General features: G+C 34.9%; 2 protein-coding genes across 4 annotated transcripts; one reads left to right on the top strand and one right to left on the bottom strand.

Moving 5' to 3' along the window:
• Positions 1–25,188: 25,188 nt before the first annotated feature.
• Positions 25,189–42,792, top strand: LOC131150650 (dihydropyrimidine dehydrogenase (NADP(+)), chloroplastic). Of its 3 annotated transcripts, XM_058101503.1 has the most exons (9): positions 25,198–25,292; positions 25,449–25,735; positions 31,365–31,628; positions 31,713–31,883; positions 34,835–34,947; positions 35,045–35,231; positions 41,826–41,935; positions 42,049–42,214; positions 42,500–42,792. In XM_058101503.1, the coding sequence occupies exons 2-8, from the start codon at positions 25,469–25,471 to the stop codon at positions 42,203–42,205; spliced, it is 1,269 nt and encodes a 422-aa protein (XP_057957486.1). In that variant the 5' UTR covers positions 25,198–25,292; positions 25,449–25,468; the 3' UTR covers positions 42,206–42,214; positions 42,500–42,792. The 3 variants fall into 3 exon arrangements, with proteins under 3 accessions (XP_057957485.1, XP_057957486.1, XP_057957483.1); XM_058101502.1 differs by having other exon boundaries at positions 25,189–25,292; positions 42,049–42,792; XM_058101500.1 differs by having other exon boundaries at positions 25,282–25,735.
• Positions 42,793–42,954: 162 nt separating this feature from the next.
• LOC131150651 (homeobox protein knotted-1-like 1) lies at positions 42,955–47,592 on the bottom strand. Its single transcript, XM_058101504.1, has 4 exons — positions 47,112–47,592; positions 46,905–47,027; positions 43,742–43,895; positions 42,955–43,261 (listed from the first exon to the last, which is right to left on the bottom strand). Exons 1-4 carry the CDS (start codon positions 47,328–47,330, stop codon positions 43,233–43,235), a joined length of 525 nt encoding a protein of 174 aa, XP_057957487.1. The 5' UTR covers positions 47,331–47,592; the 3' UTR covers positions 42,955–43,232.
• Between the last annotated feature and the right edge of the window lie 24,497 nt (positions 47,593–72,089).

Below are 72,089 nucleotides of genomic sequence, written 5' to 3'. Positions count from 1 at the left end.
TACATATATATATATATATATATATATCTTTATTCCAATTAGTTTTTTTTTTCTTTTTTTTTCATGCTATTCATTTTTATTTGTTTATTTAATACATTAATTTAATAATATTTAATTAATTAATTGATTAATAATAATAATAATTTTTTTTGGGGTTACTACAGTCAAAATCTGCAAATGTAGTTGAATGAGACTTAAGGAGCAGTGATGGTGATATGTTATGTGTTTCATTACGTTTGGAGTGCCTCACAAATGATTCTTGGATTCTAAATACCGAATGCTCTTATCACATGACAACAAATAGAAAATGGTTCAATAGCTATAGGTTAGTTAATACTGGTTGTGTTTTGATGGGAAATGATATTTCATGCAAAATAATTGGTATTGAAAATGTCAAAATCAAAATGTATGATGGTGTTATAAGAACCGTATGTGATGTCAGGTATGTACTGGGTCTAAGGTCTTGGTTTATCTCATGTGGCACAAGTCTGATGTATTTCTAGGTATAAATTGTAGTTGAGGTGGAGAACCAGACCGAAAAAGAGATGCTCTAGTCAAACATTGGGACCGAGTACACTAGTTTTGTTCAAGAAGCTTTGTGAGTAGGGAAGGTTGTTTGTAAGGCTTGTAGGATACTTCTTGGTGAAGTCAATGAGTATGATGCATTTCTTGTGACTGATCGCATGAAATGGTACCATTCATGGTGTTCAAGAAAGCAAAACACTGTTGCCTTGTCATCTGCAGAAGCAGAATATATTTCAGCAACAGAGGCTACCTGTGAAGGAGTTTTGCTGAGGAAATTACTTAGTGATTTAGGACTGAAGCAAGAGGGTCCTACAACCATTTATTTCAGACCCTATACCCACCCTGAACCCAATAGGGTCTGAGGAGTTTACTTTCTATAAATGATTTACAGCTGAAGTAAATAAATCTCAAATATTATTAAACTAGAGCACTAGTTACTGAATTGCAATCGTATTTCAAATATTAAAATTAACATTTATTTAAAAACTCTAAAATATACAAACATAACCAACTGGTACTAATTTTTAGTCCAATTTTCTTTTTCTATTCCAGCCCACATGCTTGCTATGCCAGGTTTCTAGTATGCCCTTCAAAGTTATCTGAAATGTAAAATATGATTGAGGTGAGACGATGCTCATAATGAAAGTAAATGATGTTATATTAGTGTGTGGCTAAGATGAGTTTGAATGCATCAAAATCTTGTACCAATAAACCTTCAATTTTTTTTTTTTTTATAACTTTAACATGCATTTGAAATAAATCATATTAACATTTATAAATATTTCTAATTGCAATTTTAACTGTAAATAATAACTGTAACTGAAATATAAATATGTAAATTTAATATTGTAGCTGTAATTATAAGTATAAACGGTAAGTATACTGTAAATATAGATATGTATAAATATATGCATATAAACATATATAATTATGTAATTAAAAACAATAACATGCAACTGTAAATACATATAAATATAAGTGTATATATATACTTTCCTTTATACCTTTCTTGTAAATCATCATTCAGGCCCTTTTAAAATACGACCCTATTTTCATAATTATACACATATATTTCTTTAATTGGTATAAATATCCCTTAAGTTTGTTAACCGTAAATTATGTTTACCCCCATGACAAGGTTGTCCGGTTTGAAAACTGGACTTAGCTGGTTGGCCGGTCAAATTAAATCAACGTACATCATCATTAAGTGAGATTTTCCCTATTAAGTCCTGGCCTGGAATCAAGTGTGTACTCAGGAGAAATCCATTGTCATATAAAACCACTCTATAAATAGTGTGGGTGCACTCTGATCCATTTAAACTTTAAGTTACGATATCGAACATTTGTAATTCTATATCCTCTAAGCCATAAGAGGTTTTGAAAACATCTTATTATAATTTATGCAATTAAAATAATGTCGTGAAAATCTCATCTTTACTCATATTTTCATGAAACATGTAACGTAAAAATAAACTCATGATGGTGTTAAAAACATTTTCTTGAATAGAAAATAATGTTGAAAATTACCCAAGTGGTTTACAACATTTTTCTTTTAAAACCCAAAAATAAACGCATTTATAATAAGAATAACTTTGATATAATTAAATATACATCAAAATATACTTAGGTAAAATTTTAATAGAAGTCTAATATAAACAAATTTACTTACTATGATTTACCCTTGTGAAGTAGTTACCACAAACTTTTAACTAATGAGTTTATAAAAAGTAGAAGAGTGAGAATTGTAAGTGTAAAAATTCTCTTTCTACCACTAATCATTTCACTTACTTTTCCTTCCCTTTCTTTGAAAATATTTTCCTAGTAGAAGCGGTGTGATTTAAATGGAAGAAATCCTCCTATTTATAGGCAGGAAATGCATAGGAAATTTTAAAATTTATTATTATTGTAACAACCTACTTATCTTATCATATAATAAAACATATTTAATAATAAAGTCAACCTGAACCCATGGGTAACGGGAACACATTTGACATTCACAGCGAAAACCTAAGCAACAGTAAATATAAATCACATTCTCCAAACCATAAAATACATAATACCAGAGTCAACCTCATTCCATAATATCGTATTTTTATTCAATCTCCAAAACAAAAAATATACATACATATCTAGGAACCCCTAACGTAAATCTCCTATCCCTAGATCAAAAGCTTACCCTCCTAGCCAGGTAATATCCCACTATCTCAACGGCGGCCTCGATCTGCCAGTCTTTTTAGGTTTCCTAAAAATTATTTAATGTTGGGGGTGAGACACTTCTCAGTAAAGGAAAATAAATTAAATACAGTTGTGTGGCCACATGAATATTTAGTGCCATAATACATATGCAATACATTTCATATGTTAGAAAACATTCATCATAACATACTGAATAATCATATACGTTCATAATTTCTAATAATTCATACTGATCATGAAATGTCTGATATAACTGATAATACTGAAATTTACCGAGAATGTATAGATAGCTAATGTCATATATTACCCCCTATGATGGGTTGTGCAGCCCGAAGGCGGGATCCGACAATGGCTGATCGACCACTGTCGAGTCAAAAATGTCTGTAAGTACGATGGGCCTACCACACCATGGTCTGGACTGTCAGGTGGACGTCTACAACTCTACATTGAAAGACACATCGACTATCCATCTCCCACCCCCTCTACTAGCAGGGGCGATTAGCACAAGTCTAAACATAATAATCTGATCTGTATAGCTATGGTACCGTGCTCATAAAACTGAACTGAACTAACATCCGGGTTCTGATAACATGTAATACATGATAATATACTTGTCTAACATAAATAGATTGATAACATTTTCTGTAATAACATACATACATACATACGACCTTGTGCCAATTCCTTTCATATTCGCGGCCTTGCGCCAAACATTTCATAAATATAGCCTTGCGCTAAAATCATACATAATACACGGCCTTGCGCCGACTATCAATCACGACCTTGCGCCAAACATTTCGTACATGTCATTCTGAATAAATAATTCATTTATCATGTATTTTGAAACGATAATGTATTGTATTATTTCATTATTTCTGAAAACATACTTTACTTGTAAAATTGCCATAACATAATACTTTTCACACAAAATAATATTCATACCACACAATGCTGAATAAAACTATACATTTCATTCTAAAATCATATTTCCTGTATAACAGCAGTATTTTCCCAAATATGCATTTTCTCAATAATATTCAAATATAATACATGCTTTCCTGAACATAATTCTATTTATCAATTAATAATAATTTTCATGGAAAAATAACTGTTTTAGTTTACTCCCTTACCTGATTACTGAAAAGAAACCCCTTGAAATCTACTGGTCCTGCACTCGCAGGGTTCCCCGTTCAACACCATGAAAACGGCAACTCCCAGAACCAAACTTCAGTATTTTCTCATGAATAACATTTCCTATAACTATGGGAAGACCAAATTCTAAATAAATAGTCTTACCTTGATTCAGGGATAAATTTCAAACTAAGCCCACCGACAATCCACTCCAAAAGATATGCAGCTAACTTCCCCAGGAGTGTCGTGGTGGCTTCAGATCGTCGAACAGGCGTAAATCTGACCCAGAAACTTAGAAAGAATGGAGACAAAATGAAGAGGAGAGAGAGACTGTGTGGGTTTTGGGTTGAATTTTTTGTTTAAAATCCGAGTTTAGAACTATTTATACATTGGCCTTCATTGACGAGCCACGTCACCTCGTCGACGTGGTCAAGAAGGCAACTCATCGACGAACTTCCCCCCTCGTCGACGAAGTTCAGAGTCACCCAAAACATCATCTCGGTATCTTTTCATCGACGAAGCACACCCTCGTCGACGAGCCCAAAGTGCAACGTCGTCGACAAACACGAAGGTTTATATATACAATTCCCATTTCCCTCTCTCTTTATTATTATTTAAATACCATTATTCTTCGGATTATTACAATTATTTTATTAATAAATTATATATTTTCTTAAAACCATGAGCAGCAAAACAAACGGCCGTTGAAGGTTTATATATATTTTATATTAAATGTCGCTATCTACTTTATATATATATATATATATATATATAAACTTTACTATTCATCTATATATAAACATCACTATCTAATATAATTGTATGAAAGAATGAGAACGAAGCATCCGCATTCTCCTTATTTATTAGGGAGGAAGAAGCAATTTACTTATACGGGCTTATTGCAGTCTTTATGAGCCTCATATGTCATCTAGACCTATGTGGGCCCCACACAATTCTAATAGGCCTCATACGGTCTTGTGGGCCCCACACATATTTGGGAATCATGTGGATCCCACACGGCCTTGTGGGCCCCACATGCAGTGGATGTGGGAATGATCAGGTGTAGTGTATGCAGGGATACCTATATTTTATCACATATTTTTATAATGTATGTTGGTCAAAAATATTATTATATATATATGTGCTTATATACGTGTACAAACAGTGTATATTCTGTTTATCTTATGAAATTCCATTTTGACCAAGCCGACCTCCAAGGAGCGATTGAACCGCAATGATCTTTGAGCACTCGCTAAGACAAAATCTTTCTTAAACGTCAAACATGGAATCAATGATCCTAACAGAGAAACACCAACGTACTGACCATCTTTATTATTTTATTATTATACTATGGTAGTGTGTGATAGTAAATAATCAATTATAATCTACATATATTATATTACCACGTTTTATATTTTTGGGGTCATCACAATGATAATTAGATAATTTTCTAAGTTCAGTGATTAATAATAAAGCACACACATTTTAACTAAAAAAAATTATTCATTAATTTGCAATAGTAAAAAAATCCTTGCTAAGAAGTAGGAAGCAACTTAAAGTTATGGATGAAATTTTAAATACTTTAAAATTAGGTTTGGAAGTATAAATTTTTAACTTTAATTTTGGACTTAAGTGAATTTGGACTAAATTTAATATAATTTTGTACTTCATTTTTTTTTTCAAATTTGCATAAATCCAAATCTAAATCCTCTTGCAAACAAAAGGTAAATGTAAATTTATATATTTTTGGATAGACTTAACTATTTATAACTTTTTTAAAAAAAATTTTAAACAATTGAATAATTGTTAGGTCTGAAATGATTTAATCACAATTTTCAAACTTCTGCGTACAGACATTGTCTAGCTTGTAATCGGTGGAATGCATACATATAAGTTAGCCAAAAAAAGTTGTTAGAGAACTCATCCTCAAAACCTAGGTGTTAAGGAGAGAGAGTTAAGAGGATCTTATACTGGATTTAGAACTGCTCACAGAGACGATGTGGGACTGGACAGACATTAAGTAAATGTGAAGAAGAAATATTTAAGGTCTTTGAAATGCATGAGGTAGAAGGGTGACCAAGATGTCGATGCCAAAGAGAAGTGTTAGGAACACGCTAAGAGTGGAAAACTGAGGTGGAGGGAGGTTTATAGTGGTAAAGCTCATCTCGTACTTCACACGTTCCATTCAGCCTCCTCGTTGATAGGTCCTGAAAAACATAAAAGGTAGGAAAAAAATATAGCAATACATTTGAGATCAGTGGTAAGTTTGCTGATGGACAATAAATTTAATTTAAATGAAGGCACATAAATAACATTAGAAAGAGAGAAATTAGGAGAAAACTGCATAGTGCCGGTATGAGTTACAGGAACAATGTCACCATTTGGAAGCTTAATGGGGCATGACTAGTTGATAAGTTTAATATTATCAAGAGAAGAAAAATTGGAAGTCATATGATCGGAGACACCTGAATCAACAATCCATTTAGTATTAGAAAAAGAAACAGAATGAAAAGAGACAAGGTTACCAGCAAAATTGGCAGAGTTGGTGTTCAAAGGCGATAGAAGATCCAATAGTTGACAGTAATGTTCGATGGTGAGACTAGGGATAGAATTCTTAGAACTAGAAGATCCAAGAGTTGACAGTAATGTTCGATGGTGAGACTAGGGATAGAATTCTTAGAACAGGTTGAAGAACCTGTGATAGAATTTGTAGCCATTGAAGAACCAGATGCTTCCATAACGTCAGATAGTTCAGATAAATAAAATCGCCGAATCGGGTCAAAGCCGATCTTTGCGACGACAAAAAAAAAAAACCTTCGATTTAATAATCTCATCGTAAGAACATGTAACTGAGGTGTAAAGATCTAGAAATTTTAATAATTAAATAATTAAGATGAAGGATAAATTTAAAAGAGATTAAGTAGGGTTCGTTGACGAATTTGTTCTCTTTGTTGACGAACCACCTTTACTTTTTCGAAGAAGCCACGTGTCTCATCGATGGGAAAATATCGAGAGAGGTTATAGCAGAGCCTAAAATTCGTCGATGAAGGTTAGGAGTTCGTCGACGAAATTCCTTCTTAGACTCGTCGACAAGGTGACGTGTCTCGTCGACGAAGCAGCCTGTATAAATATGCAAAATTTGGGTTTTCAGTGAGATTTTCATGCAAAATCCTTCTCTCTCTCACACTCTCTCTAGTCCCATTCCTCTCTCCTTCTCTCTAAATTTCTAACTTCAATTTTTGCCGATTCGACGATCAGAAGCCGTTATATTACTTCTGGGAAGATTCTCTTTAAGTCTGCCAGAGTAGATTGTTGGTTAAGCCAACTTGGGCACCATCCCAAAATCTGGGTAAGTTGGTTATTTTTGGTTTTATAGGGTATTTAGTATTTCTGGACTGAGGAAAATGCTTTAGGTAGAATAATACTAAAGTTTTGTTGGGGAAAATGCAATTTCAAGGCGTTGAGCTGATGAACACATGGGTGTAGGTTTAGAATATTTGTGGGCTTCTCAGTAAGTCAGGTAAGAGGATAAATTAAGTCAGTATTTTTCATGAAATTATTATGAATTAAAAAACATTTATTTTTAGGAAAAAATGTATGAAATATATAATTATGTTTGAGAATACTACTGTTGAACAGGGAAATGATTTTAACACATTTTATATGGAAATATGATTTTAGAATAAATTATGAGTTTATAAGGCTATGAACATTTGTGTGGCATGAGTATAATATTTCCATGAAATTTATGTTATATTGAAATATTACAATTTTCCCAAGATAAGCATGTTATAGCAGTTTTTAGGAAAACCGTAAAAACAGTACAAAAATTATGGTTTAAGAATATTATGATAACAAGTGTAAGATTTTCATGTACAAGTACGTCATGTTATGTCGACGCCGATTTTATGATTTTTACTGTATGATATAACGGCATAAAATGCCGTAATTATGCATGTTATGTCAATTTTCAAGAAAATATTATCATGTTATGTTTTACCCTGGTGTATGAAACTGATATGTTCAATATCATGCAATGTATTATATGTTGTCACAACCCGAATAGCTTAGTTAGCACGATACCGTAGCTGTATGTTCACGTTTACGTTTATGTTAGTGCTACCACACATCTTATGTAGAGTGTGGGAGATGGAAGTCGATGTGGCTTCATGGGAGTGTCATAGTTCCCCTGGTAGTCTGGCACAAGTGGAATAGGCCCATTGTACTTACACTATAACCGATATTGACTTAGCATGTTCAGCTAGACATTGTTAGGTTCAGCCTTCGGGCCGCACAACCCTGTCATGTGAAGGGTAAGACATGATGATAACTAACTATCTATCTATCCTGGGTAACAATTTAAGTATGATATGTTTATATAAGATGATTTTCTAGTACAGGAATTTAGTATGTTAAACTATGTTATGTTAAATCATGTTTTTTTCAATTATGATACAACTGTTTATCCCTGATATGAATTATGTACTATTTATATGTATATCACAAAAACTACTCATATTTCCACACACTGATATTTATTTATCTCCCTTATTGAGAGTTGTCTCACCCCAGCATTACACAAATTTTAGGAAATCCAGGTAGGAGGGCGGATAGAGCCCCGCATCAGTAGAAGTGGTTTGAACTACCCTGCCTGTAGGGTAAGTGGATGAGTTAGGGTAAGATGGATTTTTGGGTTGAGAGGCTAGGAATACTTTTGGTCTTTTTGTGGATGACTGAATGTATGTATATGTATATGATAGATTTAGTAGAACTCTGATATGGTTTTTGGTGTTTATGGCATATATATGATTTTATGTTTTCCGCTGCTTAGGTATCAGAGCTTTATGACAAGTATATCCCTTGTACCCATGAGTCCAGGTTGATCATGATTATGATAGTTTTGTTGGATGTTAGAATTATTAATATTATCTTTATATGGAAAAAAAAATGTATGGTAAATTATGCAGCTCGTTACAGTTTGGTATCAGAGCCTAGATTGCTAAGTTCTGTAGACTCTAGAGTGCTGCGAAAACAATACCAATGTATAGGAAAAGGATTTGAGGTTTTGTTTTGCAGTCTAGAGGTAAGACTTCTGTGGTGGTTTCTATGTCTTTCCCGAGGTGACGATTTCAGGAAAGTCATAGTAAACAATTGCGGGTTGTGTTTCTGGAATGTAGGACATAATCTTGAATTAAGATAAGGATGTCAAGATAGAGAGATAATATGATATTTTGATTAGATACGTAAATTATAGGGATAGGGTTTGTAACGACCCGACCCTTAATACGGACCCAAGTGTCACTCACTCATACAAAATACCTGTACTTGTTCAAGATACATAGACAACTTGCCCTAAACAGGGACATATGGGTGTAACTCATACATAACGGGAATGTAAATGTTGCGGAAAAACATAAACATTCATCGGGATTTCTAATAGACATATACCAGAGCTTACTAACACATCCACAAGTACACAAATCAAGACATAGAATGGATCCTGTTATTACAATCCTCCAAAAAGGACCTTCTTCTAAGTTTAATATACACATAAACCACTTACAAATGCTACAACCAAAAACAATTCTCTAAGTCCCTTAAGCAACTAGGACCAACGTCCTGATGGACCTGAAAACAAAGGTTCTATAATGGGGTGAGACACCTCTCAGTAAGGAAGAAAGTATTACAATCAGTGTGTGACCATATGTGAGTATTTCAATTTAAAACATGTATCCATATGTATAAAACAAAGGTTTCCAATACCGAATCACTGCATATATATATCGATATAAACAATATCATTTTTCCATATCAGCTTTTAAATCATGTATATGAATATAGAACAACCAATAGTTTTGTATCACTTATAATGCCTATTTTACCCCGCGGCAAGGGTTGTGCATTGATATCTCTAACAATGCCCTGTTCGTGCAGACATTTGTCAAGTATTTAATATATAGTTCGATTGCCCCCATCTGGTCTATTATTTCACTAGTGGTTTCATTAATCCTGCTAGCCGACTATCTATGTACCCACACTGATTTACATGTGTGGTTGCACTGTACCCTTCCAGTTGAGGAATTCCCTACCATTGGGAGTATCTTTCACCTCCATTAATGAAGCTTTTTCAACTTCTCATATCGGAGTATCTTTCTACCCCATTTATTGGAGTATCTTTCAACCCCTTTTGTAACAAGCTGTGGTTCCATTTATCATATATACAATTTATAACAAAACATGATAACTTGTGCAATTCCAGTATTTTCATAAATTCAGATAATCACATCGGGTTCAAACCGGCGCCTAATCCACTCGGTTCACCCTTTTTACATATATACAACTTGGTGTATAACCGGCCTCTATTTTCCATATTTTCAATATAACAAGTTGGAACTCCATTCTCATAATCCATATCAATAATATCAAATGTTTACAAGTTCAATTTCATCCATATGTCACACTAATTTAAACAAAAATCCGCTATATAACATATGATATAATTAAACACCATTTTATATAAAAATAAAGGATTCAGGCATCTCCTACTTACATAATAATCCAAATAAAGAAATTTTAAAACATTTGGAGTCCATACGCCAAAATCCATATTTTTACCAAAAATCATAAAATCGCAAAACCGACATTTCTACTCGAAATTTAGCAAATAAGCAGTTAAATCATACATATAAGCATAACCTAACTTTTTAGCAGTTTAGTTTTTCCAAAAATAACTGTTGTAATCAAATTCCCCTTACCTTAAATTCAAAACGAAACTACGCACAAAACCGATCCAAACCGACAACCTGGGATCCTCAAAACTTAAAAACCATAGAACATAACCTTACTATAACTTCGACTACTATCCAAATATCCAATCAAAATTGAAATTAGATCCTTACCCTCGATTTTTGGGAAAACCTGAAAATCTTCAAAACAACGATCCGATCCGCTAAAGTTGTAGAACTTCCTCCTTTGATCCCCACAGGAACTTCCGTTTTTAGAAACAGGCGTCGAACGGCGAAGAATCTTAGAGAGAGAGAATTTCCGCTGGTTTAGATATATATATATATATATATAGAGAGAGAGAGAGAGAGAGAGAGAGCTTTGGAAGAAACTTCGCTTCTAAGCAATCAAAAATGGATATTTATAGGGCCTTTGACCATGTCCAACTCGTCGACAAGGCGGCATTTTCGTCTACGAATCCACCACATAGCTCGTCGACAAAGCCATCCCTTTGTCACCGAGCCCAAGTTCCAGATATTTCTCTGACCAGCTCTGTATTTGCTCATCGACGAGGCTTTGAATTTCATTGATGAGGCTCTGAAGGACTTCATCGACGAACATGACTTCTTCATCGACGAACCCAGCTTATATGGGTTTGGGTCTCTACACGGTCCCTAAGCTATGTTTATATCTTTTTAGGATGGACCCGGGTAGTGGCAGTGCTCATGCGAGCGGTAGTGAGGGTGCAGGGACCTCAGGTGTAGGCGAAACTGATTCAGATGCAGTATTATGCCGTGGGGCTCAGTAGGTCATGGCTGAGATAGCACGAAGCACCAGGGAGCAGGGAAGCCCGTCTGCAGGCCATGGGTGCATGATAAAAAAATTCACCAAAATGAACCCTCCAACATTTTCAGGAGAAGCTGATCCTGCAATTGCTGAAAACTAGATGCAGAAGATAGAGAAAGTATTAGTGGTGCTGCAGGGCACGGAAGAGTGGAGGGTCTTATTCGACACCTATAAACTGACAGGAGAGACTGAAATATGGTGGACTGCGGTGAAACTATTGGAGGAATAGAGGGCAGTGCCTATAGTTATGATCTGGTGCCGTTTTAAAGATTTTTTCTTCAACAGATATTTTTGGACCACCATTAGGGAGGCCAAAGTGGAGGAGTTCTTAAATCTGAAGCAAAGACAGCAAACGGTCCAGCAGTACACATCGAGGTTCATAGAATTATCTCGCTTTGCCCCGTATATTATTCCTGATGAAGCAAAGAAGGCGAGCCAATTTGAGGTAGCAGTGTTGAAAGTGCAGAACTTTGTTGAGTTGGTGGACTGAGTAGCTATGGCTGAGGCTAGTGAGTGGATGGGTGTAGAGGAGTAGGGACAGAAGAAGAGGACCATGCCTTTAGGCTTTTAGCAGGGATCTAGTCGAGGCTAGTGGAGGAGAGGGAATCATGACAGAGGATAGAGGTAGAAGACTGGGGGCCATGAGGTTTAGGGAGTGCAAACTGACCTTATTTGTCAGACATATGGAAAGAGACACTTGGGAGAGTGTCGAGTGGGGAGGGGCGTCTGCTATCGCTGCGGTTTACCAGGACATTTGGTACAAGATTGCCCTACATTACCTAGTACCGCACCTGCTCCAAGACCACACCGAGGAGGTTGTCAAGTGCCTCATAGAGGCCAGCAAAGGAATGTTACCCTGGCGAGGGTTTATGCTTTGACGCCGGTAGACGAAAAGGTTGCAGACAACATTGTGATAGGTACCTTTTGTAATGATCTGAAGAATAATGGTATTTAAATAATAAAGAGGGAGGGAAATGGAATCAAAAACGGAAGGAGGTAGTAGAGGCATTTGTTGACGACGTTGTATTTTGGGATGTAATAACCCAGGAATTTAATCAAGAACTCGTCGACGAATATAGGGGATTCGTCGACGAGGATAATATAGGGTCTCGTCAACGAGGGCATGATTTGTCGACGAGGAAATACCAAGAGGTTTTTTTCTAAATTCTGAAATTCGTCGATAAGGAGATTGTGTTTGTCGATGAACCTCCTTCTAGGCCTCGTCGATGAGATGACGTGGCTCGTCGACGAAGCTCGCGGTATAAATAGTGTTAAAATTAGTTTTATCACAGGAAATCCACCAAATTCACTCTCTTTCTCTCCTCCCTACGATTTCTCTCTCCTCTCTCTTCGATTTCAGCTCCATTGTTTGCTGAATTGACGATTTGAGGCCACCACGATGCTCTTGGGGAAGTTTCCTTCAAGTTTACCGGATCGGATCGTCGGTAGGACGGAGTTGGATTTCATCCCAGATTCAGGGTAAGGTCTTTTAAGCAAAATTTGGCTTTCCAGCAGTTGTAGGAATGTAGTAGATGTAGAAATAGTGACATTTTGTTATGAGATATATGGTTTTCAAGGTGTTGAGTGGAGAACCCTACGGGTGTAAGACCCATCGTAGTGAGGGGTTTTTTTAACAGGAATCAGGTAAGGGAAATATGCTATGCTAGGCAATTCTAGTATGTTTTTAGTATAAATTATACATTTTTATCAGATTATTATTCACAGTAGAAATTTATATAGTTTATTAATTATGTTTAATATGTTTTAAATTGCTGTGTGGCTTGAGAATATAGATATTGTACAAAAATATGTTTTACATCAATTTCAAAATATCATGATTATACAGTATACAGTACTATGATATATACAGTACCATGACATACAAATTTACAGTTAATTTCAGAGATACATGTAACGCCCCGACCCCTTAAACCCGGGTCCGGCGCGTTATGCCTGATAAAATCTCTGATAATCCATAATCCCTAATATATGCAGCGGAAAACATAACCATAATCTCCATATAACATAATACCAGAGTTTACTAATTCTAACTACCAACCATAATAAATTACTCATCCACCAGTATTCAAATATATATATGTCTCCAAAACATTATCCACTAATACCAGTATGTTTCACAACTATCGTTTCATAACTGAGTTAAAACATAAAGATATAAAACATAAAATATACCCTTTTTCTTATATCTTCCAAAAATATTATAAAATCTCGAGCTCTCAAAGCTCGATCCTGAGAAATCCTAAAAAAATGAATTCATATTCGGGTGAGACACATCTCAGTAAGGGAAGAAACAATATATTAAACTCAGCGTGTGGCCATCATGAGATTATACATATCATTTTATAATATTTGCAAATCATTAACATAATACTGAAAGTCATTTTCTGATCCTAAACAAACATATGCAAATGTTTAACCCACGAGATTACCCGAGGATACGGGTGATTACCCGCCCATACAAGTAGCACCCTTCTACTCTGATACATTTAGCAACCCGAAGGTCACAATTTAAGCATACCAGGGCACTCACCTTACTCAGTAAGCCCTCAAGTGTTAGATTGATCTCGTACCCACGCATTCAACAATAGTTTACCGGCAAAGGCCCTAAGGATTGAGAATTCTACCCGCCCATACAAGTAGGTTCCCTCTGCCCTAGTGCGTTATGTAGCTACTGCCACATCTGAAGCTACTAGTGCACTCGCCTTACTCAGCAAGCCCTCAGGCGAAAGGTACGCCTCGCCCAATCGTAACATGTTCTACGTACATACATACTTCTATTATCATAATACATCATTCGTTTCTGTCATTATACATTCATGCACATTCATTCCTGTTCATAACTTTACTTTGCATTTCGTTTCACTTTAAGTAGCTCTTTCCCATTTACATCATTTACATTTGTCATTTCATTTCATTGCCATTTCATTGCATAACATTTCATTTCATTACTTCGTACTACAGCTGGTCTTTAGCCATCATCAGTTAGTCTATGTAGAATCGTGCTAAATCTGCTAACATAGCTCCTTTTAACTGTCATCAGTTAGTCTACACAGAAGTGTACTAGATCTGCTAACATGGCTCTCTTTCAGCTGTCTTACATTTACATGGTTGCATTTAACATACACAGGCAACATTGTCCATATCATATTTTATTCTCATTGTTTTACTTACTTAGCCTGCATCTCATACATTTAACATATAATTTGCACAGATTCCCATGCCACACAATTTAGCAATAAAATTCATACACTGCCTGTAAAATAAGCCAACCAACATTTAGTATTTATATACTGAAAATACCTTTCATTTCTTACTTAATTATCGTGAAAATATTTTTCCACTTTCATCAGTTCATTTTCGCATGTACATATCTAATAAACAACCCTAAATTCGAAAGAAATATAATTTAAACAGTTGGCATTTTACCCATACCGAAATATATACACGTACATATAACACAATTTATTTTTTCATTAAATTCATAAAAATTCTGATTTAATATATATTTTTCTCCTTACCTGATTTCTTGAACTACACCAACAGGGACTCCGAAAAATACCTGCGGCGCTCACCCGGACCCTGAAATTAAATTATTCATGAATAAAATATTAATTTAATACTTCCTAGGGCCATAATTCCTAAATAAATAAATATACCCTTAAATTTAGCCAAATTGACAAATTTCTCAAATCCCACTCTCGCTTTGGAGTAGGGCCTAGAAAACCCCAATTGAAAAATTACCTACGTCAAAATAACGACAACGACGATTAGGACCCCGTGGTGGTGTCTGATCGTCGATTCAATAGCAGATTTAACCAAAAATTGAGAAATTGGGAAAAAATTATCTTTCCCCAGGAGCAGTGCCCAAGCCGTTCTTACGACAAATCTGCCCCAGTAGAAATGTCAGTGGCGGAGTTAGGAACCCAATGACACCTTCCGTTTTTCGATTGGTTGAGTATTCATCAAGAAATGAGGGAAGAGAGAGAAGCGGAGACGGAGGAGTGGATGGCGCAGGAAATCAGTTCGGGGGGGGGGGTGTGCCTTCTGCAGATTTCTTCTTCTTCTTCCTTCTTTTTACTTTACATATATTTATATATATATATATATATATTTATATATATTTATTACTTTAACTTATCATAATAATATTATATCATATATATATATTTATATATATTATGCTTTAACTTTTATATATACATATATTAAACTTACATATATATATATATATATATATATATCTTTATTCCATTTTTTTTTACTATTTATTTATTTATTTAATAACATTTAATTAATTCATTAATTAATTAATAATTATTATTGTTTTCATACTATTTATTTTTATTTGTTTATTTAATACATTAATTTAATAGTGTTTAACCACTTAATTAATTAATAATTTTAATTAATTATTTAAAAAAAAATTTTTTCCGGGTTATTACATACAGTTGTTATAAAAATAGTTTATTTCAACATCATGGTTAATACAACTATTACAGAATCATAATAAAACAGATAGTTATATACAGAAACATACTATATAGTATCAGACCCTGATGGACTATTATAGATACAGTTTACAGAGCACGATACCATTGCTATATACAGAATAGAGTGCAACCACCTATTTAGATAATACGTGGTAGATAAGTTGATCATGCCCACGTGTGAACAGACTCCCCATTAGATATGAGTTGAGGAGGGCCGATCAGACTGATGGAGTATAGTGGTTTATCCTGGTAAGCCAGCTAGTGATAGATCCTGCCTATGGGCCGCACAACCCTGTCATGAGGGGTTAAATCATGACATACAGTTATCCATCTAGGGAAGTTTTCAGTTATTATTATGTATGTACAGTTTCACAGAAACAGAGAATATACTTATATATATTAAAAGTATTATGTATAGAAACCTAAAATACAGATATATTAAGTAACATGGAAAAAGGTGGTGGTTTATATTACTTGTACTGCATTTCAGATTTAGTTATACATGATTATATAGAAACAAATTTTCATAGTATTGTAACTCATTTGCCACACACTAACAATAACATATTTCATCTTACTGAACATTGTCTCATCCCATTAAATTAATATTTTTGAGGTGATCCAACCAGGCGAGTAGATCAGGCTCGTAGGTAGAGTGGCTTTAGTACTGCCCTGTCCATAGAGTGAGTATTTTTGGGAGTATTTCTGTATAGCCCTAGCCTAGTTGAGGGAATTTTGGGAAATAATCATATATGTATAGTTTGGGAACACTGTAGCTCTCTGATATTGTACATATTTATATATGGTGGTGGTTATGTGATTTTAGCTTTTTGCTGTTTAGGTGGATGGTTAGTTTTATATATGAAGGTATCAGAGCAATGGAATTTCACAATAATTATTGTTATGAAAAAAAACCTTAGTTAATTTAGCAGGTCGTTTCACATTTACTGCTTTATCATATTAAGCTATTGTTTTATTTGATACAGGTGCCACCCACTCTTTTGTGTCTGTTGTGTATGTTAAACTAGCTAGTGTTGAGACACAGTTATTAGATGTTGAACTGTTAGTAGCAACACCGTCAGGGTCAGTGGTGAGGTGTCGTAGGGTGTTTAGGGGCTATCCAATTAAAATTCAGGGGAGAGTATTACCAGCCGACCTAATTGTGCTAGATTTTCATGAATTTGATGTAATAATGGGTATGGACTAGTTGGCTACTTACCATTCAAATATCGACTGTCATTTGAAAGATGTTATTTTCAGACCACCAGGAAAGCCGAAATTTATATTTGTGGGATTGTGGGTGCAATCCCCACCTCAGTTAGTGTCAGCCATGCAAGCGAGAAGACTACTTATGGATTGATGTCAGGGGTTTATGGCTTATGTAAAGGAGGTAACGAAAATTAATTGAAACTTGTCAATACACCAATGGTTAAGGAGTTTCTAGACGTTTTTCTAGAAGAACTACTTGGATTGCCTCCCGACCATGAGATAGATTTTACTATCGACTTTCTTACAGGAATGGCGTCGATCTCTAAAGCTCCTTACCAAATGACTCCAACAGAATTGGGAGAATTAAAGGATCAGTTGCATAATTTATTAAATAAAGGGTTTATCAGACCTAGTGTATCACCTTGGGGAGTTCCAGTTTTATTTGTGAAGAAAAAGGACGGGACTATGAGGATGTGCATAGATTACAGGGAAATAAATAAAGTAACAATTAAGAACGGGTATCCTCTACCCCGTATAGATGACTTATTTGATCAGCTTTAGGGTACACGGGTCTATTCCAAGATCGACCTCAGGTCAGGTTATCATCAAGTGAAAGTTAAAACTGATGACAACTCAAAGATAGCTTTCAGAACCCAGTATGGGCATTATGAAAATCTAGTTATGCCATTTGGTTTGACGAATACTCCTACTGTATTCATGGATTTGATGAATATAATCTTTCACCAGTATTTAGACCACCATTTTGTTGTGGTTTTCATTGATGACGCACTGATTTACTTGAGGAATTTTGAGGAGCATGAGACACACTTAAGGTTAGTGCTTCAGATGCTCAGGGAAAAGAAATTGTATGCTAAGTTTAGTAAATATGAATTTTGGTTAGAGAAAGTTACGTTTATGGGGCATGTTGTATTAGGGGATGAAATTTCTGTGGATCCCAACAAGATAAAGGCAGTAGTGAATTGGGTCAGGCCGAGGAACGTACAGGAAGCCAGGAGTTTCTTAGGATTGGCAAGTTATTACCGTTAGTTTGTAGAGGGATTTTCAACATTATCAGGGTCTTTGACACGACTAAGTAGAAAAAATGTCAAGTTTGAATGGGACGACAATTGTGAGCAGAGCTTCCAGGAATTGAAGTAGAAGCTCGTCACAGCACCAGTATTGACTATTCCATCGTATGGTAATGGTTATGTGATCTATTGTGGCACGTCTTTGAGGGGGCTCGGATGTGTATTGATGCAGTAGGGCAGAGTAATAGCATATGCCTCTAGACAATTGAAAGAATATGAAAAGAATTATCCTACTCATGATCTATAATTGGTTGTAGTGGTTCATGCACTGAAGATTTGGAGACATTATCTGTACGGAGAGAGATGTGAAATATTTTCAGGTCATAAAAGTTTAAAGTACTTCTTTACGCAGAAGAAGTTGAATATGCCGCAGAGAATATGGTTAGAGCTCATCAAGGATTATGGCTGCACCATCAGTTACCATCAAAGTAAAGCAAATGTGGTGATTGATGCGCTGAGCCGAAAGTCCATGATAGTAGCATTGTCAGCAGCAGAAATTCAGTGCCCAATTCAGATGGACTTGGAGAGGCTTGGCGTGGAGTTAATAGAAAGTGATTTCTAGACATTGATTGCCAACCTGGTGGTGCAACCTACACTATATGAAAAAATTAAAGCAGCCCAGAAGAATGATGTAGAGTTGATGGAGTTAATAGGGAAGGTACAAGAAGGACAGGGGGAGGAGTTTAGTATATCAGATGATGGAGCTCTACGGTTCTATACTAGATTATGTGTGCCTGCAAATGAGGATATCAGAAGGACAATCCTTGAGGAGGCTCACAGGTCCCAATACACAGTATATCCAGGTAACACTAAAATGTATAGGGATCTGCGAGAGTATTTCTAGTGGAGCGGCATGAAGAAAGAGATTGCTAAGTTTGTGCAGTAGTGTTTGACATGTTAACAGGTTAATGCTGAGTATTAGAGGTCGGCGGGCCAGCTACAACCACTTTACATCCCGGAGTGGAAATGGGATCACATTTCTATGGACTTTGTGATGGGTTTACCGCCGATACGACAGGGACAAAATGCTATTTGGGTGGTCGTTGATCGACTGATGAAGACCGCTTACTTTATTCCTACTAAAGTCAACTACTCCATGGGCAGACTGGTAGAAATATATATTCAAGAGATAGTATGATCACATAGTGTGCTAGTGTCTATAGTATCAGACCGAGACTCACGTTTCACGTTACGATTTTGGAAGAACTTACAGGAGGCTCTGGGGTCTCAGTTGTGATTCAACACGACATTTCATCCTCAGATGGATGGGTAGTCAAAGAGGATGATTCAGATATTAGAAGATATGCTACGAGCATGTGTGCTAGATTTTTGGGGTAGTTGGACCTAGTATTTGTCGTTGGTAGAGTTTGCATATAATAACAGCTATCAGACCAGCATCGGCATGACACCTTACGAGGCATTATATGGTAGGCAATGTCATTCTCCTCTATATTGGGATGAGATAGGTGAGAGACGAGTTTTGGGACCAAAAATAGTGCAGCAGGCATACGATAAAGTCCGACTTATTAGAAATAGAATCAGTGCAGCTCAGAGTCGGTAGAAAAGCTATGTAGATAATCACCGCCGAAAATTGGAATTCAAAGTAGGAGACCATGTATTTCTGAAAATAGTGCCATTGAAAGGTACTATGAGGTTTGGGAGGAAGGGTAAGCTGAGCCCTGAGTTTATTAGCCTTTTCGAGATACTTGAGAGAGTGGGGTCAGTTGCCTACCGGCTAGCCTTACCACCAGTTTTATCTAGAATACATGACGTGTTTCATGTTTCTATGCTGAAGAAATACGTCCCAGATCCCTCCCACATGGTTAGTTATACATGAATAGAACTAAGAGAATCATTGGCTTATGAGGAGATATCAGTGCAGATCTTAGACATGAAGGAACAGGAATTGCATAATAAGAAAATTCCATTAGTAAAAGTCCTGTGGAGAAATCATGCGGTGGAAAAAGCTTCATGGGAGCTTGAGGAAGAAGTACGACAAAAATACCCACATCTATTTTGTGGGGATCAATAATAAACAGGAAGGGATGTAGGTAAGTACGTTAAGTTTATTTTGTGCAGGTTAGTTAAGTACATGTAATAATTTTCTGTTAGTAGGTGGTGTTTTGGTTTTGGGAGAATTTTTCTTTTATGTATTTATAATCTCCCAGAACCCTGATGTAACTATGGTATTCCTCCACCACAAGTGAGGGTAATTAATAAAATAAATAGCCAATTTTCCTCAAAGGATGACGTTCAATATAGATAGTAAATTTCGAGGGTGAAATTTTATAAGGAGGGGAGAATGTAAGAACCAAAAAAATTTAATAATTAAATAATTGAGAAGAAGGATAAATTTAAAGGAGATTAAGCAGGGTTCGCCGACGAATTTGTTCTCTTCGTCGACGAACCACCTTCGTTACTTCATCGACGAAGCCACGTTTCTCGTCGATGGGAAAATACTGAGAGAGGTTATAGCAAAGCCTGAAATTCGTTGATGAAGGTTAGGAGTTCATCGAAGAAATTCTTTCCTGGACTCGTCGATGAGGTGATGTGTCTCGTCGACGAAGCCGCCTGTATAACTATGCAAAATTTGGGTTTTCAGCGCGATTTTCATGCAAAATACTTTTCTCTCTCTTTAAACCTGTTCCTCTCTTCTTCTCTCTAAATTTTTGGCTTCGATTTTCTCCGGTTCGACTATCAGAAGTCGTCACGTTATTCTTGAGAAAATTCTCTTCAAGTCTGCCGAAGTAGGTTATTAGTTAAGCCAACTTGGGTACCATCCCAAAATCTGGGTAAGTTGGTTATTTTGAGTTTTATAGGGTATTTAGTATTTATGGATTGAGGAAAATGCTTTAGGTAGAATAATACTGAAGTTTTGTTGGGGAAAATGCAATTTCAGGGTGTTGAACTAGGGAACACATGGGTGTAGGTTTGGAATATTTGTGGGCTTCTCAATAAGTCACGTAAGAGGATAAATTGAGTCAATATTTTTCATGAAATTATTATGAATTAAAAAACATTTATTTTCAGGAAAATATGTATGATATATAATTATGTTTGAGAATACTGTTGTTGAACAGGGAAATGATTTTAACACATTTTATATGGAAATATGATTTTAGGATAAATTATGAGTTTATAAGGCTATGAACATTTGTGTGACATGAGTATAATATTTCTATGAAATTTATGTTATATTGAAATATTATGATTTTCCTAAGATAAGCATGTTATAGCAGTTTTCAGGAAAACCGTAAAAACAGTACAAAAACTATCGTTTAAGAATATTATGATAACAAGTGCAATATTTTCATGTACAAGTACGTCATGTTATGCCGGCGCTAATTTTATGATTTTTACTATATGATATAACGGCATAAAATGCCGTAATTATGCATGTTATGTCAAGTTTCAAGAAAATATTATCATGTTATGATTTACCCTGGTATATGAAACTAATATGTTCAATATCATGCAATGTATTATATGTTATCACAACCCGAATAGCTTAGTTAGCACGATACCGTAGCTGTATGTTTATGTTTACGTTTATGTTAGTGCTATCACACATCTTATGTAGAGTGTGGGAGATGACAGTTGATGTGGCTTCATGGGAGTGTCATAGTTCCCCTGGTAGTTTGGCACAAGTGGAATAGGCCCATCGTACTTACACTATAACCGATATTGACTTAGCATGTTCAGCCAGCCATTGTTAGGTTTAGCCTTCGAGCCGCACAACCCTATCATGTGGAGGGTAAGACATGATGATAACTAACTATCTATCTATCATGGGTAACAATTTAAGTATGATATGTTTATATAAGATGATTTTCTAGTATAGGAATTTAGTATGTTAAACTATGTTATGTTAAATCATGTTTTTTTCAATTATGATACAATTGTTTATCCCTGATATGAATTATGTACTATTTATATGTATATCACAAAAAATACTCATATTTCCACACACTGATATTTATTTATCTCCCTTACTGAGAGTTGTCTCACCCCAACATTACACAAATTTTAGGAAATCCAGGTAGGAGGGCGAATAGAGCCCCGCAGTAGTAGAAGTGGTTTGAACTACCTTGCCTGTAGGGTAAGTGGATGAGTTAGGGTAAGATGGATTTTTGGGTTAAGACCCTAGGAATACTTTTGGTTTTTTTGTGGATGACTGTATGAATATATATATGACATATTTAGTAGAACTCTAGTATGATTTTTGGTGTTTATGACTATGACAGACATATCCATGGTACTCATGGGTCCAGGTTGAACATGAGTATGATAGTTTAGTTGAATGTTAGAATTATTAATATTATCTTTATGTGGAAAAAAAAATATATGGTAAATTAGGCAGGTCGTTACATGAGGGATGAGAGAAAGCCAGAGGCCGGAGAGATCGAGTGAACGAGTGCTGGTGAAGCGGACTACTGTTAAGAACACGTGAGCACTAGAGACGATGAGAGAACTAAGAGAAACGAGAAAACTGTTGCCACTACTGCTTTCGCTGGCGATGAAGATGATGATCGCTGAGAAATTAAGAGAATGCCGAGCACACGCCGGAGAAATACAACGAGCTCCGGAGAGACTTAGAGATATGGTTGGAGAAGACTGCTGCTCACCCCCTCTTGAGAAACTGTCAGAGGATTAAGACACGAACCTAGAACGCTAGAGAAGAAGCCAGAACGGAGAAGACCCAGACGGCCAGGACTGCAAGATGGCAAAAAAAAAAAAAAAACAAAACAAAGAGGACCAGAGAAGTAGGAGAACTAAGACAGACTAGCCAGAGAAGTCGGGACTGCAAGTTTGCTGAGAAAAAAACCATAGAGAGAAGGGAGCAACGCTGGAGAAGCTGAGGGAATGTCAAACTGAGTGAGAGAGCTGGCCGAACACTAGCAGAGAGTGATGTCGATGAAGGTGGTTTGAGAGAACGTCGAGAGATGTTGCCGAGAGTGAGCGAGAGAGCATGCTGAGAGAGTGCCGGGCTGAGGGAACATCAGACTGAGCAAGAGAGCTTCTGATGGCGGCGGGAGATAGGAAGAACAAAATTTAGGGTAATGGCTCTGATACCTTGTTAAATTTGGAGAAAAATAATTTTCTCTATTGATATTCGTTTTTTACAAGGATTATAAGGGTATCTATATATATATATATGAGAGTATTGAAAAAATGAAAAGTGTATATTTCTCTAAATGGAAAGTGTATATTTTTCTAATAAAAAGTAAAGTATGTGCATTACAATTGAAAGTTATGATGCATGAAAATAATAAGTAGAAACCACGTGATGATGTATTGATCTTTGGATGGTTGCCCCTTCAAATGTGAATACATCCAAATAGAAAAAAAAAACTATTCTTCTTCTTTATAAATTTTTTTATTCATTTTAAGAAATAATTAAAAAAAATATATAGGGTTAAAAGTATTTAAATTTATTTAAAAGAGCAGTTATGATGAATTATTATTGTGTTTCAGTATAATTTATAAAAATATTTTAGGTAAAAGTTTGAAATTTAAACTACACCCTACTTTTAAGGTGTTGAAATTTTTCTCTTTTACATTAGTAACCTTAATTATTATTATTATTTTAAAATATTCGTATGAAGACAAATTTAGTATTTATTAAAAATGATACCGAAGGGAGAATTTAATTTATAATATTATAAAAGAGATACAAAAACAAACACTTTCAATCATGCACGAGACAAAATATTTAATTTTTAATTGAGAAATGTAGATGTTTTTTCACTGATTAGAAACTGATATTAGTAGGGGTGACAAAAGAGGTTGAAACTCGATGAGTGACTTGTGACCTGCCCGTTTAAATTGAGTTTGATTTAATACAATATGATCCGTTTATAAATAGGTCAACTTGGACCCGACCCGTTTATTAAATGGGTTAGGCGGGTTTGAGTTGAGTCACCCGCTGAGTGATCCGTTTAAAAATAAAATGAATGATTGTTTTTTTTTTAATATGTCATTTTATATGGAATGTTTGAAAATTTTAAAATAAATAAATAATATATTTTAAACGGATAACTTGTTTATTAAATGGATAAATTTGAGTTTACATAATAGTCACCCGTTAATAAACTGATAAAATTGAACACGTTTAACTCCAACTCGTTTATGACCTACCCGAACCTGGTCTGTTAACCCGTTTTGTCACCCCTAGATATTAGACGTGTTTTTTCATACTATTCCTACCCTTTACAAGCTTTAAATTTAAAAAGTCTATCATAGAAATACCAAACTTTAACTACAAAAATATCTTCTATTTGTAAAATGATTGAAGCTATCACTATTATTTATTTATTTATTTTTTTATGCATGTGACTGATCACTTTATTGAATTTTACTAATTTTAATAAGCACTATTGACCTAACTTGAATTCACTAAATTGAAATGGTCAATATATGCATTTCATAGTTTTGCTTTAAGGAAAAATATTGATTTCATAACACACACTATTCATTTTACACATGATACTAATTAATGATGTATTGTGTGCGATTATCAACTAAGGTTCCATTTTAATTTCATAATTTGAAATAACGAATAGTTAAATGTTAATTTTAATCTTCTTTTCTTACATTAAGAATATTAACTTAATTGTTTTTAGTGTCCACTAAAAATTTAAATGGAAGAGACAATATTTGTACAATTGCAACTCCCATTTGATGTCTTCTCTCACTTTTTAGAATTCAAACCTAAATCTCTAACTGGGAAAGTAAACAAATAGCCATTGCATCTAAATCATAAAGAAATGTGATTGAATTTGTTGGGACTAAAAAACATTAATATAATAAAATAGATTACATTTAATACTAATTATTTCATTGCCAACAATATTATCCATTGATATAATACTAATAAATATTTTCAGTAATTTATCAGTAGGCCAATTAGTTTTACTTTGAAGAGTAATTTTAAAATTATATTACTAAATTTTTTTTTGATCTTCTTTATTATTATTTTTTGGCGAGACTTAAAAAATTGTAGAACTTGCAGATCGCACAGTACTTTAAAAAATTCAAATGTGGGCTTGCGTCGCTTGACAGGGTCTGTGGAAGTCAATAATTTAATTTCCTCTGTAGTCTGTTCTATGATTTTATCCAATTGCAGAAGTTACTTTTCCAATTAAGACCAGAGTATTCAATTCAATCATAATCATCTTCGTCTTCTTCTTCATTTCTTGATCTTCTTCTTCCTTAACAGATTGAGTTCGTTTGTGATCCATGGCGTCGCTCAGCATGACTCATATCAGAGGCGGAAACTCCGCCGTCGGGCTGCCGCTGTCTCGCCGGCCAAGTTTAAATAGGTGCAGCCGAGTTGGAGTTCGAGTTTGGGCCTCCGAGACTAGGCCGGAGCCCGACCTCAGCGTCATCGTCAATGGGTTGCACATGCCCAACCCATTTGTCATCGGGTCGGGTCCACCCGGTACCAATTACACGGTCATGAAGAGGGCATTTGACGAAGGATGGGGAGCTGTCATTGCCAAAACAGTAATTCTATATCTCCTCTCTCTTCCCCTTTCTCTGGTGTTTTCATGATTATTATGTGGGCTTACTCTATGTTTGATCACCGAGAAAACCGTCCCCGGAAATCAAAATCCCAACCCACATGGGCCAAACAGCTGTATAACACTTCGATTTTCAGGAGTATCAAATACTTGAAAAAAAACTCGAAAATTTTTGAACTTTGAAGGTGCCGCTTTTGTGTGATTTTGTCATCATGATGATTCTCTTCCCCAATTTGATTTGTATATGTTGTTGTGAATGGATGGGATGGAGGAGATGGTCAAAGTCTGAGTCAGCAAGAGATGAATCTGGATAGTTTGGGCTTGAAGAGTTCTGAGCATAGATTTTGGAATTTGGATTTGTATGAATTTGGAAAAAAATGCAGCATAAAATTGTGTTGAGATTCTTCTGTCCACACAAATTCAAATCTATGCTCCCATACAGTGCCTTATTTTTTGAACTTGTTACACAATTTTTTAAAGATTACTTTCAAATGGATTTTGACTTTGTTTCTTTATTTAATGTGGAAAAGAAGGAAAACAGGAATACATTATTTAATAAGTTTGAAATAAGTTATCATTGTTGATTACAATATAATTAGTGATGTTTAAATAAGTACACACACACACACACATACACACACATATAAATATATATATATATAGATATATATATTGTATATTAAGACAAATAAAATATTATTTAGGACTTTTGAAGCCCAAAAGTTGGACTTGATTAATTGCCCTATGTTGTTCAAGATGAAGTAGTTTCAGTTTGTAATTGTTTAATTGTTCTAAAGTCCTGTGCTTTTTCTTTTTTTGGTGGAAGAGGCCTTATAATTTGAATTTTGAATTAATCAAAAATAATTTTTAGCTATATCTCCGGTATCTATTGGCTTGAAACCAAACAACAACAACAACAACAACAACAAAACCAAGCCTTAAATCCCACTAGGTGGGGTCGGCTTGCTTGAAACTAACATAATTCAATTTTTCTCTCCATATGTCAGGTTAGGCTTTTTCTGATTGTTCAATAACTGTACAGAAATTTGACATATAAAGTTATAATCTTCCAATTTTAATGAATTCTTCACAATTTAATTGAGAGATGAAGTTGTACAAATATACAAGTGCTACATTGTACCATTGTTTTTATGTAAATGTCATTTCATTGTAATTTTTGCTGCTTTTTCATACATCATTACATCATTATATTATGTGTGTTAGATTATAACATGTGTTATATGGTTGGTAATATAGCATAGCCTAAAGTTTAGATGTAGCAACAATCAAAATATAAGTGATGCTTCTAGGCAGAATTTTGGAAAACCTACAGAGAAAAGTTTCCTATATCTATCACTAGTTTGATAAGATTTGTATTTTTTAATCTCAAATACAGGGACAAGGATTTGAGTCTTTGATATAGGCAATCAAAAAAAGAAAAAAAATAAAACCGTTATTTTAGTATAATGTGTGCTTAAGGTTAGGTGCAGGAATCGTCAAAATTTGGCTTACTTTTTCAGAAGGAATAATAGGGTATTTTTACTCTTCTTTCTAATTTTTTAAATGTATATTTATATATAGAAGTTTTTATATTTGGAGAAATCACAAAAGGAGATGTTGCCTACATGTCTGTGCAAGTGCTGAAGTGGTAAAATTACTGATGCCATATGCTTCAGATTATACACGCGCGCGCGTGCGCACGAAAAGGATAAGGAAAACAAGAATGGACTGATAAATGTCCTACTTTTGCAAAACTTATGCATTTTGAACTCTATTGTTCTTTACTACTTTACTTTTTGTATTGTCTATTTGTGAAGTGATATTTTCTATTGCTCATTATTCATATATTTTCTGTTAGTAAAATGATTTTGTTTGACATCGTTGACATCGTTTGCTACATATATTCTGTTGTAAAGTTAGAGATGGAGAAGAGAAGAAGAAAAGAAAAGAAAATAGCGAGCAGCAGTTCCCTAAAGCTTTACATTCACCTCTAGGTCTGTCTTCTTGTATGTTAATAATAAAAAACATGAAAGACAAAGTACCCCCATTTACACCAGATAATTACTAAAACGGCCTATCCTCTTCTAGCAAGCCCCCTGCAGCTAGAGGTCTATAAATATCACATAGCCCCAACTTTTTGCAACCACTAGACAAGGATGGTTAGTGATATAATGGATGACGTTGTCTCAATTAAAAATCAAAGAGGAGAAAATAGCAAGCCGCAGTTTTCTGGAGCTTATCCAGCTATCCTCTTCTAACTTACACTTAAGCATTAAATAAAAATTTATACAGAAGAGTGCCTGAGTCACTGATTTTTTAGTACTACTCCATTTTTCCCTTTCCTTTAGTTATCTTTAAAAATAAGTTGGATCAAGAGACTGAAATTTAATAAAATCCATTAGTAGGAAACATGATAAAGGTATTTTAGGACTTAATATTCTTTCTCTTTGATCAGTATCACAAGGAGTGAAACATTGGTCAAGACTAAGGGAACAAAGTATAAACATTTCCAGTTTGACATCAATGCCAGTTTTGGAGCATTGGTTCAATCTTTTCAGCCTAGTCTCAACAATTTTGATGTGATCAGGGATTCGAGCATGTTTCGGTATACTTGAGTTTAGGCACTGCTCATTAATAATGGCTTTCTTGTGTCTTAACTATGATATATTGAACTACATTTCTAGATGGATGTCAAGAGAAACTTGGAAGTGTAGTACTTGGGCTCAGCTACACTGGGCCTTTGTCAATAGATGAGTGAACTAGTTGTTGGCTATGGTGGTGTGTATATTCATTTACTTTGCAGATGGTACCATCTTTTTTTTTTTTTTTTTGAGGATCTTAGAAGCTGTTTTAATGTGTTAACCATTTTGCACATTTTTTAGGGAAGTTCTCTTATCTAAGGATTAATTTATCCAAGGGTGGGAAGTGGGGCTGTGGGTATTAGTGTTGACTATAATGTTCTTTCCCATTTTACTTTGATAGCAGGTCATAATATTCTGTTGGCCTCTTATTTAGCCATTCTTTTGGTTAGTAATCTTACTTCCATTTTGTTTTGTGATCAAGCAGTTCAGAATGTCTTTAGATGGTTAGCAGGGTGGAGGGGTTCTTATTTTACACTTGGAGGCTGAGTTACTTTGATTCAAGCTTGTCTTTCTTCTATTCCTTTGCATTATTTGACCTTATACAATGTTGTAACCCGTCAGTTGAGATGATTTTTTTTTTGATCTGTGTGTTGGGGGGTGGGTTATGGTCCATTGTGGTATTAGGAAGAGGGATCATTTGGTTTGGTGGGAAATTGTTTTAGGTCTAAGAATAAGGTTGGTGGGTTCAGCTTTGGGATTTGGCTTCTAAAAACATTTCCTTAGTGGGGAAGTGGTCATAGCGGTTCCTGTAGAATTGGGCTCCTTGTGGAAGCTCCAACAAAATGACCCAAATGAGTGAGATTTTAGAACAAGGGTTAATGGTGGCCTTGCTACTCCTAGGAAATTGATTTAATAGATCTCACATTTCTTCTCAGGTGAGGTGTAAATTTATTAGTGAAGAGAGGCTAGAGTTTTGTGTTTTGGTAGCTCCTTCTTTTTTGAGCTTTTCATTTTCTTTATCGCTCTCTAGTCTCCGTGATGCTCCTATTGTTGATTTTTTCTTTCATCGAGACGATTTGCCTTTCCTGAAACCTCCATTTTCTTCATTATTTGAATGAGGAGAATAATGATCTTGTTCTTTTGCTGAAGTTTCTTGATTTTTTTGTTTTTCATTGGGGATTGATTGAAGATCTTGAGTTTTTGGACTCTTCCAAAACTTTTCTTTAATCATTCTTTTACTCATGTTAGCTGTGTTCATGGTATTGTTCCTTTTCGGTAACATTCCTTTCATTTGGAAATCAGAGATTCTTTGCAGGGTCAATGTTTTTCTATAGACTGCAATCCTAGAAAAATTAGTATAAATGATTTTATTCAGAGGAGATGCCAAATAAATCTTTGTTTCTTGATGTATATATATGCTTTGTTACCAGAATGGTGAGATAACTTCTCATTTGTTCTTGCGTTGCTGCTATTTTCTGGGAGATAGGTCGTTTAACAGCTTACCAGTAGTTTTTTGTTATTTTCTGTAACTTAGCATTTTTGAGTGATTGTCATTTCCTATAGAGACATAAAAAATTTATGTGATTTCACAAGTGATTGTGTCTTGTAAGTTATGGCTTAATTTCATTTTTTTTGGATTTTATGAATTGCCTAGAAGGCTGTTGACTTTTAGGGTTTTGGGGATCATAAATATTCTTGTCTGGCTGTCTTCCCACTTGGATCAACTTGAGATTTTTTTTTCCTTTTTTTTTTTTTTTTCTCTGGGGTTGGGGAGGGTCCTATTTTTGTAAGCAGAAACCATAGGGCTGACCTACGACAGGATTAACCACTTCAGCATTTAAACCTTAACAACCTAGGCTTCAATTCTGCGTCACTTTCTTTTTAGAGCATGTTTGCTTTTTTTCTTGTAGGGGTTTTGGTAAAATGAAGGAGAGGAAGGTGCTGCAGAGAAGTGCATGGTTTGCTTAGATATGGTGCATTTGGTTGAAGCTTTATGCTGGTATTTTCAGGGTTACCTCACTTTCTACTAAACATTTGTCAAGGAGGGTGTTTGGCATCACTTTGGAATACAGTAAATGGTTTTTTGAAAGGGAATTTTTTGTGAAGGGTTTGCTCTCTGTACTTTATTAGCTTTAGTGTTTCTTTCTTTTTGGCTCTTTTGTCTTTGTTTTTTCTTTTGATAGGGAGAATGCCTTGTTCTCCCTTGTATATTCTCCTTTCTCTCTTCGTATATAAGTGGCCATATCATTGGTTAAATCACAGGCTGCCATCTCTTCTGTTATCCCTGTGATTCACATATTCTGTTGGCTATCCATCCTTTTTTTATTTCCTTCTCTCTCTGTCTCTCTCTCTCTCTCTCTCTCTCTCTCTCTCTCTCTCTCTCTCATTTTAGCACCTTTAACTTTAATCATATTGCATATCATCCTTTTGTTGATTTTTTTTTTGCACAAGATTGAACCTTAAGTCACATGATCTTTTGAATTTCATATTTTTCTTAAGCAGCATTACTTAGATCAATCATCAGTTGATTTTGTCGTGCGGGGACTAGACCATATAAATGACTTTTCCTTACCTTTCTTCAATTGGCTTCGCCTAAATCTTGAATTAATGTATATATTTCATAATCTATTATTTTTCTTTCCTTCCCCTAATGTTTCTTAATTTGCTTATATTAGCTGCACTTGTTTTTGGACATGTTGATTGCTTAATGCTCAATAATATGAATCATATCTTGCTTTGTTTGTCATCTTTTATTATTTTCCTTTTAATTTGAAAAAAGGTATTTGATTTTAATGCATTGATACAAAAGCAATGGATGCAAAATGACTCCTTGGGCAACTGCAAGTCTGTTGGCTTTCTTTACCCAGTGCTATGCTTTGTCGCTTTTTTACATCCTCACTTGTTGTTACTTATTACCCCCAAAAAAAAGTAGTGGAGAAATTATTCCTTGAAATGAAGCAAAGCTTTCTGCTGCAATTCTTGTTCATGCTGAAAATTTAAGTTCTTTTCTTTTAACTATTGTTATTCAAGGTGTCACTGGATGCTGCTAAAGTTATAAATGTTACCCCTCGATATGCTCGGCTACGAGCAGGCGCAAATGGCTCAGCCAAAGGACAAATTATTGGGTGGGAGAATATTGAACTTATCAGTGATCGCCCTCTTGAAACTATGTTAAAGGAATTCAAGCAATTGAAAAAAGAGTATCCAGGTAGGATACTAATTGCTTCAATCATGGAGGAGTACGACAAAGCAGCATGGGAGGAACTTATTGAGCGAGTTGAGGAAACTGGAATTGTAAGATATTACTGTTGTTGGTATTTAGTTGTCCACATATGATTAGCACCTTTCATTGCCTAACCATGTTTTCGTTTTTTTTAGGATGCCATGGAGATCAATTTCTCATGTCCCCATGGTATGCCAGAGCGTAAAATGGGTGCGGCTGTTGGGCAAGATTGTGTGCTGCTGGAGGAGGTTTGTGGATGGATAAATGCAAAGGCCACTGTTCCTGTGTGGGCAAAGATGACTCCCAACATCACTGACATTACAGAGGTTGGTGTGCTATCTTCATTCCTGGAATCAATAGTCACAGCAGAAATTTTTTTTTTAATTTTTAATTTTTTTATTGTTCCACAATGATATTTCAATGAGTGTGGAAATTTATTAGCCTTAGTGAGTGATGTGAGGTGCAATGGTCTTATTTTTGGCTAATTCATATCATTTCTCGATCATCTTACTCCAAAGTTAGCCTGATTAGTAGAAATCCCATTTATTCAAGAATTTATGTGTGTTTGAGTTATTGTGTAGAGCTGTGCATAGTATCACATTATTTCTGTTATCTGGTGACAAAATATACTTGGATAACTATGATCCTTGAATTGGGATGGACTTCAACATCTGGATGACCAAAGAAGAATGTTATTTTAATTTTTAAATAACAATTTAACAAGTGACCCACCATTCTCTTTCATATGTTCCTTTACCTGTGGATGCATTAATTAGCTTTCCTATAAAATAATCTAGGAGAGAGAGGTGTTCGTTTGCATGCATAATACAAGAAAGTCAAAAGAAGAATAAAAGTAAAAATATAACTATAAAGTATGAGCAATAAGGAAAGTCAGAAATGTGATGTGTTAATAAAATAAAATTATTTACCTAAAAAAATGTTGTACAATTACTACAACATCAACCGCAATGACCAAGTGGAGTATTTTACATTCTGATAATAGTGTTACGAAAATGTATTAAAATGTTTGAGTTAAAAAAATTTCTTAGTTGTAATCTAGTTGGGAACATTTCTTTGTGTATGTCAGTGTTTAGCCAAACTTCTATCTTTGTGAAGGATGGGGGGTTTCACCCTTGAGAACTGAGAAGTTTTATATTGAAGGCAAGTCCCTTGGTTTGATATTCAAAAAATGAACAAAGGTGGCTTTGTTCAGATTTGGTGGAAAAAAGGGTGCGGAAAAAAGGGTGGGACCAGGGGGAATATCTTTCAGAAGATCACGGCCTTTGCAGATTGATGGCCATGCAAGGTTCTGTTATGAGATTTTATTGGCTTGGAGGTATTTAGAGAAAAATACACTCATCTCACCTGACCTTTACCAGAACGATAAAATCATCTCATGACATTTCAAAAACTCCATTTGATCTTTCTTTACATTTTAGTTTTGGTCCCATACTACCCCTTCATCAATTTGTCTCTACTCTTTAGTGATTTAAATGGACAGTGATACCGTCTTTCAATATTTTAAAAACATACCTTTGCCCTTATTGAACTTCTAAATAATATCCTATTTAACTCTCTCTTCTTTTTCCTGTTTCTTTCCTTCACAACTGACCTCTCTCTCTCTCCCTGGCTACCCATCCATAGCTTCAACCTTCGAGCTTGAGCTCCAGATTCCTCATCTGAAAGTACAAAATGTTCGAAGTTTATATTATATGTTGCCATTTGACTTCCAATTGCTAGTCATCGATGGCATGCTTGTTGTCATCATCTCCATTGAAAGCTGAGATCATTTAGCTACTGCCTTTTCTTGACTGAAATTCTAAAAGCATTCTTCTACTACTTCATTTGCCAATTGGAGGCCTTCTATCTAGCTTTGTCAAAGCTTCAAATTTATTGGGGCTTTTGGGTTGATTGTTTTGTATTCTTTTAGACGAAGAAGAAGATTTAAGTAAGAAACATTTAAAAAGAAAAAAATGAAAGAACATATGGAGGACAATACATTCATATTTAAATTTTTGTTCCCCGTCTGTCTTTGAAGTTCTCTTCCTCCTCTTGACAATGCTTGCAAAAAGTTGGACACCCTATTCTCATGCCCTTTGACCATGACTCCCATTGCCTTGCAGTGACATCTTTCTTGATACCCACTTTGACATCTCCTACTAATCCCAGTCATTGTGGTCTGGATAGAAAACATTTGCAAACCCCATCTGACCTCAGCCACAGCTTGGATCTTCTTCCCTTTCTTCTTCTACCAAGACCACTGCTAAATTGAAATTTGGCCTTTCTCCATCAGAATCCTCTCTCACAGTTCCATATGTAGCATCTACTCCCAACTTCCCTTCCTCTCATTGATTTTGGAGGCTAAGAAATTAAGATGGACAGTCTGACAAAAGTCCATTCCTGGGAGTGGAACTGCTAATGGGAGTTGAACAATTTATTAAAAAATTCCATTAGTTTAATGCTAGGTCTTTAAAATGGGTGTCCTTGACTAGCAAGTTCAATTTGGTTAAATTTTGGTCTCATGGTGAGGTTTTTCTTTCTTCACTGTTCGTGTACTGCTTTGTCTTCTCCCTCAATACTTCTCTTTTTCTATACTGAGAAACAAAAATAATAACAATAAAAGAAGCAACAACATCTACATCTACAACAACCCGGGTAGTTGTAAGTGCTAATCCAAAATTAACATTATTTTGAAAACTTGAACTTGGAAAACAGGGTTAGGCAATAAAATGGTTGGTTGGCAACTTAGGTAACCAAAAGGTTTTAACAACAACAACAACAACAATACAACAACAACAAAACAAATCAAGCCTTAAGTCTCACTAGGTGGGCTGGCTACGAGAATCCTTTTCCGTCAATTCACGCGATCGATGGCATTTTCCTTGTACAACTTAAGGGCTATTAAGCAACAATAACAATAATAATAGTAATAATAATGGTAGTTCGTAATAATAATAGTCATAGTAATTAGTCTTGTCATTGTTGTTGAGTTTATGCTTTGAACTTGTGGTCTAAATTTACATGGTATGTCCCTCGAGAGTTCCAAGTGTCTTGATTCATGGACTTATATCAAGAACACAGTTTTTGTAATTAAATTAAACAAAATTATACGATAAATTATTCTTGTATGCTTCTTTACCATTTTGCCATCAATTTTCATTCTATTTTGAAAATTTCATTCCTTTTACATGCTATTTGTAAAACATCCTCACAGTAATGCATGGATGTTTATGCTCAATTTCTTAATCATAAATAATATTGTACCTTTTGTATACAGCCAGCTAGGGTGGCTATAAAGTCAGGATGTGAGGGAGTCTCTGCTATTAATACAATTATGAGTGTCATGGGAATCAATCTCAATAGTTTACGTCCTGAGCCTTGTGTTGAAGGGTTAGAATTCTTACCCCTGAAGCTAAACAGTTTGAGAAAAAAAAAAAAAAAAAACCTTTCATCCTGCGGACTTTATATGCAAAATTTTTTTTGGCAGGTACTCAACTCCTGGAGGTTATTCTTCCAAGGCAGTTCATCCTATTGCACTTGGAAAAGTGATGCGCATTGCACAAATGATGAAGTCAGAATATGATGATAAAGATTATTCATTATCTGGAATTGGAGGTGTTGAGACTGGTGGTGATGCGGCCGAATTTATTCTTCTTGGAGCAAATACTGTCCAGGTTTGGAACAGAATATAATTCTTATTTTGTTGAGTGGGCAACATAATGCTTTCACATTTTTTAATCAATAAAGATATAAAATGCCAAAGGGGAGTCACCCCTGTACAGCATACAAAAAAATTATAGGGGAACAAGACATGTTCTCCATAAAACTAATAAAAGAACTAAAGTTTTTTAAAAAACTCCTGGCTGGCATAAGTGCAAGAGCTGAGAAGCAGGAGCTTTTGAGGCTTTCTAGTGTATTTTTTATTCTAACTTTGGCATTTCATTCTTTCCATATCTACCAAAAATTAGCCAAATGGATAGTGTCCCAGATGCCTTCATCCTTGAGTTTTCTGTTCTAACTGGCACTTCTTTCTTTCCATATCTTCCAAAAGTTAGCCAAATGGATAGTGTCCCAGATGCCTTTATCCTTTACATCTACAGGCTAATCCTCTCCAAGTGGCTAATATTTTTTTCAATATCTTCAGCAACAACTCAGTATATTCACAAAGTTATGTAAATGACGGTCCAATGGGTTTTCACCCATTTGCAGTGACGTAGAAGGTGATTCACTCTCTCTTGTTCTTTACAAAGTAGCATCTGTTGGTAACTAAGATTCTCCGCTTCCTTAAAGTTATTCAAAGTGAGAATACTGTGCCATGCTGATTCCCAAGCAATGAAACAAACTTTGAAAGTGGCTTTGTTCTTCCAAATTGCTTTCCAAGAGAACATTTATTTCCTATTGCCCCTGTAAAATAGTAAGATTTTACTGAAAATTGTCTGCATTGGGCAGATGACCTGACTGCTTTGTCCTCTCCTCTTCTTTTTACCCCACTTTTGTGAAGCATACTTTCCAGTTCCAGGTTCAGGTATTGATCAATGTCTTAGTCCCCGAAATTCCTTCTGAATGTCAGGCTTCGCCTGGTGAAATTCCCTGCATTCCGTAAATGGCTGCTAATCAAGCTATCTTTCTCTGTGGATAGACTAAAAAGCTCAGGAAATTGGAATATCAATGCTTTCTTACCACACCAGACAGAGTGTTAGAATAACATTTGAGTTGCCACTACCCGCTTCAAGCACTGTTCCTTCAGAAAAGTTCTCCCACCCCTTATTGATGAATTCTACAGCCCTACCGCATGTGCTTTCCTGCATTATTCTGCTTGCCAACCATTTTGTGTTTTTACCCGCCTGGTGACCTGAACTATTCTCCACCAATTTTACTTTCCTGCTTGAATTTTCATAAGCACTTCCCTTCAGTGCCTTATTTGTGGTCTGCATATCAAGGATTACCAACTCTCCACAGATCAAGGACTACCAACTCTCCCTTACTAAAGGGGAATTTAACCATTTTGGACCCGACTAGGTGATATTTGGGACCACCTTTGCTGCCGCAGCACAACTTTTCATTGAATATTCTCAAATTTCTTTGCAATTGAATCTGGGATGGGGAATGGTGATTCTTATGGTATATAGGAAGATTAGTCAAAGAACTTCTCAACAGGGTCAGTCTTTGCTTTATGGGGAGTAGTTGGTGCTTCCATGCTTCCAACTTGCTAGGCCTGTTTCAAATTTCTCTTCAATTGGTTTCCAAATTCTCTTACCTTTAATCTTGGTTCCAAAAAGGCAGCTCTAGCCTCTAGGTATGTAATGGCAATTAAGCCAGGCCACATCCAAGAACCTCAACTAACGTTTGACCATTCACATCTCACCTGATAGGTACTATATTACTCATCCAAGTTCATTTTCAAACCTGAAATAGCTTCAAAAGCTATCAGGCTGCACCTTAATTTGAGAAGTTGATTTTGTTCCTCTTCATACAAAATTTATTGGTCATCCATGAACAAAATATGTAATGTTTTAACTACTTCATTGCTGGTATGTCCCATTCTGAAACTTTTGAAAAGCCCTTGATATTCATTTTTTTTGAGCATCAGACTGAACATCTTGGAAACAAGGCTGAACAGTGAGGGGGGAAGAGAGTCCCCTTGTCTCCGTCCCCTGGAAGAAGCACCCCAAATATATATATAGAAAGGAAAAGAAAAAAAACTGCTCGGTTTTCCTTGACAACACTGAAAATCTGAGTATAGCAAACAAGTTCGCATCCCTTTCCTCCATTTTCCCCAAAGCCCATCCTTCCCATCCTCTGAAGGACATATTCTAGAAAATGTTCTTATTGTTGTATCTTGTATGCTGTCTTGATATCAAAGCTACATATCATCCCAAGGTTTTTTTTTTTTTTTTTTTTCAATCTCATATTCTATAGCTTATTTGCCAACAATGCTACAAATCAACCCATGGTTTTCTTTTAACATATGGTAGCATTATTGATTACAATAACGTAAATATGTTTATTGATTATGAAATATTACTTCTACTACACACACAAGTTGGTGGTATTTTGGTATTCTTATTGAAATGTTTGACAGGATCCCCATGTTGCATGATGCAACATGAGTATCTTATGTGCATTCCTAGAAATTCTATGGCATGAATCAAACAAAAATTTCCTCATGAGATTGGCACCCATTCCTAGCAATGTTGTTCCAAGGAGTCATCTTTGAACCCACGAATCAAACAACATCTGTAGTATCTATTAGTCTGCCTACACCCGTGGTGGAGATTCCTAAGAAGGACTGAGAAGCTCAAAATCTTTTGAATAAAATGGATTTAAAATTGAGTGACATTGGAGGAAATGAAGTGCGTATGGATAGCGGTAAAAATCGAAAGATGAAGGGACAAAGGGAATTAGTGAATTTGAAGAGCTTGGTAAACTATGATGGGAAAAGGTTTGAAAAGGGGGTTCCTGGCTAATATTGTTTAGTTTTATTTTGTGAGCTTTGTTTTGTTTTTTTTGGTTTCTCTCTCTCTCTCTCTCCCCTTTATTTGATGGAGTGCTTGTCCCTGCACATTGTATTTTCTCTTCTCATTATCTAATATATCTTCTATTGTTAAAAAAAAAAAGTCTATCCACTATTCTCATGTCCTTTTTAGTAATTTCAAATGTTACATTATTACATGGCATAAACATTTGGCACAACTTCTCCCCAAATTGTGCAAGTCTTTGTGGTTCATCTACCACTGCTCAGGGTCTTTGAGAATCAAATTACGATCACTGAGAGGATATACATGTTGACAAAGATGTAATAACTAGTTTCAATGTATCTAAATGCTGAGTCCTGATAATGTCATTTGCTCTTGTAATAATGTTATACCCATACATGGTATCTTAGACATTGTAGTAATTATAATTTTTGTTAAATTATTTGAATGGGTTGATTTGTAGCATTATTTGAATGATTCTTGCAGTAATTTACAAAGTTTCTTCTTGACATGGAGACAGTAAATACTAGAGGTATTCTGGATGTGGTTTCAATATTTGAAGGGAAACAAATCAATGTTATGCATGTATTCTATTAGGTGTTTCAAAGGTTCAGAATAAAGGGGGCAAGTTTGTCAGATTGTTCTGAATGATTTGTAAGGTTATGGGTGGTTTGTGGAGAAGATTTTTATTATCATTATATATATATATATATATATATATATATATATATATATATATATATATATATCATGCATTGAGCAGGGTTCTCACTGAAACTAGAATGTATCCTGTGCCAAGGCTCATATAATTATACTAACTAATAAAAATTTAAATCAAAGTGTGTTTGAAAGAAAATAAACTTGAAGCTAAAGTTTTAATTACGTTGATTCAGTCTGAAGTAAAGTGCTGGATTAAGATCATTATTCAGAAAAAAAGTTTTCTGAAAAGATGCCATAATTATCAAGAAAGCAGAGGAAAAGAGAATTCAAATTAATATTTACTGGTACAAAAAACAAATAAAATGTTGATGGCAATATTAGACTCCTTTATGCAAGGTTGAAAGTGCAGACACAGCTTTAAAACTCTTAATCACCTCCTAAATTTTTATTTTGATTTAAGATTTGCCATGAACCATTATCTTTGTAATGAATAGAGATTTGGCATGGTTTGTTCTGTAGTATATATCATTAGCAATTAAAAGAACAAGATATTTAAGATTCTGACGATGAAATGTATATGAATAATGTGGTGATAACTCTGTATTGTTAACAAACATTTTGCATTGAATTGTAGATGCATGGGTCAATTAAATAAAATAAAAAGAGTGGAAATACCAAAGCTTCTCGATTTTAGTGGTTCTCTATCTAGGACACCATTACACTGTAGTATATGAATAATGTGATGATAACTCTATATAGTTAATAAACATGCTGTATTGGATTGTAGATGATTGGGTCAATTAAATAAGATAAAAAGAGCAGAAATAGCAAAGCTTCTCGATTTTAGTGGTTCTCTATCTAGGACACCATTACACTGTAGTTTCCTCTCTATCAATTTTCACATGTTATGGCAGGTTGAATTTGGAAAAAATTTCCATCTATTCTAGAAGAAGACTATCCTCGTTGTATCATGCTCCGTGTTAATCTATGTGTTTATGCGTTCCTGTTGCTGTTCCATGTACCCACAATGATGCCATTTATGTTCCTGGGTGAACAAAGAACTGCATCCTAGTAATTTGTTGAATAAATCTGAAGACATGAACTATTAGACCTTATATGAATGTACTTCAGAATAAAGTTTCAGCTCTATACTTCTATCCCAACCAATGAAGGACTTTGCAAAGTGCAGGAAATGATAAAATTAGAAGAAAGTTGAATCAATAAAATGTTATAATAATTGTATTAGCTATGATATTGAGGAGAACATCATTAAAATAAAATTTCATTATTGAACATGGGATGCTATCAATTTCACAAGTGATCTATTATATGGAGAATATAACCAATTATTATTGTTATTACATCCGTATTCATAAATGTTGATTGTTTTAACTGTTTGGTACCTGGAGAAAGTGCTCAGATGTGGGTTGGGAAATTTTTAATCCTTTTGTAATGCTTTTATTATTTTTTTAAAGTGGTTGCACTTTTTCTCTGTACAGATAAGCAGGTCAGGTTTAACTGTTTAAGCTAAAATTCCCCCAGGGGTTTGCATTAAGCATCAATAAGTGTGGTACTGTTTTAGAGGTGCTTGATTTTTTTGAGGACAAAGGGCGACAATCCTAAAACTGAAAATTTAATGTTAAAAAAAGGACTTTGACCCTTGTATAACTGATTAAAGTGTACATACTAATTGAAGCTGTCTGCATCACTGTCAATTTTATTGTGTCCTTGCGTCACTGGGTTCCCACACATGCCTATCTCACTTTATTTGCTTGTGGGGAATTAAAATTCATGGATTGAATGGTAATATGTGAGGAAAATAGCATTGGACATTGCTGGAGACTTGTGGTAAAATATGGTTGATGAGGATGTAAGAGCTACATATCGAGAAACAGATGGATGAAAGGGTGCAAGTGTGAATATAGATTCAAGTGCACGCCAGGAATGGAGAGAGCAAGTACTAGGCAATAACAAGTGACAACTTGGGGGCGTAAGTCAGTCAAGCTTAGGGGGCGTTTGTTTGCACTCAGTAACGTCTAAATAGAGGTTGGGCTCTAAATGAATCAATATTAAGTGAACCAGTAGTGTTTGTTTAATCTCTAAATAGGATCTGATGGAACCAATACTAAGTGAACCAGTAGTGTTTGTTTGATCTATGAATAGTATCTGACGGAAGTAGCATCTCCCCACACGCTGATTCAATCGTCATCTTTTAACCAACATTTAGACACATATACCCTCCTAAAACTCCAAATTATTCGCAAAATCCTCAAATCCATGCTTAGTCACTTCTCCATGCACAGCGTTGCCCATGGCTGTTAGTCTCCCTACTCTCTTCTATGATTAGCATTTTATCAAACACCCCCCTAACTCGCATGTTATTTGGATTTGACTCGCTCTCTAACTTGACTTGACTTAATTCTATTCGAACTTGAGTTGAGTTCAAGCTACTTTAGTATCTTAATGAGTTGAATTAAGCTTTGTGATACTACTTGTGAGCCCAATCAATATAGATTTGTTGCTTTGACAAGGACACGGGAATTTAGAAAATTGAAAGTGCTTCTGATGTTAAAACACAGAGTTTGATAGTGACAAGCAAATCTCTAATTCATTAAAATAAGCAAGAACTGTTTTTTGTTGTTATGGGGCCCAAACCCAGCATATTTCACTTATGGCATTCACTAGAAAACTGTTTTATAGCATTTAAAAGTCACAATTAGTTTTGATTTCTCTTTTTGAAGCTCATTGTTTTCTACCATGTAAATTTTTTGTGTATCCTTGATGTTTAATGTGAGCAGGTGCACCACTGCATGAAAAAGTTATCTGCTGCATGAAAAATGCTGGAGCTGCAAAATTGACGCCTGTTAATGACCTCTAGTTGCTTCTGACTGTTCATCTCCTTCTCTTCTTCTTCTTCTTCTTCTTCTTCTAGTGAAATTCTCTCTCAGTTTTCCCTGGACTTGTATATATTTAATACATTGATAATCTCTTGTTATCTCTTTTGTCTTTGTTTATATATATTTATCTATATGCATGTATGTGTATAAATATTTCCGCAGAATATAGATTTCTTAATGATCTGTAGTACATTATATGTTGGGTTTATGATGTCACCAATTTTTTTGTTTTTAGGTTTGTACCGGTGTTATGATGCATGGGTATGGCCTGGTAAAGAAACTTTGTGCTGAGCTGAAAGATTTCATGAAAATGCACAATTTCTCATCCATTGAAGATTTTAGGGGGTATATATCTAGTTGGAGAGTTATATCATGTCAATAAAAAGTGACTAGCTAAAATACTGGTTTCTTGAGTTTTATACTCATTTTTTTTTTTTTCCCTTTTTGTGTTTTCCCAGGGTTTCTCTTCAGTACTTCACATCTCACACGGATTTGGTAAGAAGGCAGCAAGCAGCAATTCAGCAAAGGAAAGCAATCAAGCAAGGTTTGCAGTCTGACAAGGACTGGACAGGTGATGGCTTTGTAAAAGAGACTGAAAGCATGGTTTCCAACTGAAAATCGGCTGTAAGCTTTCTCCCTTGTACAACTAAAAATAAATGTGGTATTTGACTCTCTCCCCAGGTTGGGGTTTGATTTATGTATTTTTAAGAAAGCCAAACTCCTTCGGGATTGTGAGTACCTGGAATATCAGTTCTCTCATCGTTTACTCAATTTGAAAGCTAGAATTGTCCACTGGCTCTCTGGGTTGGAAACAGGCTGAAGCTCATAAGATATGGGAGCGAGTTCAGTGATTGATTTGCTCCAATGGTAGGACTTCTTACCGATATACTTCTAATTACTTCATTGCAGACTGAGAGACGCTCCTTACCTGCTGCCAGCCTCTTGCTGAAATGCAATAAAAAGTTTCAATGCTCCTAAGCAAATTTCTGGATCAGAAAAATGTAGTATAATATGTTGTTCAAGCTGTACATGTGAACTTTGTGCGAGACATGAGATAATGATTAAGGAATCATTAAGTGCAGTTTTAGAAGTGCACAGAAACAAGTGCTACTTTTCTTTAGTTCTTTGTTTATATATTTCATCTTAACTGGAGGGCTTTCAGATATAATGTTATTTTGTTACTAATTTGTTGGCACCATAAATTACATCATGTGCATGTCTGAACCTTGTGATGACCCACTCCACAGCAGTCATTAGGTATTGATTTCCAGACTAATAATCAAGTCAGATTAATTTCGAAGATCTATTTGGACTACAAGCATGGTTGACCTTGTCTTTTAATTGTTATCACAGTGCTGGCGTTAAATATAAGCTTGGTGATCTCCTTTTCCATCAAGGATGAAAGAAGTAAAAATATTTTAAACACTAAGCAGGTACTCCTTAGATTGTTTGAGGAGGTAACAAATTTACTTGTACAGACCGGGTTATCATATTTTGTAGTCCATTTCTTATAGCAAGCCAACTGCTATCAATTAAAAGGGCCATTGATTTGCTTCACTGCACAACAGATACGCTTCATTGTGGATTTCACAGGACAGATGGCTTACAAAAGCATATTGGCTATGCATCTTAGGTATCTTCTTTATCCTTCTTCACACCTGCTGCTTTCTCCTGCAAAACAAGATTCAGGTACGAGAGTAATCAGCAGTTTTTTTTGCTAGAATAGACTGAATAGAGTTGTTGCTCCAACTTGATTGGATTGAGTGGTTGGTGTTAAGTGGTTTAGTGGGAGATGTGATTGAAATAGTTTTAATATATGGGGGATGATCAATGTCAAGTGTTTGAACTGAAATTTGTAGGTCATAGAGGTCCCCTAATAGGCTAATACTTACCCATAGCATGCAAGTGTTCTCTAGTTTTGTCTCAACTTTGCGATGATGCTTCTTACTTGTGGGCATCATATGGTGTTCATGTTTTTACATTGACGCTGTGGTTGGTAGCATGGATTTGGATTAGACAGAGCTCAATACAATTTTATATTTTATATATATATATATATATATTTAAATCCACACAAATTCAAATCTAAGACACCCCTCAAATATAGGATAATTGTTCTGATGAGGTGCATGAAATTGTGTAAAAGCTCACCAGAAGAGTTGGGTAGGGGTTGGGGAGGTGCAGAATGGGTGGTGCTCATGAGCTCCCTGAGTTGGGAATGCATGCTATTGATGAAAGCCATTGTTTCTTCTTGTGGTTCTTCCACTGCTTCTTTCAGTTTCTGCAGTGCCCCGCAATATGCTTCCTGCCAATAAGTACGAAGTTAAGTGTTAACCAAAAGTTTTTATTGGCACAAGTACCTAACTTTAGTACTTTTTATAGTAAGAGTTTATTTTTTAAGACGTTCCGAAAATGAGTATTCAAATCTGCCTCTACTGATATGCTTAGTTTCCATTGTGTGGGAATTGATAAGACTTAGGTGGCTAAGTTGTGGTATGGTAGTCACAGGTAAGTCTCGTACAGAAGTCACATGGGCATAGTTGATTGGTTTCTTCCCACCTATCGATACAAAACTTAGGTGTTCTATTGTACAAAAACTAGGATGGGAGAAAAATTATTACACTCAATTTGATCCTACTAACCAATTTGATGAAGCATGATATATATATTTGATTAGGTTATTTATACATTTTTTTTTCTGATAAATATAGTGGGTGATTAGTCTTTTCACATACTTCTTAAATAACTCAGAATCCAAAGAGTTTCTTTTAGAAACATGATAATTTATTTGCCAATGCAGTTAAACATAAATATGTAATTATAAGAAGAAAATGGACAAATCTTTTGGTTTTACCACAAGCTCGATAAGATTTTTAGTTCTCGTAAAATATAAATATTAGAGAACTCTGATAATGTGTAAGCTTTCAACCACCATTGTGTTATGAGTTGATGCCTAGTTACATGCTATTTTTATTCTAGAGGTTCCTCAACATGGTTTTCCCACATGTAGGCTAATATAAGTAAAAAAAATTATTACTTTCTCGCAATGTTTGATTTTCTAGGCTTACTATGAACCATTAAGGTGGCTCAAGGGTTTTTTAGGGTAATCTATTGTAACTTATTCAATCATTAAATTTTAAGTCACTAATATCTTAATGAACATTCCCAAAATTTATATAGTAGTTACATGGGCAAAAGAGACTGACCTCTCATGAGTTTTGACAAAAAAAACAGGGACATTCCTTAAGATTTCAAAAATTCTATCAACCTTTTCTAAGGTTTTGAAATTGTCACAGACCTCTTCTGAGATTTGCCAAAAAGACAAACATCTCCTCAAAACACTTGTCTTTTTGCAAAATATAATGGGAGTTTTGTATCTTTTTTGAGAGGTCCTAAGAATTTTTGAAACTTTAAGGGAGTCCTAACTTTTTGCCAAACCTAAGGGGAGGCTAACGTCTTTTGTACTTATTACATATATTAATTTTCAGGTCACATTAACTCACTGTGGATAGTTTGATAAATTTTGGGCAACTATCTTGATTATAGGATTTTAACCCTATTTTATCAATATTCTAATGAACCTTCCTCAACAATATTTGGTTAATTTTAACTAGTTGCTAAGATTTGAAAATTCTTTGCTCTATTTTTTATCAATTTGTTTGTTTTTTTTTTTATAAATTTTATCCACAATTTAAATTTAGTAATATTTAAGGGTCATAGTAGGATAGAGCCCCTGCCATCCACCCTCACCAAAAAACAAACATGCCTCCCTTTCTTTTTGTTTTAAAAATAAGGAAGGCAAATCCCCTCCCCGATATTTACCTCTTCAGAGGTTTGATAAAAAGATGCGAATTTTTGTTTAAACTTTAAAATTTTCATAAATTTCTCTTGAAATTTGAGAGACAAATGTAAAATGCGAATCTCTTTCAAAGTTTTAAAAATTCCATATACTTCATTTAATATTTGATTTTTTGGACGCTTATATCCTTTCATCGGTCTTGTCTTTTTGTAGACATTGAGGAGGGTCAATGTCCTTTTTTTCTGAACCTTAGAGGAGGTATGTCCATAATATTTTTTTGAAACCTTATACAGGTAAGCATCTTCTTGCCAAAACTTACTAGGGATTTGTGAGATTTTTATAATCTCAAAAAACATCTACCTTTTTGACAAGTCTAAGGGAAGGTCATTGTATTTTAACCTATATTAAAATTTTCAAAACAAAATCATTTTGGATCCTACACAATTGGACCAAAATGACATCATTTCTTCGTGCTTATTTATATTTTTTCTTTAGAGGGGCTGTATTAGTCTATTAGATGCTTCCTCCCCCTCCCTATTTTTAAAATTTGATTCTAAGCTCTGGTGCAAAATAAATTGGAGAAAAAAAAAAAAATCCAAAAGTAGAAAGAGTGTGTTTTGAAAACTTCCCCTAATATTGATTCTTGCCATTGGAAATATCTTTGAACACTCACAACATTATCATCTAGCTTTCTGCCCATACCCACTCCATTCTTATTTTTAATTATTTTTTTACATTGCAAACAAAGTTCTAATCTTGTTCCCTCAACTCCTCTAGCACTTCCCCATTGAGTTTTCATATACTACTTAGTTCTCTCCTAATCATTATACAGAGTATGCTACTACTTCTAGGGTTAAGTATTTGTTTGTTCTCACTTGCAAACTAAAACCCTAATTTTTCAAACTACTTTCTTTATCCAGATGCATGAACACTTTTGGGTCAGGTCACTGTTACGATGCAATATATATGATTAAATAAGAAATTATTTAAATGTTTATCAATATTTAAATTTGAATGGATAATGTAACAGCTATATATAAGTTTAGGTTTTATGGGTTAAAGGGTGAGGTGAGGTATCATACAATATGCAGACGTTGTGTGTAAGACAAAATTTTATGTTAAGAATACGTATAGCCTGGACAAACTTGCATGCAGTCATCATTATCTTCATAAAATTATATATGCATAGCTATATCCTTTGGGAGGTTGCAATGATCTCTGCGGATGCCCTAGTAGATTTTATTTGAGAAAATGTAAGGAAAATAAATAAAATAAATTCATATTTTTTTTTTTCATATTTTCCTCCAATTAAATATTATTAAAAATAAATTTTTAATTATAAAAAAAAGCCAATGATACGTGAAATTATTATTTTTCATTGATTCAATATATTTAATTTTTTATCACTTTTTTTAGATAATTAAGCATGAAATATATTTCTTTCTTTTATATTTTCAAGTTTCACATACCTAGTGTGGGCAACCATTCAATCATAACATGATGTCTGAATCTTACCATGAAGCGGTCTAGCTCAGACTCAGCATTGAGCATAATGTTTGCATTGTGTTTGTTATTATCCCCTGTCTGCGAATCGAATTTGGGTGTTGCGTCAATCTCATCAATCTTGCCTAAACCCACCTGATATTAAGAATGAATTGTGTTGAATAAGCAGAGAGAGAGAGAGAGAGAGAGAGAGAGGGAGGGAGGGAGGGAGGGAGAGACCTTGAGGCAGTCCAAGTGAGTGTGAACCAAAAGTTGATACAGAGGATGGCCCGTGATTCTTCTCTTGAGCACCTCATCTTCTTCTTCCTCTGAACTTCCTCTCCCTGCGAAGCTCCTCTTCCTAATGTTCCCACTACTATTACTACTACTACTACTACTACTACTACTATTGTGCCTGCTAGTCTCCATAACTTTGATCAACACTTCATATACATACATATAAGTATATACGCTCCCTTCCTCTGCAGCATGCAGATGATCTCTTCAACACTTCGTGGTTAATTACAAGCCCATATATACTTTTATATACTTGCAAAAAAATGGAGACAGGCTGCAATTTTTAGTACCTTTAATACTTTAGTTGGTTCATCAATATTGCTCCTGCTCATCAAATCTTTAAAAAAAAAAAAAAGAGATACAAAGTAGAGGGTTAATGAATTAGCAATGATCCTAAGAGTGCTAGCTCGCTAGGGTTGTGGATAAGTATTAATTAAGATTGGTAATTTTAAATGAAATGACAAAATATACACAATGAAATGACAAAATTATGTACATGTTTGATAGCACTGAGAATGAAATGCTGATGGTACTTTCAAATATAGTACAACCTTGAAAGATAATTAACATGGATTAATGCAAATTTTGAAAAATATGTTTTAAGTTAGATTCAAGAAATGGAATAAAGTGGAAATGGAATAGAAATTCTATAAGGACATATGATAATTTATGAAAAGTTACTCCTACAAAATTTTAAAATTAATTAATATTGTACAATCTGAGATGAAAAATTGTGTAGATATATATATATATATATATATATATATATATTTGGTGTTCAGGCACCCGAACCTATGTCAGGTTCCTTTTCAATAACCTAGGCGCTCGAATGATTACGTTCAAAATGGGCTCGGGTGACCGAATTGATCAATTTGGTTAACCGAACTTTGAGTCGGGCACTCGAATTAACGAACAAATGTTACTGACTTTTGTTCAACCGACCGACTCACTCTTCAGGCACCCGAACCACTAAAAGTTGGTTTTTTGACTGTGTCTATTCGAGTACCCGAACCTCAGACTGGGTACCCAAACTTTGGGGGTTAAAATGTTTTTTAAATGGGGTGAATTGGGTTAATTTTTTTAATATATTTTAAAATAAATTTAATTATACCCATTGTGTCTCCAACGGTAAAAAAAATCCTCCTTGCCTATAAATACCTGTTTATTTGTCATAATTAGTAAGGATTAGCAAATTTGATTAGGACAAAATTCTCTCAAAATCCAAAACCCTATTTTAGCCTATATTACTCCAAAACATTCATACACATTATCCTTCTTGATCTTGCAAGTGTTGTGAGTATATTTTATATGCTTGTACTTCATTCATACTTACTAATACTTTCAATACGCTCGAAGTAGATTTTTGCCAAAATACGTGAAAAGGGTACATGATTTCATTGAGTTTGCGTGTCGTCCAGACAAAGCTAGTAGAATAAGGTGTCCTTAAAAAAAATGCCAAAACATAACATTCAAAGACATTGATCTGGTCCATTCACATTTATTAGACTTTGGAATGAAGAAAAGGTGCACAAGATGGGTGTTCCACGGTGAACACATACATGTGTGCATATACGTACATATGTAGGAAATCCAAATACATGTAGTGGCGAGTGGGGTGCATCCAAAGATTTTCTTTCAAATTATGGGTATGTTTGGGTTAAGGGTTTTACTTCGGAAAAGGAAAGGAAAGGGAAATAAGGAAGAAATTTATTTTTTATTTCATTTTTATTTTATACTAAATTCTATTAAAAATAAAAGTTTGTTTATATATGATTAAAAATTAAGAAAAACTAAATATTAATGATATATAAAATTAAAATTTTGTTCATGAATTTAGTATGACCAAATGTGAAAATGTGGATTCCTTAATATTTTTCTATTATTTTTCTAATATTTTCTTAGTTTCAAACAAGACCTAAAGGTGTACTTAGAGAGAGTCAAATTAGTTAATTAAGATCTATCTAGTTTAATGTGGCGTGCATATCAGGCATTAGGACATGTGGCTGACTCAATTTCTCCATGTTTGGGGTGGGTTTGTTTTATTCTTCGTTTAAGTTGCTTATTGTGGGTTTTTTTTTTTATTAGCAGCTGGTTTCTTTTTTTGGGTTCTTTTTCTGGGTTTGGCTGTCTAGCTACTTGTGTGGAGAGAGAGAGAGAGAGAGAGGAGTAGCTTTATTTATACTGAGGTTTAGACTTCTTGAGACATGATGACGAAGAGAGAGTAGCTACTGGAGATTAAACCCCTGTGTGTGTGTGTGTGTGTGTTTGAAAGCTTAATTAATTAATTACCAGAAGGTGCAGCTGGATGCATGGTTACGTACGTAAGCGTCCTCATCCATCATCATCATCAGCAGCAGCAGCTCTCCTTAATTGATGGAGCTGGGAGAACTAATGCATGCGCTATTCATGAAATATAATTAATAAATTGGCTACCTCTTCGATCAATTCCCCACTGCGTGCGCTCCTTTCACCCGGTTCTTCTGTAGTTGTTGCTTGCAAACATGCTTCCTTCTGCTCATTCGAATAATAAACTTATCTATTTATGTCTATAGTATATGTATATATATAGCTCGCTAGCTATACATCTCCATATGAGAGAGAGAGAGAGAGGGAGAGAGTATATATGTATGTATGTATGTATGTATGTATATATCTATATATGTACGTAGCAGAGGCAGACAAACAACTTGCGGTCGCCATCATTCATTCTGATTAAAAGTAAAAGTAAAAAAGAGATAAATATCTTCTATCTCATTATCCTGTGGTGGGTAGCGCTGATTCTTCACTGTTCATCTGCTGTCGATTCCCTACGATCTCATTTTAATGTATTTGATTTCAATTCCTTGATTTCCCCGGATGCATCAATTTTAATTATGTGCATGGTTAATTAGTCCTCTTTGTGTGTGTGTGTGTGTGTATATATATATATATATATATATATATATAAGTATGTATTTTATTAATTAAATTCTGAGCCATTAAATCAAAAGCTTTTATATATGTACGTGTGTGCATATGCGAGTCTGGCCAAGGGGAGCATTGATGAGTGATTAAAATTTCGTGTTATTATATGGGTGTTGTAGCTATTTATTTATTTTAATAAATAGTAGTGGGCTTGATGATCCTTCAATGAAGGGGAATTTTCCCTTAAAAAAGTAAAAATCAAAAGTTTGATTAAAAATAAGTGCTAATTAAAAATAAATTACTTGTTTTATAAATGGTAAACTCTAGCCACAACAAAGTTGTACTCAAGTTCAACTTCAAGCTAGTTGCCATTTGTTGAGACAAAGTATAATATATATCTTAATTAATTTTACAAATTACTCCTAACTACTCATACCTAGACTATATATTAGATGTTTGTTAGGCAAGGGTTTCATTCTGTATTGGTTTTCTTTATGTACAATTTATAATACCTTGCTCGAGCAACTTATTCACAACAATTTATTGCTTTTATTATTATATCCTATGCCTAACAAGTCATATGACACTTCTAACATTGTCTATAATCTATCCCATTGCTTGACATAGATACACATAATGATATCCCTAGCCCTATTAGTTTCTTTTGTTCAAAATGAAAGTTATCATATATCTGTTAGTTTTCCGAACAGATGTTTAACTTAATTTTGGCTTTTATATAGGTGAAAATTTTGGCATGTCCATATAAATGCCCTACATATACATGAATTTATTCTCTAACCTTTTTTTTTTTTTTAGCCTTAGCTCTTTGATATCTCCTCACAATCACCTTTCATTCTTCTCCTCGACAATCAATCTTGCGAATCTCCCCAATATTCCATCTTTTGTTTAAATATTTTTGAAGGCCCTAAGTCCTATAGTTGCGAATGGAATCTTCACCCTTTTTCTAAAAGTTAGGGCACAATATCTTTTTATTGCTAAATGTTTGACCCTCACATCCTAATTCCATTCAAAAGCATTGGATCTCCCTATCATTGTCAATAAGGCCTTGACTCAAATTTTTTGAGTGATTTGTCCCCAAGAATTAAGCAAGACTTTCCTAGCTAGCAATGAAGAAAATCCTCTTTGACATCATATTGATTGATCATGCAAATTTGCTTGTTAAATAGTCTTACAGGGATTTAAATGATGTTTTCATTCTAGGTGTAACTTCTTATAAATTAGTTGAGTTAACTGGATTATCTGTAGATCATAGATATGTTCCATCATTCCTATTATAGCTGAGAATTGAAAGAAATTTGGTATCTTAAGGTTTCTAGAAAACAAATACATTATATATGCATTTTATTCCTATAAATTGCTACATATTGCTTATATTATCCTTGGACGATATATTTGTTCAATCATTCCTATTAGTTGATCTCGTTTTTCATATCATGGTATGGCCATTCCATGAGCTCACTACCTCCATATATAGTTTGGGATAGCAACTTGTGCCTTCAAGTTGGTATGTTCATTGGTGCATGGCACATTTATTATAGGTGGTACTCCTAGTAATAACATTAATGAAGCAATTGTGGGGAATGATTGGTTTCCTAGCTATAGTATTTGGAATAGTTTTCTCCACTAAATTCCCTATTCTTGCACACATGCTCAAATGCATTAGTGCATTTATTGGTTCATTGGGCCTAGATATACTACTAAAGTTGAGTCATAATGTCATAAAACTCTCTTATTAGCTCCTCTTTGTGAGCTTCCCCTTGAGTGCTAGTTTAGCCTTGAAACTGTAACCTTTCTTGACCTTGACCAGCAGTAGATCCTAGTAGCTACTATATTATCTCTCATTAATTTTCAATAGTACTCCTATGAATACATTAATATTTATCGCCATGCATGGTTTTAGGTATCCAAGGGATCTGTATAAAGTTTGAGATACATTTCGTCTTGGACAATCCCTTTTGAACACAAAGTCATTGAAGTATTAAAGGATTCTTGAAATTAATTTTTATCCCTTCGTGTATTGATTGACATTCATTCTAGGGGTTGAGTGTCAATTAAACCTATTCTCTAATAGATCAATCCTTGTCTTAGTTAATATTGAATAAAAGAAGCTTTCAAATTTAGCATTGGGTAGATCCACAACTTTCTTAGATCGTGTGATCATTCAAGTAGTAAAGGACAAGCCATAGCTTGAGTTTTTGATCTCTTTGGTCCATTTCACTCATTATGCTTGCTTTAGTTGTCAATTTTAGCTGCATATATAAATATGAATTTAATGCTTGAGCCTTTTTCTTTTTAACCTTAGCTTTCCGTTTTGTCCTTTTCACAATTTTATTTCGATCTTCTCCATGACAATCAATCTTGTGAAACTCCCTTGTATTCCATCTTTCATTTAAAAGCTTTTCATGGCCCTAGGTCCTCTAGCTATAAAATCTTCACCATTTTTCTAAAAGTTAGGGCACACTATCTTTTTACTACTAAATGTTTTATCTTCACATCCTAATTTCATTTAAAAGCATTGGATCTCCCTCTAATTGTCGATATACGGTCTTGGCTCAAAATTTTAAAACGATTGCCCCCAAGAATTAAACAAGTCTTTCCTCACAACGAAGAAAATTCTCTTTGAAATTAGATTGATTGATGCAATTAAATTTGCATATTAATTAGTTTCGCTGGAATTCAATAGTGTGGCTGATTTTCTCGCTAGAGAAGGAGAAATGGGAAACAATGTCATCTACGAAAAACAACATCTTCTACCACGTTCTCTGAAAGGTATCCTTTGGATGGATATGTTGGGTCTCACTTTCCTTTGTCATTAGTTCATCCTCTCGATTTTTCTTTGGTTGGTTTAGATTTTTTGATTTTAGTTTATTTTGTTATTTTTATTTTTTTCTAGGTCTGTTTAGATTTGTTTCTTTTTAGCTTTGTTTGGATTTGTTGTCCTATTTTGGTTGGTTGTTGGTATTGTTTATGGAAGACCTTTAATGTTTTTTTTATTTGTATTCTCCCAATGCTTGTTATGTAATCACGGTATTCTTCCACCAAAAGTGAGGGTATATCAATAAATAATTGGAGGTACCACCCTCCTTTAGTTAAAAAAAACATATATATAACTTCCTATAAGTTGGTTGAGTTACTTCGCATTATCCTTAGACCATAGATATGTTCCATCATTAATCCTATTAGTTGAGAATTGAGAGACGTTTGTTATTTTAAAATTTCTAGGAAGCTAATACACTTTATAGGTATATTTATTCCTATAAACTACTACAATTGCTTGCATTAACCTTAGACCATAGATTTGTTTGATCATCCCTATTATTTGATCTTCTTGTCCATATGTTATGCCATTCCATGAGCCCACACCCTTCATAGTTTGGGATGACAACCTATTCCTTGAAGTGGTATGTTCATTGGTGGCACATTTGCTATAGGTGATACCCTAGTAATAACAATATGAAGGGATTGTGAGGAATGTTTGGCTTCCCATAGTATTTGAATTTTTGCCACCCAATTCCCTACTTCCGCATACATGCTCAAATGCATTAGAGCATTTATAGGTTTGTTGAGCCTACATATACTACTAATTAACTTAGTCCTAGAGTGAATCATCTCTCATTAAATCCTCTTTATAAGTTTTCCTCCCCTCGACTACCATTAGGTTGGGCTTCAAACTAAGGCCTTTGTTGACCTTGACCAGTTGTAGGTATGTCTCTCTTTAAGTTTAAATAGTAATTGAGAGTTATGGTGTATTCTCAAGAGGGGGGAGGGGTGAATTGGGTATTTAAAAAAAATTCTTCTTAGGTCAATTTATCTCTATTTTAATTCCACAATCAGTATAACACAACTTAAGATTTTAAGTCCACTACCTCTTCACCAAACCCCTTAGAACATCAAGTAGTTGATCATCAAAGTATTATAGGATTCTTGAAACTATTTTTTTTTTATGGCTTCCTATATTGATTTTCATTCAAAAGGTTTTAAGGGCCAATCAAACCTATTATTAATAGATAAATCCTTGTCTTGGCGTTCATATTGGATAAGAGATGCTCTCAATTTTCACATTGGGTAGATCCACACCTTTCTAATATATTGTGATCTTTCAAGTAACAAGGACAAGCCATAGATTAAGGTTTGATCTCTTTGGTCCATTTCACTCATTATGCCAGCTTGCTTTAATTGTCAATTTAGGCTAGTAAACTAATTTTTCTTCACATGATCAGGGAGATTCCCAGTATTAAATTGTTAGTGTTTCCTAGTGTGCAATCTTAGTATTCTTCATGGTATTCATATTTTAATAATCTCATTATGATTGCCAATTCTATTAATTTGTCAAAACCTTTGCCTAGTCATCCAACTCATGCTTCGTGAGGGTTGAATCCTCCAAACCCTTTTGCTTTAATGGACACATTGGCTTCTTATTAAGATAATTGAATGGTAGTACCTAAATGGAAATTATTTTTTTTTTAAACCTTGGACTAGTCATAATACAAATGGAAAACTCAAGCCACAACAAGGTTACACTTGAATCAAAACCATGAATGCCAACCTACTTCTACTTATAACAAAGCCCTGATTATCGATCTACAACCTAACTGTGTTCTTGTAAAATCTACTTCCACTATATACTAGTTGCAAGTGTGCCGATTGGAGACTATCATCTTCTCTGTTATTATTTTCTTTTTCTTATAGTACTTCCCTTGGGAATTAATTAGCTTTCCAATTCTTTAATGCTTTGGAACTTCAATTCATGTTGGGCCTAGTAACCAACCGCATGTGTGCCATATATGCATCACAGTTGCTGTCATTCTCTTGTCCTCCATTTCCATTTATATCTACTTACATTCTTATCTAGATTATCATGTACTAGCTTGTTGCCCACATGTCATTCATCCTAGCTTTGATTTTTCACGCATGTTGAGATTTTTGGGACTATAAGGCAATAAAAGTCTTGATAATCAAGATCTCTTTAGTAACTAGCTAGCTAGCTAGCTTCTAGACATGTTTATCACTAAAACGTGTTCTTTAACAGATGCAAGTATGTAGTGGAGAAAGAGAGAGAGAGTGAGAGAGAGTCCTAAGTGGTTCTCAACAAAAAATCGATGGAAAAAATAGCTTGTGATTCTCCTCTCTATGTAAGTACCGCATCGTTGTCTTCTTCCCCTGTCCTTCCTCATCTACCTGCAAAGCTAATCTCACTATTCCCCACTAGCTAGCCCCCACTACTATTTATAGTTGGTTTCCATAACTTTCAACTATTCAAGTCCATTCTACATATAATGATATGTGTGATCATCTTCTCTTCATTAATCATGGTTACAAGTTGACGAACCATATAAATTTTACATAAAAACGGAATGATGCAATTTTTTATTACTATTTAATTAGTACGTGCACATCAATTTTAAATCAAATTGAACTCAAAGTAGTTGAGTGAACTCTTGCATAAATATATTGATTAATCAAATCTTATTTTGGAATGGAAAATGATTTTCATATGGAAACTCATCTTGAGAAAAAATTCTTTGGTGCACAACAAATTAACCAACCATCCATTATCACATGAAAGGAGCTCTCCAAATATAGTTGTTTATTTTTTATTATCTTATCAGTTACCGCACTAATGGTGTTTTAACTTAACATAGAAATCCATGTGGGTTCCACACTCCGCGATGATTGGGGACACCACCTTAGACGCATTTTTCGAGATTTCAAACAATGCCTTAATTAATTTTGGAAGTAACTCTTGTTGATGGATATGGGTCACTCTTCATATGCTTGAAAGGAACTTCTCATTGGTTTCTCGAGTAATGGGGCAGCTTTAATTAAATTGGTGGGTACAACAGTACTTCAGGGGCGCTGGCTCTTTCCCTCCTGCATGCATGCCTTTCTTTTTTTAATCTTTCCTCTTTTGATAGATCACCGCACATGGCTCACTTTGTGGAGCAAGTCCTCCAAATTCCTCACTGTTCATGACGACGGCAGCAGCTAGCTTGCAGCTTCCTTTCAATATTTTTCATCTCTGCGCGCAGCAGGCACGTACGTACCATACACCAGCTGGCTAGCTAGCTTTCTCTTCTTACTTCAGTTCCCACTGGTAACTCATAAGGCAGAGGCATGCATGCAGCAGGGAGGAGGGAATGTTGTGGCAGTACTGTGCATGACCTCACTCTTGATGCATGGCACTCCAGCCCATGTGACATGACAACAGATGTTCGCTGTGATATTCGATCCCTTGCTCCGTGCAATCATGCATATATCCTGCTCCATTGCTTGCTTCCATTGAGTGCATCCCAACAAATGCATGTGGAGCTCTAAGTTGTGGATGGCCATATATGGGGGTTTATAATTAATTTTGCTTTCCTTTTTGTTGGATGAAAGTGATGAACTGCCGAGGCATATTGCTGATTTGATGCTTAATAGTGTGGTCAAGAGTTTGAATTTCATATATGATATACCCCAAATATATCAGTTACCATAAATCCAAAGGAGACTAGAGCCCAACTTTGATGAGGACAATTGTCACCTAAGTCAACTGCTCAGGTAGAGCAATTGACACCAGTTCCATGATGACTAGAGTAATCTATGTCAACGTTATAACAATCGGAGTGATTCACGCTTGCGCCATAATTCGCTAATAAATGACACATCACCCTTGGGTCAAACTCCATCACTATAAATGGGGATTCAGAGAAGAGACTAAGGTATCTCATTCTAAACTCTACTTTACTGTTGCATAAAAAACCTCTCAAGCCAATCCCTAACTTAGGCATCAGAGCGATCCCCCAGAGTACACCCCGGATCCTCAAAGCCTTACTTATTTATCTCTTTTTAGGTGGTCGTGATTAGGGATCGTGAAGGTCGTTCAATTTTTGGCTGCAACAATTGGCGCCGTCTGTGGGAACTTCTTGAGAGGTTTTCTCTTTCAATCCTTGATCATGACTACATCAGATAATTGAAGGTTGATGCATTGACTCAATTAAGATCATTCGAAATGCCACCGTCCAACACCTAGACGTACTCGACGCCGTCCGATCCATCGCCAATTGGGACCCTACCCAGTGCAAACTCTTCATTCGCGGAATTGGATGAGACACTACCATCAAGAACCTCCACAATCTCACCTCGAAGAGGCCGTCACGATTCTTAGCAAGGTCATTGGGAAAAGTAAAGGGTATCAGTTTATTACGTTCAATCATGTCAGTGGCGCTTTACTCGTGTTGAAGAAGCCAAGTAAGAAAATTGACGGAAGAATAGCTGGGACCCAGCTTGGGATATTGGGAAATTCCGGATCTAATACCAATCTGACTATAATTGATGTTTCTATGCACAAGATTTATGTAGCCAACGTGCCTATTCTCAAGGTATGATTTTTTCTCCATCATACAATAATAATTCTAAAAAAAATAAAATAAATAGATGCCACAATTTCAACGCTTGAAGTGCTCCGCCTTAACGACTAATAATAATTAATAGGATGTTCAAGATATTTAATTGATTGAACAGTGACCTATGCATTAAATGCATAGTGGGGTGATGACAGCTACACTGTCAGTCAAATAAATAAAGCCAAGCTTTAAAATTTCAATGGGTTAGCCGAATGCACCTTGGGGTCAGCAATAATAACTCTTGCACATTCATGTGCACTTAACAGTGCTCTAAACAGTGAATTTGAAATTACAATTGGAAATTTGAGTTGAAAATGCAACTCACATTGAAATTGCATAATTGTAGCAACTGCAATCGGCAAAACCCCAAATAGAAAAATTGAGCTTCTTAGTGACATTCAGTTAAGCACCTAGGGCCTAATCAGCTGAATAATCCATACCATAATCAAAACAAATAGTAACAAAATCACCGTCGTCAATGGTAGACATCTCGCAGATTTCAATCTTAAACTTCAGTCAGCCACTGTACTCACAACCTCATCCAACATGGGACTCACGAATCAACTCGGATACAATCGAATAATTTGAGTTTATAGACCCCACATATGACACAGACAACACAAAAATAGTTTGCGAAATCTATAACATTGCACGCTTACTTGCAGTTCCCTTTGCTACAAATGATCGAACACTTGGTGCATACACATCCAAACCCTTTGAAACAAATCCATCCTGAACAGATTAAGAATCCTAACTGATATTGAAAATACCAGAACTCACATCTTTAACCCCAATGAAATCAAAACTGCAAGAACCTTTCCAATTGAACAACCATCCTGGCATCATAAATTATCAAAATGTTACTGAAGATATAGCCCAAAAAATGAGCACAGCTCATTAGGTAAGGAAGAATCGACCCAAATGATGAGCAACGTTTGTGAGGTTAGAAGACTGCCCAAAAAATGAGTACGACTCATTAGGCTAAGAAAAATCGGCCCAATTGATGAGCAACGCTCATGAGGCCAGAAGACTGCCCAAAAAATGAGCACGACTCATTAGGTAAGGAAGAATCGGCCCAACTGAAGAGCAACGTTCGTGAGGCCAGAAGACAGTCCAAAAAATGAGCACATCTCATTAGGAAAAAAAGAATCAGCCCAACTGACGAGCAATGCTAGTGAGGCCAGAAGACTGCCCAAAAAATGAACACAACTCATTAGGAAAAGAAGAATTGGTCCAACTGACAAGCAACGCTCGTGAGGCCCAGAAACAGCCCAAAATGAGCACAACTCATTAGGTCAGAAACGAAAAAAAAGAAGAGCACGACTTATGAAGCCACAAGCAGCCCAAAATGCCTCAAGAAGAGCTGCTCGATAAAAAAAAAAAAAAAAAAAATACAACTATCGAACTTTGGAAGCCAACTTCAAAAATTCGAAACTAAAGGGGGGACAACTGATATACCCCAAATATATCAGTTACCATAAATCCAAAGGAGACTAGAGCCCAACTTTGATGAGGGCAATTACCACCTAAGTTAACTGCTCAGGCAAAGCAATTGACGCTAGCTCCATGATGACTATAGCAATCTATGCCAACGTTATAACAACCAGAGCGATTCACGCTTGCGTCATAATTCGCTAATAAATAGCACATCACCCTTGGGTCAAACTCCATCACTATAAATGGGGATTCAAAGAAGAGGCTAAGTTATCTCATTCTAAACTCTACTTTACTGTTGCATAAAAAACCTTTCAAGTCAATCCCTGACTTAGGTATTAGAGCGATCCCCCGGAGTACCCCTCGGGTCCTCCAAGCCTTACTTATTTATCTCTTTTTAGGTGGTCGTGATTCGGGATCGTGAATGTCATTCAATTTTTGGCTGTAACAATATCTTTCATTTGATTTGTGTAGCTTTTGTTGTGAAATCTCGCCCTAAAAATATGCACATACACACAGCAATAGGAAAAAGAGAAATGAAAGCGAAGAAAAAAAACATAACAATATGTGGTTTAGTAATGTGCTTACATTTACGGAATTCATACATAATTTTTATTATATCATCAAACGAAAATTGTTTTAGACTTTCAACTCCTAGGCTATAGTATGCATATGTAGTCCCATGTGTGAAAATCCTAAAATACCCTTATATGACAATAAACTGTTTCATATTGAGAGGGGGGTGAATATTCACTCCCTTAGAGCTTTTACATCTGGACCTTTGGTTAAAGTTGCATATCATTGACTCAATAATTAGCAATATGGAGTACGTTCAATCAATATAAGAACTTCTCCTTAGTAATAACAGTTTTCATTAACATGTCAACTGCATTTTCTTGTATAACCTCTTTAACCAACTGATTCTCATTAATACTAATTAACTCTCATATTTTGTGATACTTGAGCACAATGTTCTTTGTTTTGACATCATAAACTTAATTCATTGCTAAGTGAATGACACTCTAATTATCACAAAGTAAATGAATAGTTTGATGCTTTATGCCAAGTTTAGTTGTCAATCCCTTCAACCACATAACCTCATTTGCAGCCTCTGTCACTCTTACGTAGTTTGCCTTGGTGGTAGATAATGTAACAACTCACTGTAACATGAATTTCCAACAAAGACGTTTGCTCGCCATACTGTATACATAACATGTGGTAGATTTCTTGTCATCCAAATTTCCTGTATAATGTGCATCAACGAAACCTTGTATTAAAGTTGAATCCTATCTTGTACCAAATTCAATGCCAAAATTTGTGATGCCTTTCAAGCACTTGAGGACTCGCTTCAAAGTACTATAATGCTCCTTGCCTAAATGTGTCATAAAATTACTATACTAACTCATGTAAGATATGAATGAGTACAAACCATGATATACATCAAGCAACCCACTAATTAGCGTATGGTACCCTTAACATCTCCTCCACATCCTTTTTTGATTATGGACATTGTGCTGAAGATAGCTTGAAATGATTAACCAATGGGGTAGACATTGGCTTAGAATTGCTTATGCTAAATCTCTCCAACCCCTTCTCCATGTAAGCCTTTTTAGAGACCCAAAGCTTCCAATCTTCCTTGAGTCTCCAAATTTCCATCTCAAAGATCTTCTTTATAGCACCAAGAATTTTTATCTCAAATTCGTTATTCAATAAGGATTTTAAATCATTGACATCATGGATATTCTTTACAACAATTAACATATCATTTACATATTATAGTAGAAAGATAAATGAACCATTAAATAGACTTGTAAAGTAAACACAATAATCGTATTCACAACGGGTATATCTGATACTCATAATGTATGAATCAAAATGTTTTTACCATTGCCTTGGCAATTATTTCAGACCATACAATGATTTCCTCAATCTACAAAAATAATTCTCCTTTTTAGGATCCTTGAAACCTTGTAGATGCTCTTTGTAAATTTGCTCTAAGTCACTATAAAAAAAAAAAGTTATTTTAACATCCTAGTGATCTAAATCTAAATCAAATTGAGTTACTATGGCTAGTAAAACCAGAATGAAGGTTGTGAAATGTTGTTTTAACATCCTACTGCTCTAACTCTAAATAAAATTAAGCTACATCAATTACCAATACTTTCAATGACATAGCCACATTTGCAGCCTCTGTCATTGCCTCGTAGTCTACCTCGATGGTAGATACTACAAAAATTGACTGTACATAAATTTCCAACAAATAGGCGCTCACCTGCCATAGTGTATACATGACCTGTTGCAAACCTCCCATCATCAAAATTTCCTACTTAATGTGCATCAACGAATCCATATACTAATGTTGAATCCTATCTTATTCCAAATTCAATGCCAAAATTTGCAATGCCTTTCAAGTACCCGAGGACCCACTTTAAAGCATTCTAATGCTCCTTGCTTGAAGTTTCATAAACTTACTCACTATACAAACTGCATGTGCAAGATTCAGACAAGTACAAACCATGACTTGCATCAAGAAACCCACTAATTAGCGTATGGTACCTTCTCTACATCCTTTTGTGATTGTGAAAATTATGTTGAAGATAGCTTGAAATGATTTACCAATAGGGCAAACATTGGCTTAAAATTGCTCATGCTAAATCTCTTCAACCCTTTCTCTACGTAAGCCATTTGAGAGACTTAAAGCCTTTGATCTTTCTTGTATCTTCGAATTTCCATCCCAAGGATATTCTTTACAGCACCAAGATTTTTCATCTCAAATTCCTTATTCAATAAGGATTTAAAACCATTGACATCATGTCTATTCTTTACAACAATCAACATATCATCAACATATAATAACAAAAAGATAAATGAACCATCATATATACTTCTAAAGCAAACACAACATTCATACTCACAGTGGGCATATCTGATACTCATTATGTATGAATCAAAACGTTTGTACCAAAGCCTCAGTGATTACTTTAGACCATACAATGATTTCATTAATCCACAAACATAATTCTCCATTTTGGGTTCCTTGAAACCTTATGGATGCTTCATATATATTTGCTTTAAACCGCTACAAAAAAAATGTTATTTTAACATCCAACAACTCTAACTCCAAAGGACAATCAGAGAGAATACTAGATCATTGTCTATCCCTTTGCTCTTAGAGTACCCTTTTGCCACTAGCCCGTCCTTGAATCGTTTACCATATCTTTATGAAATATTATCTTTCCATTCACCTATTTATTTTTGGACTAGAAACTAAATCTCGGAAAGAATATGCATCTCCATTGCCACTAACTAGAGTAAAAGAGATCATATCCTCGAAACCATATCTCTGCAATGCATAGGTAGTGCATGTGTTTGAGTTTGTATATAGCTACACTTTGGTTATTTGGTTGTCGCTAATCATGTTGCTCAACTAAGGGCACCTTTAGTTGCTTATCCTACAGTTGACCAAGCTTTACTTGCACCTCTGACACCTTCGTGTCAACTTTACTACTTTGTCTATCTACTTTGTATCTTAACATGGATGCCTTATGAAACACCACATCTTTGCTTACAGATACCTTCTTATCCTTTGGATCTGACAACTTGAGCCCTTTAACTCCCCTTTTTAATTTATAACCAATTAAAATGTATCTCTTGAATTTAGTGTCTAGTTTGGATCAAATCTTACCAAGAATGTGAGTGTATGCTAGATAATCGAAAATCCTCAATGTAGAGTAGTCAACCTCTTGACCTGTCCAAACTTTCTCTGCCATTTATTATCCAACTTTGCAGAAGGTGACTTGTTAGTAATATAGAAAGCTTCGTTGAATGCATCTGCACGCATAAAAAGTCTTAGACAATTCTACATGTCGTCTCATACTCCCAACTTTCTCAAACAACGTCTTGTTCATCCTTCAAGCACCTCATTCTGTTATGGAGTCTAAAGAATTGTAAAATATTTGAAAATTTCTCAGACTTCCAGAAATTTAGAAACTCATCAGACTTGTACTCCAACACATTATCTGGCCTAAGACACTTTACTGACTTTCTTATTTATTTTTCAACTTCTGTTTCCCACTATTTGAATTTGGAAAATACCTTTGTCCTTTCCTTCATGAAGTAGCCCTTGTAGGTCCCCAAACATCATTGTGAACATAATCTAGAATGCCTTTGCTTTTCTGAGAAGACAACTTGAATTTCACTTTACACTATTCACCCAAAACACAATATCTGCAATAATCAACTCCACTCTTTTAACTCTTATGGAGTCCCATCATACCCCACTCTCTTTAATGTCCTTATGCTAGAGCATAGTGTCAATTGTACCGATATCCAATGAAGTGGTTATTGCTCTACATACAACTGTATTGCCTATTAGCGGATACCCTTCTTATCAACCATAAAACCCTTTAACACCTTTAGAATTCCCTTCCCCAAGTTATAAAAGTCCATGAAAAGTATTTTCTAAATAACTTAGAAAAACGGGTTCTTCTTCAGTTTTGGAATATGTCTAACATTTTATAATTTTTTAACAACGCTTCCCATCAAACATATTAACTTTCATAATACGAAAACCAATTTAAGGACAAGGATGATCATCCCAAAGAATTATTGACCCATCATCACATTCCTTGTAAATATCAAACCACTTTCTAAATCGCCAAATATGAAAGGATCAACTAGAATTCATAGTCCAAAGGATCAACTAGAATTCGTAGTCCAAGTATCCTTACAATAATTGTTACATGAAGCAACCAAGAAGAACTCTTCATCGTTTGAACTATCTACCACCACGCTTGTGAAGCTTTGATGGTTTGCCTTTCTTATCTTCCTTTTTCTTCCAAAGAGGATAGTCTCGCTTATAGTGCCCTATTTGTTTGCACTAGAAGCACTTAACATTCTTAGCCCCTGATTCAGATTTCAATATGCTCCTCTGCTTATACTTCTCCTTGGATCTCCTTCTTCTATGCTCGGCCTTGGCAACCAAGCCCTTTGATTTATGGTCTTCTTTGTTTATCCTTCTAGCCTTGTTCGACCTAAGAACCCTAGAAATCTCTTCATAGCTTAGAGTGGATTTCTAGCCCATAGATTAGTGTCGTAACCAATTATTCAAATGAAGAGGGAAGAGAAGATGACAACATCATATCAATGCTTTATCTTTGTCTTCAAATCTTGCATCCACTTTGAGCAAATAATTGAGAATCTAATTGAACTGATTCACATGCTGATTTAGATTCCCATCCGAAGAAACAACAATGCCTTCTTCAAGAGCAATTTTTTGGTAACACTCTTGAAAATATATAGACTTTCCAATTTTTTCTATAAATCCTTAACATTTTTTTATCAAATCAAATACGATAGAATTTCCCAAACAAGATCGAATAGTACTGAGTTCTAGTTCCCTCCAATCATATTTATCCATATCCTCCAATTTTTCTTCTATTAGAGTCTGTGTAAACCTTATGTTGAGTCAACATATCAATGACTTGCATCTATGATGGGTTGAAGTTCACTTTGCCATTAAACTTATTTGATCAAGTTTTCACCTCGCTTGTAATAACCTGAAAAAAATTTTCAGCATCTCGTCGACAAACACAAGGGATTCGTCGAAAAGGATATAAGAGGAGCTCGTCGATGAGGACAGGTTTCGTCAATGAGAAGATACCAAGAGAGGGTTTAAGGCAGACTGAAACTCGTCGACGAGGGTGCAGGTTCGTCGATGAATTTTCTACAGGACTCGTTGACGAGGTGACGTGTCTTGTTGACGAATCCCGCCCTATAAATAGCTGAAAATCAAATTTTTAACCAAAATGTTCAGCGCAGAACCCTCCTCTCTCTCTCTCTCTCTTACGACCCCCTTCCCTTCTCTCTTCGATCCTGGACCCATTTCTCATTGGATTGAAGATCTGAGGCCACCACGACGCTCTTGGCGAAGTTCTCTACAAGTATGCTAGAGTAGATCATGGGGAAAGTTGATTTGAAATCCATACCAAATCCAAGGTAAGACATTTTATTCAGATTATGCATTCCTTGTAGTTGTAAGAAATGTTGTAGGTAAGGAAATACTGATGTTTTGTTCCGGAGAATACTGTTTTCAGGATATTGAGTTAGGAACTCTGCGGGTATAAAGTCAGAATTTTATAGGGGTTTTTTAGATTGAAGGTAAGGGAAATATGATATGTTAGCAATTTTTAATATGTATACAGAATATTATGAATGAGTATTTACAAGCATGTATATCAGATTGTTTTCTAGAGAATTATGAATATTATTTTTATAGTAGAATTACAAAAATTAAGCATGAGACTACGTTTATTCAAATGTTTTGTAACGTCCCTCAATTTATAAACATAAAATATCACATAATAAATGAAATGGTCAACCCGAACCCGTGGGTAGCGGGGACATCTATCAAACACAGCGAAAAACCTAGCAACAGTAAATATAAAAATCTCAAACATCCAATCATAAAATATAATACCAGAGCTTTCTATTAACATCAATATACTGTTTATATGTACAATCTTTAAAAAAGTCAAAAACATCACTAGGACCATACAACAAAAATCTCCTAGTCCTAGTTCGACGCTTACCCTTCTAGTAGGGAAGCACCAATCACTCAACGGCGGCCCTGACCCACTGGTCTCTTTGGGTTTTCTGAAAAGTTAATTAATGTTGGGGGTGAGACACTTCTCAGTAAGTGAAAATAAACTAAATACAGCTGTGTGGCAACATAAACATTTAAAGTGCTTATACATATACAGTACATTTCATAACTCTGGAAATAATCATAATATTATACTGGATGATCATGTACTTTCACATTTGTTAATAAATCATAACATACATAAGCATCTGTTATCACTGTAATTACATACATAAAACATCTATTGTACCTGTAGTACTGAAAATATACCCAGGATGAATAGCTAGTTAATGTCATGTATTACCCCCCCATGACGAGTTGTGCAGCCCGAAGGCGGGACCCGACAATGGCTGGCCGACCACTGCCGAATCAAATATGTCTGTAAGTACGATGGGCCTGCCATACCCTGGTTCGGACTGCCAGGTGGACATCCACACTCTAATGAGTATTTATTCATTTTTCACGCTCCTCTCTCTCTCTCCTCTTCGGCCCTCACACTCTCTCTCTTCGATTTTGGGCTGGTTTTACGCCGGATCAAAGATCTGAGGCCATCACGACGCTCCTGGCGAAGTTCCCTACAAGTTTGCTGGAGCTGATCGTTGGGGAAACGAAGTTGGAAATCATCCCAAAGTTGAGGTAAGGCTTTTTAAGTCAAATTAGATTTTATGGTAGTTATAGAAATTGATGTACGCATGAAAATACTGATGTTTAATATTGAAAGTTTTGAGTTTCAGGGTGTTGATCAGGAAGTCATACGGGGGTTAGCCTAGTATATTTTAGGGGCTTTCTTAGTAGTCAAGTAAGGGAATAAACTAAAGCAGAAATTTTCAATGCATATTATTATTAATTATGAGCACATTTACTTTCAGAAAAGCCTATGCTATCTTTGTATATTACATATAAAATGTATGATTGGAAAATACTATTATTGTGATGCAAATGTATATGTATGTATAAGATGCTAGAAATGATGATTTTAAAATATGAAGTAAGACTTAACAGCACATATGTGGTATGAACATTATTTTTATGTGGAGCGAATCATGATATGAATGATTTTATGAGCAAAACATATTTTCAGGTATTTTGAAAAGACGAATTATGCTATACTGAGTTTGATGAATATATGATAAATGAGTTGTTTTCAGAATATAAATACCCGAAACGATTTTGGCGTGAGGCCACATGTATGTTATCGGCACGAGGCCGTATTATGCTTCTGCGCGAGGCCGTATTTATTATGTTATCGGCACGAGGCCGTATTTATTATGATTTTGGCACGAGGCCATATGTATGATTTCGGCACGAGGCCATATCTATGTTTTCGGCACGAGGCCGTGATGATATTATGTATGTTCATGTATTATATCATCACGGGCTCGTGCCGAAAACATAGATACGACCTCGTGCCGAAATCATACATATGGCCTTGTGCCAAAATCATAATAAATACAGCCTCGTGCCAATAACATAATAAATACGGCCTCGCGCAGAAGCATAATACGGCCTCGTGCCGATAACATACATGTGGCCTCGCGCCAAAATCGTTTCAGGAATTTATATTCTGAAAACAACTAATTTATCATATATTCATCAAACTCAGTATAGCATAATTCGTCTTTTCAAAATACCTGAAAATATGCTTTGCTCGTAAAATCATTCATATCATGATTCGCTTCACATAAAAATAATGTTCATGCCACACATGTGCTGTTAAGTCTTACTTCATATTTTAAAATCATCATTTCTAGTATCTTATACATACATATACATTTGCATCACAATAGCCGTATTTTCCAATCATACATTTCATATGTAATATATAAAGACAGCATAGGCTTTTCTGAAAGTAAATGTGCTCATAATTAATAATAATATGCATTGAAAATTTCTGCTTTAGTTTATTCCCTTACCTGACTACTAAGAAAGCCCCTAAAATATCCTAGGCTAACCCCCGTATGATTTCCTGATCAACACCCTGAAACTCAAAATTCCCAATATTAAACATCAGTATTTTCATGCGTACATCAATTTCTATAACTACCATAAAGTCTAATTTGGCTTAAAAAGCCTTACCTCAACTTTGGGATGATTTCCAACTTTGTTTCCCCAACGATCCGCTCCGGGAAACTTGTAGGGAACTTCGCCAGGAGTGTCGTGGTAGCCTCAGATCTTCGATCCGGCATAAAACCAGCCCAAAATCGAAGAGAGAGAGTGAGAGGGCCGATGAGGAGAGAGAGAGGAGCGTGAAAAATGAATAAAAAATCGGATTTTTCATATTTATAAGCGGCGGAATTCGTTGACGAGTTCTTCATAAATTTCGTCGATGAGACCCTGTATTCATCGACGAAATTTAGGCTGCCTCAGAACCCTTCTCGGTATTTTCTCGTCGACGAAGCCCTGTGTTCGTCGACGAAGATTGGTAGCTTCCCTTCTTTTCCCCTTTTCAAATTTTCCTTTCTTTATTATTTAAATTTCATTTAAAAATTCGGGTCGTTACATGTGTGGCATGAGTTTATTATAGTACCCTATATATAGATTTTACAGTGTTACAGATATACAGATATTTTGATGTTTCATAATATTAGAAATGAATGAGACATACAATATTTCCAGAGAAAAACATGATTTCTAGAGCATAACACTCATACAGTTTATTCAGACAGATTATACAGTGATAACATCAAGATGCTACAGAAGATATACATAGCACACAAATATTATATATAAAGCATACATATATTATATATAGAGCATACAGATATTATATATATAGATATTTTTATACAGACATTACAGATAGTACAGATAGAAAGCACAGATGATACAGATAGATATATATATTTCAGTCAGATATATCATATAATATAGCCTAGAAATATAGTGTTATGGTTGTTTTTGAAATCATGTTAAAGCAGCAAGATTGTTATATATTTATATATGTATACAGTATTACACAGTTATAGACCCCTGTGGAAATTACAGACAGATATATTTACAGCAGAGCACGGTACCATTGCTAGTTTTAGACACGTGCAACCACATAACTCAGATAGCATGTGGATTCCATCTAACCGTGCTAGGAGAGATTGTAGTCTTCCCAGCACGCTGGGTTGAGGTAGCCGATTAGACAATGATAGAGGTTTGATACAGCCCGGAGAGATTGCAGTGGGCTAGGATCTTCATAGATCATTACAGATTGGCGGATGTACAGATATATATTGACTTGCCCGGTAGGCCAACCAGAGTAAGTCCAGCCTACGGGCCGCACAACCCTATCATGGGGGGATATATCATGATATAAAAATCTCAGGGTATAGTAGAAGTTCTTATGTACGGATATATCACACAACAGCGATTTATATTATTATACTAGTAGTACTTTAGATAGCAAACTCAAATACACAGTCTTATTTTAAAGATTACATGATAGATAGATATATTCTGTACAGTATATCAATTTTCTCAGATTACGGTATTATTTCAGTATTTTAAATATTTAACACAGCCGCCACACACTAGTAATAGCATATTTCCACTTACTGAGCGTTGTCTAATCCCAATGACTTATCATTTTTCAGGAGATCTAGTTAGGCGAGCAGATTAGGTTCGCGAGTAGAAGTTGATTTGAGTTGCCCTTGTGGGAAGGATAGGTATTTCTGAAATAACAATGTTTTTGGGATAGTTTCCAGAATATAGTAACGTCATTGGGTATTTTGTATTGTAATTATATTTCAGAGTTCTATAGTTTTCTGGTATTGTATTGTACATAGCAGTTCCCAATTTTGTGTACCGTTGTTTAGATATGTTTGACAGACAGAATTTCCTCAGTGCTCGTTGGGTCTGAGATGTTTTTATCAGTATTTAGACAAGTGACATTTATTATATCTAGGAAAAAAAATGTGAATAAATAGCAGGTCGTCACATCACCCATCCTTGCTACGATCAAGATGCAAATCATAGAAACCCTAGTACAAACTTGGTACTTTGATACCAATTGTTGTGAAATCATTTCCTAAGATTATGCATGCACATAATAATATAACAAATAGAAATCAAAAGAGGAGAAGAAAATCACAATGAATGTACGTGGTACTCTATGGAGCCCTTGCACAATTTTCACTATATCATAAAATGGAAATTGCCTTACGATTTCATCCTTTGTCTACAATATGTATATATATATATACCTATGTGAAAATCCTAAAACTCCCTTATATAACAATACAATTACATTATATGCTGCCTAAAATGAACTGTACCGTACTGAGGGAAGAGGGCTTGTAGGAGGGCTTAAGGCCCAATAGGCCCCCTCACCCTTTGCACAAAGCCTCCCACTTGTAACATAGTTCAAGTAGATAATCCCCATAAATATGCATCCCTTTGAATATGTTCCATAACTCAATGAATTTGGGTAAAACTTAATACAATATTAGTACGAGTTGATGTCTTTCGATGGTGATTTGGTCGGATTATAATTAATTTGGGATTCTTTTTTGGATAAAAATGATGACATAAATAGGTTATACTGCTTTGACACTTAAGAGTGTATTGAGACCTCGAATTTCATGCCTTGGATTTAAATTTATCTAGATTTGAACAAAACTTAATACAATATTAGTAAGTGTTAGTACAATATTAGTAAGTCTTTTGCCTACATTCACAACCATTCAAATTTAAAGAATCAACTCTAAACTAAATAAGTTTTCAATCTTTTGGTCCCCCCCCCCCCCCGGCCCCCTTTTTATTAAATTGATTGGTGAGGATCTTACCCATGAAGGCCAAAAAATATTTATATTCATATTGATCTATTTTGAAGTATAATTTTTTTAAGAAAATTTACTCTTAGTTATTTTTTTATTTAAAATATTTTCAAAAAATTATTAGACTTTAAGATATTTTCTTAGAAAATTAGGTTTAGTTGTAGTTAATAGCCATACCATACAACCCTATTAAATATGCCAAGTATATAAGTAATACAAACTTTAAAATAGGCCATCTTCTTTAACTTATTTAATTTGAATCACAAAAAATTTATTAATTAACTTATGCTTTGATGGATCATCCCTTCTATATGAGTAAACTCAAGTATTTGGAACTTAATTTAGTCAGTAGCTCTAACTGACATATTAAACTAATAAGAGATCTTATAATTGAATGGAATTATTATCTTAACATATTTAAGGAAACTAGGCAAAATATTATTTTTTTACTACAATACTTAAAAAAAAACAAACTATTTGAAATTAAATTTAGGATTTGAGAATTAATTTAGAAATAAATTGAGAAGTTAATAAACTATAGAAAAACTTATTAATTAAACACCTCAATTTGCCTCTTTTGATGTTCTTTGTGGAAAAGTAGCATTTTTTTAAAAAATATTTGGAAAAAAACAAATAAAAAACACCCAAAACAAGTTTAACATTTTATTCAGCTAAATTAAGCATCCTTTTCAATCGTGAGTACTCGTTTAATTTAAAGCACGTAAATAAACCACGTCGGTGTCCACACCAAATTTATTTAAAAACAGTTATTCACACAAATCAAAGCATGATGATAAGAAAAGATAATAAACAAAAAAATTTATGTGCCTTTACCATATGCCTTATCATCATTGAGCTCAAAGGAGCAGTAATTTGAGTAGCAAATTGTACTATGACAAGTAAGAGCGTACGTTATGGAGCTTATTAATGGATATTATTCATAGACGTACAAGCTCCAATATCTTTTTCACTTGATGTTCCTATCACTTTTGACCTACTTTGATGAGGTACAAGGCTTGCAATTAATTAGGACAATGTAACGCCCAAATTTATGTATATATAGGGAGTTCATTTGTGTTACTTCACTTGTAGTTGCAAACATTAATGTTGGTCCTCTATTTCTACTATAGCTATGCGTATGTGAGAGAGATGCCTTTGCATGTACAACAAAGAAGGTATGTGGTATGACTTGAGATTCGCCTTGATAGCCATCCTTTGGAGGTCAAATCGTCGGAATTTAAATCATGACTATTTCAACAAGCCATGCACACGTATTAAGATTCACTAATTCATTTATATACTTAATTATCACTATATGCACATAATCTTTGGAATTAAGTGGAGGATGACTTTCACCTCACCATGCATAGTGGGCTAGCTAGCTCACTATAATTACTTGATTTAAATATCATTTAGATATACAATGGATGATAAGGTAAATAATGTGTCATCCTTTATCATATGCAACTAATCTAGTATCTATTATACTAATAGTCCTTTTTTTGTGTCTTTAATTGCATGTAGTTTGTATAGGTGTCATATGTTATCAACATTATGCAAGCTTTTCTAGATTATTATTGTTGCGATTTTGATTAAATGAATAACCTAACTTGTAAATAGGTCTCTCCCTCTATTCATAATACAAATCAAATACATTCTAATGACCATAATGCCCTTTCTAACTCTTACTAATTAACATAATAACACACTTAATAATAATACTAAAAGACTAAAATAACCTTAAACACTCCCCCCAAGCTAGAGCATAAAT

The sequence above is a fragment of the Malania oleifera genome, chromosome 3 (assembly GCF_029873635.1).
Source record: "Malania oleifera isolate guangnan ecotype guangnan chromosome 3, ASM2987363v1, whole genome shotgun sequence".
Lineage (NCBI taxonomy): Eukaryota > Viridiplantae > Streptophyta > Magnoliopsida > Santalales > Ximeniaceae > Malania > Malania oleifera.
The sequence above is the reverse complement of the archived record's forward strand: the minus strand, read 5'-3'. Positions and strand labels throughout refer to the sequence as shown.

Bases quoted from the DNA above. Each gene is read 5' to 3' on its own strand.
- LOC131150650 (XM_058101502.1), top strand. From the start codon at position 25,469: ATGGCGTCGCTCAGCATGACTCATATCAGAGGCGGAAACTCCGCCGTC. The intron at 31,629-31,712 runs GTAAGATATTAC...CGTTTTTTTTAG, and splicing joins GAGTTGAGGAAACTGGAATT to GATGCCATGGAGATCAATTT. The intron at 41,936-42,048 runs GTATATATCTAG...GTGTTTTCCCAG, and splicing joins TCCATTGAAGATTTTAGGGG to GGTTTCTCTTCAGTACTTCA.
- LOC131150651 (XM_058101504.1), bottom strand. From the start codon at position 47,330: ATGTATGTATATGAAGTGTTGATCAAAGTTATGGAGACTAGCAGGCAC. The intron at 43,896-46,904 runs GTAAGATTCAGA...ACTTATTGGCAG, and splicing joins CTGAGCTAGACCGCTTCATG to GAAGCATATTGCGGGGCACT. The intron at 43,262-43,741 runs GTGAGCTTTTAC...CTTGTTTTGCAG, and splicing joins ACCCCTACCCAACTCTTCTG to GAGAAAGCAGCAGGTGTGAA.